The 66,394-nt window shown below is 53.1% G+C and overlaps 24 protein-coding genes across 24 annotated transcripts; 13 read left to right on the top strand and 11 right to left on the bottom strand.

The window, feature by feature from the left end:
• Positions 1-1,538: 1,538 nt before the first annotated feature.
• Positions 1,539-3,420, top strand: GCG54_00013124 (Bilirubin oxidase; the record flags this gene model as incomplete). The annotated part of the gene is made up of 4 exons (XM_045412984.1): positions 1,539-1,675; positions 1,729-1,954; positions 2,010-2,129; positions 2,179-3,420. The coding sequence occupies 4 exons, from the start codon at positions 1,539-1,541 to the stop codon at positions 3,418-3,420; spliced, it is 1,725 nt and encodes a 574-aa protein (XP_045256765.1).
• A 328-nt stretch (positions 3,421-3,748) lies between these two features.
• On the bottom strand, positions 3,749-6,025 carry GCG54_00013123 (putative metallohydrolase YodQ; the record flags this gene model as incomplete). Its single annotated transcript, XM_045412983.1, has 1 exon — positions 3,749-6,025. One exon carries the CDS (start codon positions 6,023-6,025, stop codon positions 3,749-3,751), a length of 2,277 nt encoding a protein of 758 aa, XP_045256764.1.
• Positions 6,026-7,102: 1,077 nt separating this feature from the next.
• Positions 7,103-8,023, top strand: GCG54_00013122 (putative isomerase; the record flags this gene model as incomplete). The annotated part of the gene is made up of 1 exon (XM_045412982.1): positions 7,103-8,023. The coding sequence occupies one exon, from the start codon at positions 7,103-7,105 to the stop codon at positions 8,021-8,023; it is 921 nt and encodes a 306-aa protein (XP_045256763.1).
• Positions 8,024-8,159: 136 nt separating this feature from the next.
• On the bottom strand, positions 8,160-9,027 carry GCG54_00013121 (uncharacterized protein; the record flags this gene model as incomplete). The annotated part of the gene is made up of 2 exons (XM_045412981.1): positions 8,160-8,575; positions 8,628-9,027. Coding segments are annotated over 2 exons (816 nt in total), but the record flags the coding sequence as incomplete, so codon positions are not given.
• A 1,686-nt stretch (positions 9,028-10,713) lies between these two features.
• On the top strand, positions 10,714-11,835 carry GCG54_00013120 (Zinc-type alcohol dehydrogenase-like protein; the record flags this gene model as incomplete). The annotated part of the gene is made up of 2 exons (XM_045412980.1): positions 10,714-10,881; positions 10,948-11,835. The coding sequence occupies 2 exons, from the start codon at positions 10,714-10,716 to the stop codon at positions 11,833-11,835; spliced, it is 1,056 nt and encodes a 351-aa protein (XP_045256761.1).
• A 282-nt stretch (positions 11,836-12,117) lies between these two features.
• On the bottom strand, positions 12,118-14,622 carry GCG54_00013119 (putative sterigmatocystin biosynthesis P450 monooxygenase; the record flags this gene model as incomplete). Its single annotated transcript, XM_045412979.1, has 6 exons — positions 12,118-12,446; positions 12,512-12,656; positions 12,988-13,231; positions 13,282-13,892; positions 13,943-14,467; positions 14,533-14,622. Coding segments are annotated over 6 exons (1,944 nt in total), but the record flags the coding sequence as incomplete, so codon positions are not given.
• A 1,232-nt stretch (positions 14,623-15,854) lies between these two features.
• GCG54_00013118 (putative isochorismatase family protein) lies at positions 15,855-16,532 on the top strand (the record flags this gene model as incomplete). Its single annotated transcript, XM_045412978.1, has 1 exon — positions 15,855-16,532. The coding sequence occupies one exon, from the start codon at positions 15,855-15,857 to the stop codon at positions 16,530-16,532; it is 678 nt and encodes a 225-aa protein (XP_045256759.1).
• A 164-nt stretch (positions 16,533-16,696) lies between these two features.
• Positions 16,697-17,837, bottom strand: GCG54_00013117 (uncharacterized protein; the record flags this gene model as incomplete). Its single annotated transcript, XM_045412977.1, has 4 exons — positions 16,697-17,009; positions 17,066-17,267; positions 17,335-17,595; positions 17,648-17,837. The coding sequence occupies 4 exons, from the start codon at positions 17,835-17,837 to the stop codon at positions 16,697-16,699; spliced, it is 966 nt and encodes a 321-aa protein (XP_045256758.1).
• On the bottom strand, positions 17,838-18,397 carry GCG54_00013116 (uncharacterized protein; the record flags this gene model as incomplete). Its single annotated transcript, XM_045412976.1, has 2 exons — positions 17,838-18,046; positions 18,154-18,397. 2 exons carry the CDS (start codon positions 18,395-18,397, stop codon positions 17,838-17,840), a joined length of 453 nt encoding a protein of 150 aa, XP_045256757.1.
• A 553-nt stretch (positions 18,398-18,950) lies between these two features.
• On the bottom strand, positions 18,951-19,799 carry GCG54_00013115 (uncharacterized protein; the record flags this gene model as incomplete). Its single annotated transcript, XM_045412975.1, has 1 exon — positions 18,951-19,799. The coding sequence occupies one exon, from the start codon at positions 19,797-19,799 to the stop codon at positions 18,951-18,953; it is 849 nt and encodes a 282-aa protein (XP_045256756.1).
• A 1,489-nt stretch (positions 19,800-21,288) lies between these two features.
• Positions 21,289-23,116, top strand: GCG54_00013114 (uncharacterized protein; the record flags this gene model as incomplete). Its single annotated transcript, XM_045412974.1, has 4 exons — positions 21,289-21,588; positions 21,683-21,803; positions 21,856-22,402; positions 22,450-23,116. 4 exons carry the CDS (start codon positions 21,289-21,291, stop codon positions 23,114-23,116), a joined length of 1,635 nt encoding a protein of 544 aa, XP_045256755.1.
• A 61-nt stretch (positions 23,117-23,177) lies between these two features.
• On the bottom strand, positions 23,178-24,337 carry GCG54_00013113 (uncharacterized protein; the record flags this gene model as incomplete). Its single annotated transcript, XM_045412973.1, has 2 exons — positions 23,178-24,237; positions 24,294-24,337. The coding sequence occupies 2 exons, from the start codon at positions 24,335-24,337 to the stop codon at positions 23,178-23,180; spliced, it is 1,104 nt and encodes a 367-aa protein (XP_045256754.1).
• A 1,419-nt stretch (positions 24,338-25,756) lies between these two features.
• On the top strand, positions 25,757-26,524 carry GCG54_00013112 (uncharacterized protein; the record flags this gene model as incomplete). The annotated part of the gene is made up of 1 exon (XM_045412972.1): positions 25,757-26,524. The coding sequence occupies one exon, from the start codon at positions 25,757-25,759 to the stop codon at positions 26,522-26,524; it is 768 nt and encodes a 255-aa protein (XP_045256753.1).
• A 260-nt stretch (positions 26,525-26,784) lies between these two features.
• Positions 26,785-27,541, bottom strand: GCG54_00013111 (Superoxide dismutase [Mn]; the record flags this gene model as incomplete). Its single annotated transcript, XM_045412971.1, has 3 exons — positions 26,785-26,907; positions 26,962-27,444; positions 27,494-27,541. The coding sequence occupies 3 exons, from the start codon at positions 27,539-27,541 to the stop codon at positions 26,785-26,787; spliced, it is 654 nt and encodes a 217-aa protein (XP_045256752.1).
• A 1,026-nt stretch (positions 27,542-28,567) lies between these two features.
• GCG54_00013110 (uncharacterized protein) lies at positions 28,568-30,626 on the bottom strand (the record flags this gene model as incomplete). The annotated part of the gene is made up of 2 exons (XM_045412970.1): positions 28,568-30,261; positions 30,392-30,626. The coding sequence occupies 2 exons, from the start codon at positions 30,624-30,626 to the stop codon at positions 28,568-28,570; spliced, it is 1,929 nt and encodes a 642-aa protein (XP_045256751.1).
• Positions 30,627-32,411: 1,785 nt separating this feature from the next.
• Positions 32,412-36,319, top strand: GCG54_00013109 (Linoleate 10R-lipoxygenase; the record flags this gene model as incomplete). Its single annotated transcript, XM_045412969.1, has 6 exons — positions 32,412-32,697; positions 32,753-33,054; positions 33,105-33,297; positions 33,348-35,479; positions 35,528-35,788; positions 35,840-36,319. 6 exons carry the CDS (start codon positions 32,412-32,414, stop codon positions 36,317-36,319), a joined length of 3,654 nt encoding a protein of 1,217 aa, XP_045256750.1.
• Positions 36,320-38,794: 2,475 nt separating this feature from the next.
• GCG54_00013108 (Cellobiose dehydrogenase) lies at positions 38,795-41,224 on the top strand (the record flags this gene model as incomplete). The annotated part of the gene is made up of 1 exon (XM_045412968.1): positions 38,795-41,224. One exon carries the CDS (start codon positions 38,795-38,797, stop codon positions 41,222-41,224), a length of 2,430 nt encoding a protein of 809 aa, XP_045256749.1.
• A 1,089-nt stretch (positions 41,225-42,313) lies between these two features.
• GCG54_00013107 (uncharacterized protein) lies at positions 42,314-43,687 on the top strand (the record flags this gene model as incomplete). The annotated part of the gene is made up of 3 exons (XM_045412967.1): positions 42,314-42,506; positions 42,529-42,620; positions 42,677-43,687. 3 exons carry the CDS (start codon positions 42,314-42,316, stop codon positions 43,685-43,687), a joined length of 1,296 nt encoding a protein of 431 aa, XP_045256748.1.
• Positions 43,688-44,956: 1,269 nt separating this feature from the next.
• Positions 44,957-46,568, top strand: GCG54_00013106 (uncharacterized protein; the record flags this gene model as incomplete). Its single annotated transcript, XM_045412966.1, has 2 exons — positions 44,957-45,823; positions 45,873-46,568. The coding sequence occupies 2 exons, from the start codon at positions 44,957-44,959 to the stop codon at positions 46,566-46,568; spliced, it is 1,563 nt and encodes a 520-aa protein (XP_045256747.1).
• Positions 46,569-48,452: 1,884 nt separating this feature from the next.
• Positions 48,453-49,004, top strand: GCG54_00013105 (uncharacterized protein; the record flags this gene model as incomplete). Its single annotated transcript, XM_045412965.1, has 1 exon — positions 48,453-49,004. One exon carries the CDS (start codon positions 48,453-48,455, stop codon positions 49,002-49,004), a length of 552 nt encoding a protein of 183 aa, XP_045256746.1.
• A 1,765-nt stretch (positions 49,005-50,769) lies between these two features.
• On the top strand, positions 50,770-51,501 carry GCG54_00013104 (uncharacterized protein; the record flags this gene model as incomplete). The annotated part of the gene is made up of 2 exons (XM_045412964.1): positions 50,770-51,169; positions 51,230-51,501. The coding sequence occupies 2 exons, from the start codon at positions 50,770-50,772 to the stop codon at positions 51,499-51,501; spliced, it is 672 nt and encodes a 223-aa protein (XP_045256745.1).
• A 541-nt stretch (positions 51,502-52,042) lies between these two features.
• On the top strand, positions 52,043-52,745 carry GCG54_00013103 (uncharacterized protein; the record flags this gene model as incomplete). The annotated part of the gene is made up of 2 exons (XM_045412963.1): positions 52,043-52,246; positions 52,296-52,745. The coding sequence occupies 2 exons, from the start codon at positions 52,043-52,045 to the stop codon at positions 52,743-52,745; spliced, it is 654 nt and encodes a 217-aa protein (XP_045256744.1).
• Positions 52,746-52,949: 204 nt separating this feature from the next.
• Positions 52,950-54,428, bottom strand: GCG54_00013102 (uncharacterized protein; the record flags this gene model as incomplete). The annotated part of the gene is made up of 2 exons (XM_045412962.1): positions 52,950-53,977; positions 54,038-54,428. The coding sequence occupies 2 exons, from the start codon at positions 54,426-54,428 to the stop codon at positions 52,950-52,952; spliced, it is 1,419 nt and encodes a 472-aa protein (XP_045256743.1).
• A 905-nt stretch (positions 54,429-55,333) lies between these two features.
• GCG54_00013101 (Anucleate primary sterigmata protein B) lies at positions 55,334-59,940 on the bottom strand (the record flags this gene model as incomplete). Its single annotated transcript, XM_045412961.1, has 2 exons — positions 55,334-56,503; positions 56,551-59,940. The coding sequence occupies 2 exons, from the start codon at positions 59,938-59,940 to the stop codon at positions 55,334-55,336; spliced, it is 4,560 nt and encodes a 1,519-aa protein (XP_045256742.1).
• Between the last annotated feature and the right edge of the window lie 6,454 nt (positions 59,941-66,394).

Genomic DNA, 66,394 nt, shown 5'->3' with positions numbered 1-66,394 from the left:
TTCATGATATTTCCTGACACTGGTTACTCCGAACTATCTTCTAATTCGACGGGAAGCAATTGACAAGCATTCGCGTCTGCGCCGACTACAAGGAACAGGGTTGAGTACAGAAAGCTGCAAGATGTAGCCTGTACTGGCAGTTCCATGTCACACAGCTGGACAGCGCTACGCTTTTGCCGAGCCAACTTTATGATTAGCAATTCGTCGTCGTACAATTCTTTTTCTCATAGTCGAAGTAAGCAAATGAGTTGTGACAGAAGAGATCAACTCCGTAACCAAATCGTTACAGCATCCGCGGAGCATTGCGGCACTGGAGTTGTTAAATGAACTAGACTGCTGGAGTCGACAAACATAAACTATCAATGCGTCAGTATACTACGTTTGGTTTTCCGCATCTCATTCAAATTTATAGTTCTAATTTGATGATCCATACGGTTGGAAATCACTTCTTGTGGGACAACATAACAGCAGAGGCGGCTCTGTTCATGGTGCGGCGTACAGCCATGTTTACCAATTCTCGAGTGATATTATGACCGGCCCATGGAACAAACAATACAGGCAAGCGACATTTATCCAATTACCAATAGAAGGGGAAATGATAACGCAAAAGGAATAGGGCCCCCCTCGATCCCTGCGCTCAGACCTGCAGTCCGAAGTCCAGCTCCGTGGGGGAACAAACGTGCCCCCGGCGGCGCGGCTTGGCAGCCAATGTTGCCACGGCAGCAGCCGGTTGGTTCGTGGCTTTCGAGAAGATGGCCAGCGAAGAAACACTTAAGCACTCGAGCCGCACCTAGATTCTTCCTCCGCATCGACGCAGAGTCCTTGCGCAACTGCGCACCGAACACTTCTCCTGTCCATCCCACGCCGCCTGACAAAATGCCAAGGGTGACGGTGGCTTCACATTCTCAGAAACCTTCCGAGTGATCTGCTTCTAGCGCTGATTATCATGCTTCACTGCCAGAATAAAGCGGCATGCACGGCCTCTGTGCAACGCCAGCTGAACCGACTCCTCGGGTCGCTTGTTTGCCGTGCATCTCTTCGTGCCAAACTTGGCAATTGCTTGACTCGCCGAGAGGTCAAGACTGCCCCTTAACCTCGACGGGGAAGCACAGTTTCTGCAGGAACGGCTGGGTTTAGGATGCGCTGACTGCCAAGGGATCATCCGATCACAGACGACTGCCAACGAAAGCCAACGAAAAGAGCCCATATTTTCTCATCTTGTTGAAAAGCCGTAGTCTGAGCCACCACTCAGAATGTTCTTCGTTTGCATGCACGTTCGGACTGCTGAGGCCGGGAGCACAACAGCAATAGTCTAGACAGACACGCGGCGCCACTCGGGTGATGATTGGTGTTATACGAACTTGCTGAGGATCTGGATGAGGCTCCGCGGGGGAAGGGGGCTCTCGTCAGACGTATATAGATCCGCAATTGCCATCTCTCGTATTACATCTTTTGGTGCTCACCAGTGAAGTTTTGTTTTGTGACAAACAAGGTCCTACTTCTCTCGTCTCTTCGATCTTTACCAAACCCCGTCCAAGATGCTTTTCCGGGCCTCTCACCTTGTGGCCGCGATGGCTCTTTTCGAAGGGTCGTTGGCGAAGGACTGGCTGAGTCCTGAGTACAGGTTCTTTTACCAGTTCCCGTTACCCATCCCGCCGGTGAAGCAGCCCAAGATGTAAGTTTCTGATGAGGTGACAAGTGATGCGGACGAGTTCTGACACTTCGTAGGTCAATCACCAACCCGGTCACCAACAAGCAGATTGACTACTACGAGGTCGACATCGTGCCCTTCAAGCAGCAGGTGTACCCCAATAAGGGACCGGCTGCGCTCGTGGGCTATGACGGCCTTTCACCTGGCCCCACGTTTCTCGTCCCCAGAGGTCGTGAGACGGTTGTGAGATTCACCAACAAAGCCACGCTGCCCAGCGCTGTCCATTTGCATGGATCCCCTTCGGTAGGTTGACCCGATTCAAAGCTGCGCTTCGGCTTTGAGGCTAACATTGCTGAAGAGGGCCCCTTGGGACGGATGGGCCGAGGACAGAATCCAGCCTGGAGAGTACAAGGACTATTACTATCCCAACAGCCAGAGTGCCCGCTTCCTATGGTACCATGACCACGCCATGGACATTGTAAGACTCTCTCAGACTGACCTTGAGCTAAACTAACCCGCCACCACAGACCGCAGTCAACGCCTACTTTGGCCAGGCCGGCGCCTACATCGTTCAAGACCCCGCCGAGGACGCGCTCGGCCTCCCGACAGGCTACGGCGTCAACGACATCCCCCTCGTCCTGTCCTCGAAGCAGTACAACGCCGACGGCTCACTCTTCTCGCCCGCCGGCGAGACCGACAGCCTCTGGGGCGACGTGATCCACGTCAACGGCCAGCCGTGGCCCTTCTTCAAGGTCGAGCCACGCAAGTACCGCCTGCGCTTCCTCAACGCCGCCGTCTCGCGCTCCTTCATCCTCTACTTCCGGCGCCAGACTGGCGGTGCCAATATCCCATTCCAGGTCATCGCTTCGGACGCCGGGCTGCTCACGGGGCCCGTCACGACGAGCACCCTCACTATGTCCATGGCGGAGCGGTGGGAGGTTGTCGTTGACTTTTCCGGGTACGCGGGGCAAAACATCTCGCTGCTGAACCAGAAAGACGTCGGCAAAGACAAGGACTACGGCTTCACAGACCAAGTGATGCGCTTCATCGTGGGCAAAACCGCCGCTGCCGCAGACACATCTCTCGTCCCCGCCAAACTCCGCGACGTGCCCTTCCCGCCGCGGCAGGGCGACGGCGTCGACCGGCGCTTCAAGTTCCACCGGTCCAACGGCGAGTGGCAGATCAACGGCGTCGGCTTCAGCGACGTCGCGAACCGCGTGCTGGCCCGCGTCCCGCGCGGCACCGTCGAGATCTGGGAGTTCGAGAACGGCGGCGGCGGCTGGACACACCCGATCCACGTGCACCTCGTCGACTTCCGTATCCTCAGCCGCACGAAGGCGAAGCGCCCTGTGCTCGCGTACGAGGCTGCTGGGCTGAAGGACGTGGTGTGGCTGGATGCTGGGGAGGTCGTCCGTGTGGAGGCGCACTATGCGCCGTGGGACGGTGTATACATGTTCCACTGCCACAACCTTATTCACGAGGACCACGAGATGATGGCGGCGTTTAATGTGACGGCGCTGGCGGACTTGGGGTATAATGAGACGTCGTTTGCGGACCCGATGGAGGCGAGGTGGAGGGCGGTGCCGGTCTCGGCGGCGGCGTTCCAGGCGGATGCGGTTGTGCAGAAGGTGCAGTCGATGGCGGCGCTGCAGCCGTATAATAATGAGGCGGAGGTGTTGCAGAGGCTGGATCAATATTGGGCTGCGCGTGGTGGTGTGAAGATGAGGCGTGGCAAGAGGATGGCGCAGGTTGACGAGATTGAGGGGTGAAATGTTGACATGGTAGGGGATGTAAGATTTTGTAAGACTACGGTGATGGCATCTTCATTTATACATATTACAACGAGTGTATTCTAGATTTCTTAAAGCATTTGCACTAGAACGACGAAGCATTCTTCTACTGATGTCTTGCAGATGAACCAGAATTCTGTTTGGAAGTAGCTTCGTGTGGTAAAGCCTCCGGCATCAAGTTCCAGAAGATACGAACAAATTAGGAGCATTGAACTCACCTCACATTCGAAGGAATTCCGATCCAATGCAGTGCCGCCGTCTCTTATGATGACCTCGATCTAAAGTCTATTGCTGTATCTATCACCGTCTACGCGCAAAAGTCCTTGACAACACTTGTCATCACGGCAGTAACCTCGCGAAGACTCTCTACGCTAACCCACTCCTCCTTCCCATGAAGCCCAAAGCCCTTTGGTCCATACACAATCGATGGAACACCAACTTGATGTAATAGCGCGGCATCGCACCAGAACGGCATGCCACTGGGCTCAGGAACACTGCCGGTCACTCTCGACACGTGGGAGACAAAGTCTGTGAGAAATTCATCGTCCGCAGCTAGCGCGAAACAGGGGCGCTCAAATGTCACGCGCGGCGGGGCGTACTTGAACTCGGGAGTGCTCGATGCTTTCCCCGCGAGAATTTCTTCCACGTCACGTAGGATGGACTCCCTCGACTGCGACGGAACGGTGCGAAACTCAACAGTCAATGTGCACTTATCCGGATAGCTCGAGGGCTCCTCGCCGCCTTGGATGAGCCCGCCGTGCAACGACGCTTTGCCCAGACGGTCATCTGACGGCAGCCCCTTTGCGTACTCCAATAGGGCAGTCTGCACCGCTCCAGCAAGCAAGATGGCATCAACGCCCTCATCCGGCATGGACCCATGGGACGCGACGCCGAGGACATCGATCTCAACCCAGAGGAAGCCCTTGTGCGCGAAGATAACCTCCTGCTGCGTCGGTTCGGGGATGATGGCCGCGTCGGCTCTCCACCCCGCCGCGAGGACCTCCTCGGTGCCGAAGGAAAAGTTCTCCTCGTCGGCCACAGCAGCCAAGATGACGTCCCCGCGGAGAGAAGAGCTCCCCCCTGAGTTGAACTGCGCCATTGCGGACATGGCGGCGGCAACGCCAGCCTTCATGTCCAAGCACCCGCGGCCGTAGATCCTGCCGCCGTCCCCTGGCTTCAACTCGCCGCTGAGAGGATTGAGGTCCGGCGAGTAGCTGCCCAGGCTGACAGTGTCGATGTGCCCGTTGAGCATGATCGACTTGCCCCCGCCCTTGCCGCGCAGGACACCGACGACGGACGGGCGGCCTGATTTTGTGCTCTCCAGCCAGTGCGCCTCGATATCGCGGTGCTGCAGCCAGGCCGAGATGTAGCTCGCCATCTCCGCCTCGCCTGCGCCAGACGCCTTGGACAGATCAGGGTTAGATGAGTCGATGGTTGTCAGGATCTGTGTCAACTGGACAGGGTCATCAACAGACACATCCCGAGGCGCTGTGTATTTCCTCGGACCCTCGGTGTTGAGCAGCACAACAACAGAGTCCTCCGACAGACATGCCGGCCGCGGGCTCACCTCCGCCAGACGCTGGAGCGCAGCAACAGTCGCCCCGCCGCAGGGCCCGCTCTGCACGCCCTCGGTCTCGAGATACTCGACTCCCTGCTGCGCTTCAAAGTCTGACACAGTGGCACTCGCGTCGACACCAGCCCGCAGATCCGCCCACGCCGTGAGAGAGACGGTGCCGCAGTTGAGGCCGTCCATGATGGTGCTCGACGTGTGCACCGACACGGGCTCGCCGGCGCGCAGGCTCTTCCACAGACACGGTGCGGTGTCGGGCTCGACGGTCAGCACGGCGTGATCGCGGCCGGCCGATTTGCAATGGGAGACGACGGCGTGGGCGAGAGAACCGACGCCGACGGGGGAGACCATCAGCGTCAGGGCGAGGCCCAGCTCGGCGACCTGCTGTTCGGCCTCGACGACGAGGGTGGAGTAGCCCTCGACGATCCAGGCGGGGATCTGCTCGTAGCCTTCAAAGGCGTTGTCCTGGATGAGCAGGCCGCCCGGGACGGACTTGGAGGCGCGCCAGGCTTCGAGGACGGCGTCATCGTAGTGGGAGTCGCTGACGACGACGTGGGCGCCCTCGGAGGCGATGAGAGCCGCCGCGTCGCCGTTAACGCTGCGCGGGACGTGGATGTGTGTTGGGACGCCGAGGATGCGGGCCATGAAGGCGACGGCGCGGCCGTGATTGCCCTCGGTCGCGGCGAAGAGAGAGATGCCGTTCTGCTGGGCTGCGTGGGCGACGTCGTCGAGAGGCATGTCGGCGGGCAGGGCGAGGTGGGCTGTTATGGCGCGATAAGTGCCCCATGATGCGCCGAGGATCTTGAAGGCGGGGAGGCCGAGCCTGTTGCTCTCGTCCTTGAGGAAGACGGCTTTGACGCCGAGGTCGCGAGCAAGGGCATCGAGGGAGACGAGGGGTGTGCGGGCGAAGGAGGGGAGCTGCCGGTGGAAGGCCTGGACGGCGGATGTGTCCAGGTCGCGGCCGAGGGGGCCGGCGCGGGGGTTAAAGTAGACGCTTCTTCGTCCGGAGGCCATGATCATTTTCAGATTTAAGTGGCGATCCAACGACGATGCGTGCGAGGACGCTGGTGTTATGTGGTATTTATGCGCATGTTGTACCGAGGGCTCATACGTGATGGGCGTGGATTTGAGGAGCGCAGAAAAGCAGCTCCGATTGAAAAGGCGTTTTCGACAGTTACCCGGGGCGGAGCACGGCAGACGGTTCCGCCCTTTCGTGACACCGGGCAGAGACCGGAGCCGGTCGTTTAGCTTCTTTAGTGCTTGAGACGGGGCCTAAACCACAGTCGATGTCCACGTCCATGTTCCACGCCTACAATCCACAAATGGATGGGCTTTCCATGGGGGCTCCCCTTCCTGGGCAGTGAGTAGGTAGGTGTTTATTCAATATGTAGGAGTCTTTTCCGGCAGTGGGAGATTTTTTCGTGAGTGAGATCTTTGTTAGTGATTAGGGGCTTTTCAGTGAAGTCGGTGAAGGTTAGTGATTAGTGATTAAAGTAAGGGTTTGTCACTCTCACTGAGGTGTTGAAAAGGGGGCGTATCCAGCGACCACATAGGTAATTGCTTTTGTCTATATGGCAGCCATAGCGCACATGTTGCCTGCCGTTACAGCACCCGGACATGAATGGGGAATACGCCAGGCTATCTTGAGGTAGGTTGGTACAGGCATCTGACTTCGTTTGGCACCTCAGTCATTGTACCTATCTTGGCTGCCCACTACATGCCCATCCCCCAATGGTCCCTGATGAAACGCGTTACAGGGCATCTCTATAACAACACACAGAGGACACAAGAGGACACGGAGGAAGAGCAGTGGAAACAGGCTGTAAATAAGGCATGCTGAAGGATGGCCCCCACTTAAGAACACTCCTCTGAACCATGAGAGACGGCCCAGTGAGTCAGTCACTGTGAGTCAATCTTCAGCGGGGTCTGGTAGGGGTGAAATGACATGCAAAGGCGCAAAGGGCGTGGCCGACGTGCATTTAAGCCAGTGGAGGCCTTCCATCACCATCACCATCTTAAGCATCATCTCATACAACAATCTGTCATCTGAGCCTTACTTACCTAAGGTACTCATAAACTAAACACCAAAACATGGAGCTCCCCTACACGACCGTCGACGTCTTCACCGACACGCCCTTCGAGGGCAACCCGCTGGCCATCGTCACGATCCCAGCCTCGGTGACCCTGACGCAGACGCAGAAGCAGGCCATCGCCCGCGAGTTCAACTACTCCGAGACCACCTTTGTGCACGAGACCGACGACGCCTCCTCCACCACGCGCCGCTTCGACATCTTCACCCCCGAAGAGGAGCTGCCCTTCGCCGGCCACCCCACCGTCGGCACCGCCGTCTTCCTGCAGCCCCGCGGCGTCACCGAGCTCCGCGCCAAAGCCGGCCCCATCGCCCTCGAAAAGACCGGCCCCGACTCCGTCCGCGCCGCCATCCCCCACAACGTCCGCCTGCACCAGAACCGCCTGAAGAGCCTCGGCCCCGGCCCCTTCAGCGATGCCACTGGCGAGATCGCCGCTGCCGAGGAGAACGCCCCCATCTTCAGTATCGTGAATGGCATGACCTTTGCCCTCACCGAGTTGCCCTCCCTCGAGGCTTTGGGGTCTGCCAAGCACGGCCCCATCAACTTCCGCCAGAACGAGCTGCTGGACGAGGGCTGGCGCGATACCTTCATCTCGCCCTACTACTTTGTCCGCCTCGGCACTGATTCCGTCGACGGCCGCGAGGTGCACAAGATCCGCACCCGCCTCATCACGCCTACGCTCGAGGACCCCGCGACAGGCAGCGCCGCCTGCGCCCTGTCCAGCTACCTCAGCATCCATGTTTTGAAAGGGGAGTCGCTCAGCTTCGAAATCACCCAGGGCGTCGAGATGGGCCGTCGGAGTAATATCTACGTTGATTCCACCGTCACCACCGCCGCCGACGGCACCCGCAAGCTGGAGACTCTGCATCTCGGCGGGAAGGCGACCAAGGTCATGAGCGGTGTCATCACACTCAGACAGTAAACGCTGACGAGTCTTCATCTTCATCTACAGCGATGTAACAGAAACAGGATACAAATAAGTGAAAGAATATATACCACACTCGCTCTCCAGGAGTCGTCTCACCCCCTCCATCAGTCCTCATACACTCTCCAACCTACTAAAGGTTGATCCTCAAGCCGAGCGTGTTGTTGAACGTGACAGTTCCCCAGTACGGCTCCATACCCGCGTTGCCGACGTTGACGTACGTGCTCTCCGAGAAGACGCCCTGCTTCGCCAGCGCCACGAGCCAGTCCTTGATGTCCCCCTCGAACGCGCCGTTCTCCAGGTCGCCAAACTGGCTGTCCTCCGGCACCAGCAGCGACGACACCGTGATGCCCGTGTCCGTGTTCTTGCCCTGGTATAGCTTCCACCCGTCCTTGCCGTACAGCCCGTCAATCGTCGCCGTCGGGCCCTCCGCCCACCCGATCGGCACCTGCCCGCCCTCGTACCGCAGCCAGAGCATCAGCTCCTGCGCCGCCGACGACGTGCTGTCGCCCTTGGTGTCCGAGGTCATGAAGTCGTACACCACGTTGCCTATGTGCGTCTGTCAGTCACCATCTCTCGTGTCAATGACAGCACCACCCACCCTTGTAAGCAGACGTGTTCGACACGGTCCAGTCGTACGTGCTCGGGATGCTCGCGATGTCGCTCAGCCGCGTCTCCAGGTTCTGCGTGAGCCCGATGAACGAGTACCCCTTCACGACGTCCTTGTTCACCGTCGGGTCGATCTTCCACACGCTGCTCCACTCGATGCGCTGCGCGTCGCCCGAGCCCGACGTGCCCGCGTACCCCGTGCAGCACGAGCCGCTGATGGACTTGTAGTTGTAGTTCATCGAGTACACGATCCACGGCGTGCCCATGAGCACCTCGTAGTCGTTCGGCGCGCCGCAGAACTGCGTCTCCGCCGCGGCGGCCGTGGCCAGCACGGCGGGGGCAAGGTACCGGGTGATTTGCATTGTCGTGGGGGAGGTTCTGAGCTGTAAAGACTGTGGGTGATGGATGTGAAGGAGTGTTTGGGCAAACGACACCTTCACACCAAGGCAACGCTACATGCTGCTGCACATCTTCTTTTAAACATCTCCTCACCAGCTAATCCGAGCCGTTCGGATACGCTTCTCATGTCTCGTGGAGACGGGTAGGGGGCGAGTAATATGCAGACCATGTTGTCGTCGTAAACGCCGGACCATATTCGCTCGTCAATCTGAAACTCGCCCGCTGATCAGCACAGTCCAGGAGGACGGCAGCGGCAGCGGCAGCGGGAGAGCTGCTGCGCGCTGGAACGCTGGAAATAAAAACCCCGGAGCAATCATCTTTCATGTCGAAAGTGAATGATCCTGGCAATCTGACCACCCGCTCCCGCGAGGCAATCTCCCTTCCCGGGACCACGGGTTCCTAGCGCTCGGCAGCTTGATTGACTTTTGATTGTGGAGCGCGTGGCAGCGGGGTCTAGACCTGAGTGTGATGAAGGTGCATGGGAAACATTCAAGCAAGCGAATTTCTGCGTAGACCTAGGGTCTGCGATTTTGGGGGAGTGTCATGGTTATGTCGTCCTTTGTTCTCGCCTTATCTTAATGTTTTGATTTGCAACTCCATAGGATTGCGGTCGCGATGTTTTGGTTTTTTCGAGCAACTCGGGTGCAACGCGGAAACCATCTTTGACGCTCAGCTCTGCGTACGGCTCCCGGAAATGACGGCATATACATCGTGATGTGGGCAACTCTGTTGGACGGACATTGTGTGGGTGCAAAGGCTCTGCCCATGATAGAGCGATGAAAGACTACATTTTAGCCAAGCCATGCTAGATTTAGAGGGGATAGATGACCACCAAACTTTGAAAATCCATCATCTTTCTGAATCTTCGTACTACCAATTCGGGTTATTCCAAACTTGCTGCAAACAATCCCAAGGCGCGCAATTGGGTGGAAAGATGCCACATGGTCATACTCAACCAGCATCGCGCATGTTATCGAAGCAAGCCAAAGAGACAACCAACTCGGCCCTCCCAACGACTTATCTGAAGCTATTCGCAGTTTGTCAGCAGCTGCACATCAAGCCCCTTTCGCCCGATCGGCAATGCTTGATAATCCGGCAACTCGCCAACCCACACACATGGACCTGCAGCGCCGGCCCCACGACCATTCCAGAGACGATCGGCCGGCCGTCGAAGAATTTTTACGCATCCTCCACCCAAAACCAGCCCATCTTCTCCGCAGAAATGAGCCGATCGTCACCGCCCTGACGGCACCTCCTGCCACAAAGCAGGCCGTGACAGGCCCATCCCGCTGGCTGTCAGTTTGGATTAATCAGACGAGACGACATCGCCAACTGCCGCCCCTCTTCAACCACGATCCCCGAGCTTCAATTCCGAACAGCCCGGCCAAAAGGCGGGAGTGATGGGCGGAACGGGGCCGCGACAGGGGGCCGACCGCTGTCGAGTCAGTCAAAACGGTTCGAGCAGTGTCGCATCGCGGGGTCCATAATGACAGCATGAGTTGAACATTGCGTCATGTCGACTCTGCTGGAAGCTGGGAGCTGCGAACCCCACGATTCGCAGATGGCCTTCAAAAGTCGGCGTCGCCTCATGCAATGAGTAGTTGGTGTACAGATTGAGTCTCAGAACATCGTCCCTGAACAACATCCAGCGGCGTAACACGATCATCAACACTATCACCATGGCCCCGACGACAACAAACTCCTGGTCCATCACCGGCACCAGCAAGGAGAACTGGGACTCCCTCGAGTTCAAGAAGGACGTTCCCCTCCCGCAACTGGGCGACTACGACGTTCTCGTCCAGATCGAGGCCGTCTCGCTCAACTTCCGCGACCTCGCAATCCCCAAGGTCAGTCCCTTCTCGTCTCGAACCGCTACTTCAAAACACCAACACTAACCTCACCCTCGCACGCAGGGCCTCTACCCCTTCCCCGTCAGCTTCCCCCGCGTCCCCGCCTCCGACGGCGCCGGCCGCGTCCTTGCCGTCGGCCCCAAGGTCACCCAGCTCGCCGAGGGCGACGACATCTGCACCCTCTTCAACCAGCACCACCAGTCCAACCCCATCACCCCGCTCGCCGTCCGCAGCGGCCTCGGCGGCGCCCTCGACGGCACCCTCCGCCAGTATGCCGTCTTCCCGGAGCACGGCCTCGTCAAGGCTCCGTCCACCCTCAACGCCATCGAGGCCAGCACCCTCCCCTGCGCACCCCTGACCGCCTGGAACGCCCTCTACGGCATCCAGTCCAAGGCCCTCAAGCCCGGCGACGTCGTCCTCACCCAGGGCACCGGCGGCGTCAGCCTGTCCGCGATCCAGTTCGCCGTCGCCGCCGGCGCGACCGTCATCGCGACGACGTCGTCCGCCGCCAAGGGCGAGCAGCTTAAGAAGCTCGGCGCGCACCACGTCATCAACTACAAGGAGACGCCAAACTGGGGCGAGGTCGCCAAGGGCCTGACGCCCGGCGGCGCGGGCGCGGACCACATCATCGAGGTCGGCGGGCCGGGCACCGTCGCGCAGTCGCTCAAGGCCGTCAAGCTCGAGGGCGTCATCTCCATCATCGGGTTCCTCTCGCACGGCGACGCGCCCAAGGACCAGCCGACGCTGCTCGACGCGCTGGCCAACATCTGCACCATCCGCGGCCTGTTTGTCGGCTCGAAGCAGCAGTTTGACGAGATGAACCAGGCGATCGACGCGAACAAGATCAAGCCCGTCGTGGACCAGAAAATCTTTGGGTTCGAGGAGGTGAAGGAGGCGTACCAGTACCAGTGGGACCAGAAGCACTTTGGCAAGGTTGTTGTCAAGATCTAGGCAGCGTATGTAGCTTTGGGAGTGGCAGCCGGAAGGCGATGTCAGTGTAATTAATGCAGTAATGACCACTATGAAGCTCATTCGCTGAGTCCTGCCAGACCTGTCTGGTTTCCAAGCACTTCCTATGACAATTGTGTGTGTGATCGTATCGTGTTGTGATCATTGAACCTGCGCTATAGGCGCGCCGTATTATACATCATTCCCATTGCCACGAATCCGTTGCAAATTTTCATCAACCTGTACAGCCCTCTGGGTTCCTTCCCGATGTATGTGGCATCAGCTCTATGACTTTTGGTCCGACACGTCTTCGATGCGGCCGGCTTCTCTTGGACCACTCCGCAGAACGCGGCCGTCTACGATCGGGCGTCCATGGGAATCGTATTGCAGGGTCTCGGTGTACATCGGGCCTCCGCCCTTTTGGGAAGCAGTCTTGACCGTTTTGCCGTCGGGCGATCGCTGTGTCTGCTTCGCGTACCGCTGGCTGTTCTCCTTGCCGTTGACGGAGACGGAGGAGGAGAAGGATACGAACGAGGAGCTCCAGACGGGCATTTTCGATATGTGTGGGGTTTCGATATGGGTTCTTGAGGTCAAGATCCGAACTTGTGTATGATCTGGTATTAATGAGAGACAGAAAGCAGGGAAAGTGGCATGTGAGACGGACGAGTTGAAGAAATACCCAGCCTTCGTCTTGCTTGCATCATGGGCCCACAAAAGCTGCATACGTCATGGCCGAGCCCAGGCGCCATCTCATTGGGAGACACAGAGAAATCATGTGCCTGCAGCATAATCTGTGCTGCCTTTGTTGCATGGTCCGGAGCCGACTGGTTCAGATGAAATTGTTTGCTTGTCTTTCTTTCTACGCTGTTACTTAACAAGCCCAAGATGAGTCCAAGAGCAGAGTGGACTCTCAATCATTTATCATCACATACAATAAGCCATTGACTTTTCATCGCCAGGGGCAACACTAATCCTTTCGAGGGCCATATGAGTCCATTTTGCTTACTACATGCTCATTCAACCTAGCAGAGCCATCAATGGAATCGCAGACTCCAGGCAAATGTTCCCTTTCCATCGCAGATGACTACCTGCCGGGCTTTTCCCTCTTGGGCAATCGACGCATATCTCGCTCCCCCAAAATCACCTGAGAGTAACGTCGCAGTGATGTCCGACAGGGCTGATCAAGAAAAAGTTCTGCATCTCCATCATATCGTCCGTCATGTTGTCTGCAAGTCGCACGCCACGACAGTTCCGGAAGAAGACGGCAGTGGCAAGTCGCAGCTCCATGCGAGCCAGGTGCAGCCCGATGCAGACGCGGGTGCCGGCTCCAAAGGGCGAGAACAGCTGCTTCTGCTGCTTCGAAAGCGACTCCTGGTCGAGGAACCGCCTCTCATCAAACCTGCGATGAAGTCAGAAAAAATGCGATGTAGCAGGAGGAAACCGATTTACCTCAACGGATCGGGGTACACGTTCGGGTGCCGGTGAAGGGTGTACGCTTGCGTCTCAACTACGGTGCCCCCAGGGACGAAGAAGCCGCCAAATGTCGCGCCGCTGGGAGGCACTGATCGAGGAAGATTGCCTGGGGCAGCGCCATAGAGACGAAGAGTCTCATCAATCACCGCGTTGAGAAGCGGCAACTTCTCCAAAGCGGCGTCGTCGAATCCGTCACCCAGTCCGGCCAGCTCCTCCTCCAACCTCGCCTGTAGATCGGGCCTTCTCAGTACAACCCACACCAAGTACGTCAATGTCACGGACGTCGTATCGGATCCAGCAACGATAAGGTTGCCGGCTTCGGCTTGGACCTTGTCGGGAGTCAGGTCCGACTTCTCCCCAGCCTCGCACTCGGCGAGCATGTTGCCAAATAGGTTGGCAGAGTGGCCGTTCTGGCGCAAGTTTGCAGCGGCTCTGACGGCATGCGCTTCCACGATGTTTTGAGCTTGCACGATGTTCTGCACCGACTGGATTGGGAGGAGACGTGCCAAGAAATACAGCAGCGGCAGTTCCTTGCGGAGCGTGCTGAAGATGAAGACGGATTCTAGGGCTTTGATGTAACTGTTTTTCTGCTCTGTGTAAGTGACGCGAAAGGGGTCCCATGAAAAAGCGGCCTTACCTCTCCCAGTTCCAGCATCTCGAACGACTCTCCAAAGGAAAGATGGGCAATGACATCAGTCGTCATCAGCGTCCACCATTTCAGCACGTCGGCTTTTCCATTAAGGGCGTCGGCTTTGATCCGCTCGACAGCTCTCTCGACTTTCTGCCGGACAATACGCTCCCAATTTTGGCGCAGCGAGGCACTGGTGAACGCCCGAGCAAAGAGCTTTCGGCGCGCGGCATGTTTCTTCGGATCGACCATTGCGAAGATTCCCGGCTCGACGCCAGCGGTGACTGTTGAATACCATGGCCCCTTCAAAAAGCCCGAGCCAATCTTGTGGATCGTGTTGAAGCCTTCCGGGTCGGCGACGGCAACCTCGGTGGGCGAAATCCGGACAATGGGCCCGTATCGGTGGTGGAGAGAATGCACATAGTGCATGCGCCGGCCGGTGAGAGTTTGGAACTTCAAACCATAGTGTGAGAACCTCGTGTACCATGGTCCAGGAACGTGGCTTAGGGAACATGTCAAGCCGGTGAACAGGATCTGTCAAATCATCATTAGTACTGTCCGTCGCGGTGAGTTCATCCAAAGGGAATCTTGTTACTGACTCGAGCAACGAAAACGGCAAAAATGGCCGCCAGGCCGTAGCCTACAGCCGCGAAATTCAAAAGAAGCATGTCGACGAGCTTGAAGAGGCAACTACTGAAGTTAGAACAGACTTTCGAACCTGGTGTTCAGCGGCCAATGCCTCGCCTTTGAATATCGCTGACGGCCAAGGGAGGGGCCGGAAAACCCGCCCGGAACCGGTGGGGGATCGCCCACACCGACACCGACTGCCGACCATGAATCGAGGCTTGTCCGCCGTCTTCCCCGCGTTTCACAGCGGTCAGTCTGGACGATGGTTGAGATTCTTGTCGGACGCGGGGTATCTGCTGAGCCCGATGTGGGATAGTTCCACTTGGAGACCCAGCACTAGGACGGCCCGCGCGCTATTGTCCGAACACCGAACGCCGCAAAGGCATGTTTCGATTCCCACGAAATATAGATGTTGCCCGTACACGTTCTCTCTGGTCTTCTTTTCTTCATTCGACGGTCAGATCATAGGCCGACAATGGGATCCGAGTCGTCAATGTCCGCTGAGAACGTCTGCGTCCACGATTCATTCACGTTCAACGGGAAGACTCAGACGAAGTAGCTCATTCGTATTGAGTTTACTATCCGCGCGGTAGTTCTGCCTAACCGGGCGGTAATCCCACTAATCTCGACCAATCTGACTTTCAGCTTCAATCGCGTAGCTAATAACATACACCGTAACGTTCTACACACAATTGATCGCGCGCGCGAAGTTTACCGATTACCCGCGCGCAGCTGTGAAATCGACTTACGAAGTCCTTGTTCGGCTAACCATATCGCTGGATGATCGATGGAGTACCGCCCGGTTACCCAGATTGAAACTACCGCCCGGGTAGCCAAGTTCTTCGTATATTGATTTTCACTCGGTACTTCATCTCACGACAGTTGTCGACCTACCGTACAGGACAGAGCTCTTACTACGTTAAAGCAAGCAACGGCAACTGCTTTCAACAGAATCGCGGCTTTTCCGGTGTCCCTTTGACCCATCAAGGCAGTACTATGAAGTTTGCGCCCAAGAAAGTTTATTTTCGGCGGAAAGACTTACACATTGAGCACTGTATAGGGCCAAACTGACTGATGTTGAGACGCACGCTCACCAGGCGTTCCATTTGTTCTTCTCAGTGTCCATTTCAGGCTAGCGCGCGCCCTTAGGATGACCACGACAGATGACAAGGCGCAATGCTTCAACGTATTTGATGGGATCGGGCTGCTATTTACCTTGGAGAGCTCAATATTATCACACAGAGCTTGGATAGGTGGCCAAATTTCTAAAGATCTTGGAGGAAAAGCAACAACTATGCGACACGCCTCTGAAACGCCGACTGCCGTCCTCTTGGTGGACATCCAAGAAGGATTCAAGCACCCGACGCACTGGGGTTCATCCCGCAGCACGCCATCGTTCGAAGCCAATGTCGCAAGCATTCTGCGCGCAGCCCGCGAACGTAACTCTGCAATTGCATCGTCACAATCATCTGAGACGCCGATATCCATCATTCACGTCCACCACCACTCTCGCTCTCCGACATCCGCACTGCATCCGTCTCACTTCCTTGAAGGCTCATCGACGCCGTCCGTCTCTCCCTTGCAGTTCGCGGCACCTTTGAACAATGAGACGATTCTCGTCAAGAACTTCAACAGCAGCTTTGTGGGAACTCAGCTGGAGTCCATTCTTAGATCGGGTGGCATCCGACAGCTCGTGGTTCTCGGGCTGACAACAGATCATTGCGTGAGCACCACTGTCCGCATGGCGGCAAACCTACAGGTTCTGGGAGACGACGGAGGACCGGATGGCAATGGGGAGGGCGTTCATGGGGTCATCCTGGTGCGGGATGCGGTTGCTGCTTACGAAAAGGGGGGATTCGATGCAGAGACGGTGCATGCTGTGAGCTTGGCAAGCCTCGATAGAGAATTCGCTGAGGTTGTCTCTGCGAAGGATGTCACGACGAAAGTAATTGGGGACATTTCTGTCAACTGAATTTGGGCAAACTGGTCATCTCCATTTCACGATTTGATGCTGTTTGGCTTATGCCTTAATCCACTTGCATTCTGCTTGCCTCAGATATTTACCACCTATTGACCTTTTGTAGAGTTTTCCACACACATAGAGAAGCTTGAATACTTCTTTGAAAGCACGTGATGCTACGTCCGCCGCATATCTCGGTAATACTCGAATGGTACAGCCTTGTGGATCTTCCCATTGACTACAATGACGTTGAGCCGGCTGAGTTCCTGCAAAATACTAATGTCCTTGAGCGGATCACCATCTACAAGAATGCAATCTGCAAGATATCCGGGCTGGATTCTGCCCAACTCATGACTCCTCATGAAGAGTGCAGCTACGCCGGCGGTCGCAGCGATGATGCTTTCATGCGGCGTAAATCCGAGCAAATTGACGAAGTGCTCCAGATCTCGAGCATATGTGCCATGTGGTGTCCACGCGAAGCCATAGTCTCTACACGTACATAAGCACAAGCATGGTGTTAGGGACACAACCGAAGCTGTACCTACCCTCCAGGCAATATGAGGATACCGCGTCGATGCATCTCTCGAAGGCCAGCAACTGCAGTGTCAAGCTCTCTCACATATCCTGCCTTCTCGGCAGCCTCGTGAGTATACCCAAACGCTTCGGCTTCATACGCAGTTGCCACGAGCCAGTTGATCGCCGGTGCAACAATGCTCCTATGCCTATTTTTCTCCAGCATTTCCATGCCTACATGTATCCAGTTAAATTGGGCTTGTGGCAGACAGCCAGGCAAGAATTCTGAAGTCGTGCTTACCTTCGTCGTCGACATAGGATGCATGGAATATGACATCCACCCCATGACTGACGCACATCTTCACTGAGTCGCGAGCTCGGGCATGTGCGCATACTCTCTTGCCATGGTTATGAGCTTCCTCGACGCACGCAGCCGTTTCTACAGCGGTAAAGTAGCAATCTTCTGCCGCGCGGTTGCCTGTGATCTCCTCGCCTGACATGCTCATTTTGACGTTATCAACCCTAATGCGCTCAATATTTGAGCGAACAACCTCTCGCATCTCTGCCATGTATTAGCCCAAACTATTTCGGTGTAAGAGTTGACAACGACATACCCTCGGGGCCATCGGCGAATCTCGTAATGGAGGCTACTAGGTCTCCTTCTGGTTTTGCAATTTCTCTTGCATTGGCCAGGTATCGGGGACCCGGAATGTCTCCAGAGTTTATGGCATCCCGGATAACAATATCAAGTCGGTCCTTTGCTGCGGCAGCCCCAAAACACCTATAACTCAGGATGAGACCCATCTACATCATGCACCAAGTGAGTGCGTACATCGTGTATCCCGAGTCAAGAAAGCATTTGGCACTTTTGATCGTCAAAAGTACATGCTCCTCTACTGGCAAGTCTCCTAGGCGGGTCAAGTCGCCCCCGTTCCAAGTCAAATGTGCGTGAGCGTCACCCAACCCTGACATCAGCGTCCTTCCTCGCCCGTGGAATACCGTCACGCACGGGTCTTATTTGAGCTCTTCCTTTCTCGGAACAGTTCCGACATGTGTTATTCTCTCGTCTTCAATACCATTAGCATGCAAGAGTGTATCTTTCCTGGGCAGATTTGCTCACCTTCGATGAGAACATCGCCTGGGTATGGTTGCCGACCTGTCGATTCCAAGATTTGAACCTCCGTGAAAAGAATCTTCGAGCCTCTGTTACTTCCATGAATATGATAGTCCCTTGGTTGTAGCTTTGGGTCCAACTTGAGGTTGTCGATGTATGCCACATTTCTTGGAACCGCCTGGGAGTCCTTTGTTGGTCCCCACGTAGTATAACGACCTTGCGGCCATGAAACATGGCTTGAAGTTGCCATTGTCTATGCCGATGCCACCTAGTCTATAGTGGTCAGTCCAGCGCTCAACAGGTTTCTCGTTCGAACGATGCAACCGACCACTTTCAAGCCAGCAAACAAACACGCTCGCTGTTGGAGCCTTGGGTCTTCCACAGGAGGGACTCTTCACCTTTGGTTGTCATTAAATTTCGTTACGCTTTGTTCGGTGCCGTTCTTGCTCTTCTGATACCCCCGCAGTTCATGTCTGACATACCCCGCGTGGTTGAACATGAGCTCAGACAGTCGATCCTATCGACCACCCAATCAAGATCGCATGCCAACAACTGCCGAAATGTCAGCAGCGCAAACGTAAAGGCTTGTCAAATTCCAATGCTGACTGGTGGAAGATCCCTTTTTATTATTTTGCATAACACCCACCCGTGATAGAGACAGTCTTCGGAGTGAACGGGCATTAATGGTAGAGTGTGTTCGTATACGGGACCACGATGGAATGATCAATTCCACACAAACCCAATGATGGCGATGAAGACAAAGCCACACGTCAAAATCCAAGATAGCTAAGCCGCGAAGCGTTTTACTGGAAGGACCTCTCGATCACAGTGTTAAATTCCCTCTCTGCATCTTGAGCATTCTTCAGCGCGTCACACCGTGCGTCGCCCATCCACTTTGCCGCCTTCTCCTCGGTGACACCTGCCACAAGTATGGTCTGGAGGTTCAAAGACTCGATCAACGCCGTGATGTTCCAAAAGTAGCTGCTGAGAGGTTTGACCAGAGCGCGCATCTCCATCTCCTCTCTGTCCTCCGCGGGAATAGTGACAAGAATCGGGTCAAAGTCCCTTATGTTCTCAAGTGTCGGGAAACTTTTCATCCAACTCATGTTGAGTTCGACTAGGTTCCGAAAATCAGATACGAACGCTGCCCCATCTCGCGCGATATCGACCGCCTTCTTCGCCATCTTCTTGGCTAGCTCCGGTTTCTCGGCCATGAGAATGATGTCGTAGAGCCTATTGGCCTGAATGCAGTTGTTCATGGCGATGTTGACTTCATCCGTTGCGTCGAGCAACTCAACATCTTCTTCGTCCAGCTGGACTGAAAAGTGTCGCAGGTGCCGACAGGGCTGTTCGTCGCATGCTTTGCACGGCCCGAGCTGGGGGGAGACCATCTCTGAGACGACGGGTTCCGGTGTCGATTCTCCTGGTATGACGAGATTCGGTACCATGCCCTGGGATGCGCTGTCCTTATCAGAGGGAATCTTGTGGGAAACGACTTCAACCGACTGCGTTGGTGGCTGAGTGGACGTCGGAAACGAGTCGGATTGCTGAGGCTCCCGAGCCTGCGACCGAGTGTTGTGTATCTTTGTCCACCTCAGCGGCCTGTCTGGTATGATGGAAGCTCCCTGGGAGGCCTTGGAACACCCATTCATGGTAAGGGGACGCGAAGTTCTCTTGGCCGCAGGTTCCACGGGATCATCATAGATACTTGGCCTGGGCCGCTGAGGAGCAGGTCGTTTCCTGGAGGTTGACTTGGCCGTACTCTCTCGAGTCTTTGGTACGGATTTAGGGCTGGGGCGTGCACCTTTCTGGATGCCATGACTGTGCAGCAATGGCAATACTGAAGGCTGTGATGGACGGAATGGATCGTGTGCGATATTAGATGCTGCCTTTGTGTTACCTGATGCTGGTGTTTTGTTCATGCTTCGGGAAGATGAAATTGAGGACGATGACGAAGCTGTCAACGAGCAAGAGGATGAATCAGTTGACGAGTCAGAGTCAGAAGACTGATCATGCGATGAGCGTGGCTGAGCCGGACTGGCTCCCTGCGTCAAGTGAACAGCGTCGATGTTTCCAGTATTTTGATTGGGCTGGATATCGATCGCATTGGAATCATGGTGTTTGGTGCTGTCCGTTGCGAACGATTTGAAAGGTTCAGGCTCGGATTTGAGGGTTGATGCTTCGTATTTGGAATCTTCGGTTTTGGTGTCCCGGTCTGGCAATGGCTCCACGGGACGATGCTGAAAGGTTTAGTGTCATGTAGGAAATATTTGAAGATCAACGCGAAGTCCTTGGGGGACAACTCACCGAGAAGGCGACAAAAGCATTCGAGATGTCTGCACACAGCAGGTGCGGTAAGCAGTCTGGCTTTGACTTCAAACGTTGCTCCACCTGTGCGGTGAGCCAACACTGTCCTTCTGTGCCAAGTTCTAGTAAAGTACATATAAATGAGCTGGGTAGCAAGATACGCACCACTGCAGCTAAGGCCAGTGACTCTGTAGAAAGTCTGAAGATAATCGATATATCGGTGATTGTATCCGATTAACGGGATCCATTCGGGGTGATCGCAGCCGAGAATGTCACTATGGACAACAGCACCGACCTTTGCGAAGAACGATTGTATTTTCCGGTCTCGAAACACCAAGGGCTTATTGAAGACGGGCGGTGGTCTTGCCGGGATCACATTCGCCCCCGCCATGATGATTGGGCAATCAGGAGACGATTGTGTAAGAGCAAAGATGTGTGGCAGCTGGGAGTTTTTGAGGCAATGAGTTCATGATGAGGCGTCAATAACTGCCTGAAATCACAGACAATGCCGAAATTGTTCTATACGTGTATTGATTAAGGGCTTCGACATCGAAAGCTGTCCATCTTACACGAGCTTCTCGGTGGCTTGTTCGGCACCTCGATTGTCTTGATTCCTTGGCATGGCTGGCCCAGGTGAATTCGAGGTGTCTGTGCGCAAAAGCGGATGATCCGACTGTTTCGATTGGCTGACTTCTGATGAAACATCTCCCTTCTCGGCTCCCGCAATTCGTTTTCCAGCCCCTGACACTCATCTGATCGACTCTTCAACAAACTTTTCAGCCCTACAACTCCTCCTACTGAGGCCGTCTCTTGGACACGAACTGTTGCGCAACCATGGAATCTATCAAAAGCTCCGTGGATGTGGTAGATGGCACATGGTCTCATCTCAACGGGCTGATCGCAGATGTGCCCTGCTGGACGTGCAGACGGAGGCGCCTGAGATGCGACAACCTCAAGCCGGCATGCGTCAAATGCACCCGGGCGGGGCTGCAGTGTCTGGGGTACGGACCCAATAAACCTCTTGTCTGGGTCGAACAAGGCCGCCGCCGCAAGTTGGCTCACAAACAGACGCCACATCCAGCATCACCAACCCTAGCCTCTTCCGTCAAAGATTATGACCAAGAATGGCCCAAGGTAAGCCGTTTCTACAGAGTTTATTGTCTGAACATGACGAGCTCATCACTACCAGCCCCAAGAGCCGCATAATCGAACACATGAAGACGTACAGCGCGCGCCAGAAGACGATGATCGGCAAATCAATAGATGGGAGGTTGGCCCACTTCTCCAGAGCCCAGTTGACCCCATCCTCCGCCAGCATGGCATCAAGTCCGTCGAGTACATATCTTATTGTGAGTCTAAACTCTTGATCTGGCTTAGCACTGATTAATCTTTCACTTTCAGACGAACAACGTTGTTGTATGGAGTGTAGCATCTATGACGAGAAATCTGTAAATCCGTTCAGACGGTTCATGCCAATGGCACTGTCTAACCCACTCGTTCATCATACCATCGTATCACTCGCGGCACATCATCGAGCGCGTTCTGAGATTACATTGGAACCTCCAGAGAAACATGGCTTGCTGTTTCATATGGCAGTCTCGGATAGCGTCGAGTCCAGTGATACTGCGACATCGTTGCAGCTCCGCTCCAGGGACTTTGCAGACGCTCTCATGCACAAGCAGCAAGCCATAGCGCACATGAGGTTGGCATTGACAGGCCCAAGCCCTTCGGACGCAGTTGTCGTGTCTACACTGCTTCTGATTTGGGTAGAACTTCTCGAATTTGGGTATCGGTCCTGGAAGTATCATCTCGGTGGCATGCGGGCTTTGCTGGTTTCGCGAACAAGCGCTGCCCTGAGAAGTGACGCCGAAGCTGGGTTAGCGGGTTCCGAATTGCATGATGCCACGTTTTGGAATTTTGGTGCTTATTTTGAGGAAATTTATGTCTCGTAAGTCAAGGGCACAGATTGCGCAGACAGCAAACTAACACCGGCAGGCTTCAAACATTTGGCTCAACATTGTGTCGCGATAAGCCAGACTTGTCTGAGACCTTCACCGACCCCGGACTTTACACGATCTTGAGACGTGGAGAATTCCGGGGTTGGACGGGATGTCCCGCGGAGCTGTCGCACATTCTCTGTGGCTTCAACTCCCTTCTGTGCACCTCGAGGGCTGGGAATTGCCAAGAAGACTTTGCCATGCGCGCGTCGCAACTATTTCAGCGGCTCGAACAGTTCTCTTGTCGGCAGTGGGCGGTGGACTACCCCGAACCACACTATGTGTCTCAGAGAGAGTCTTTGGCGCATGCCTACAAGTGTGCAATTAAGATCTACGGCCGGAGGGCTCTAGCCGGGCAACATTCCACCGAGCTTTCCCATGTTGCCCATGCCGCAGTTGAGTCTCTGCGATGCATTAGCCCAAGGGATTGTCATTTCAAAGGTTGCCAGTGGCCGGCATTTGTCGCAGGTGCTGAGGCAAGGGACCCCGCAGACCGGATGGCGGTCAAACAGATCCTTCTCGATATGCACAAACTGGTCAGGACGCGGAACGTGGAACAGGCCATACACATGCTCGAGAGAATATGGCGCCAATCGGAACTTCCAAACCCCAAAACATGGATTGAGTACGTGTATGATACAGGCGAAGAGTTACTTCTCGTATGAAAGGAGTACAAGCTAGCATGATGCCATCTGTGTTCGCGGCTGTGACCAACCACCCGTGTTTTCAAATGGCAAACCCGCCCTGCTGTCGCACCTGCATCAAGATGTCGTACATGAGGTCCTTGGGCAGGGTCCGCATGACCTTCTGCGTCTCGGCCTTGTCCATCATCTCGCCATGACGGCAGATCATGCCGACGACCACGTCCTTCATCTTCCGGTCGTCGTCGCCACCAGAGCACGAGGTGTAGACCTTCTCCGCCGCGCGCAAGAATTCCTCCGTGTGCCACTGGCTGTCGGCCTCTGCCTGGAATTTGTCGAATGAAAGGGACCGCAGACCGGCGATTCCGTATTTCCTGGATAGCGCATACACGTTGGCGTGCAGAACGAGACTCTTGGTGCCACTGGCTGCGACTGCCTCTATGCCGTTAGTCTTGGTGTTCACCACGGACGCGGCCGCTGGCTTAGCATCAACGGCGATGTTGCCGTTGCGAGTGGCGGGCGGCTTTGACTCGAGTACCGCACCACCTGCCTCGCTGTGGTTGTCATGACTGAGAGACGCCTCGAGGGCAACTGGGGACGCGAGGGAGTCGCCCTGGGGCTCGGGCGAACCCAGGCCAGCCTTCGCCTGGGCTTTGGCGCGCTTCTTCTGCTTCTTGGTGGTTCGCTGTGGCTGGGGTGGCAGGAAATCATCCAGGGTTTCTCCTGGGTCCTCTGCCTTGATGTCCTTGTCCAGAGGCGCGTCGTCTGACTTGATGGATCCGTTGGGACCGTCGTCGTCGGTGGTGTGTTCATTCGCATGGGCATGGCCGTTGGTCTGAGGCACGTATGTTGAGGGCTCCGAGGGATAGTCGAGCTGGTAGAAGTAGCGAATGACCATCCCGACCGCCTGAGGGTCATCGTCGGGAAGATTCAGGCATCCGTCTGTGGCCGCCTGCGGAGACAGTGCTACGTTAGCATCGAGATGGATTTTCTGTACCGGGACACGGATGCCGACCTGCGACTTGGCTTCACGACATTTCTCGGCGAAATAGCTGGATCTTGGGCACACAACCGCCTTGTGGACGTGGTACTCATTCTCACGACTGGCGATAGTGAGATCTGAGAACTCAGGATTGTTGTAAAGACTGTCTTGTGTGAGTCAATTGCGCTTGCGGCTTTTGCGATTCGCCGATGGACTTACTGCTTCAGAGAGCTTCTCAGCTCCTCGACAGCGTCGGCGCTCATGATGATAGGCGTCAAGAGCAGTCCTCCAACTCAAGAACGAGACCGTGAGGGATCTGGATCAACCAAACTTTGACATCGGGGCACGAGGGCAGCTATTTGTGCTTCAGCCATAGCCTCGCCAGCCCTTTACGACACAGCAGTGGCATGACAGCTTCTGGGCAGCTTCGTCCTCGTCGGAGAGTGTCCAGCGCATGCCTCATCTCGCCCACCATCATGCATTCGATCAAATTTCAGGCAAGCCTGGGCCGTGATGAGGCGGTTTGATTACCTCCCCCGAACCAATTGAGGGTGTGTAGACGACCTAGTTTACGCTCAGGAAGTAAGATGGCGCACACGCTTCTGCAGGCAGCATGCGACCGCGCGACGCAGCCTCGTCGTGATATGCCCCCTTCACGCCTGGAAGCCTGGTGTCATTGGATTCTTCAGCGCGGTTTGATGCGGAAGGCTTTCGTCATTGGAGCCCAAACAGCCACACCGTCCGCCCCGGTGGTGTCGGGACCGCGTCGCACGGCATGGTCAACGGCAGCAATGCATTGATACCTGGACAAGCAAACGGCCAGTCAATAAGTCCCGGGCAGCGCCTCGAAGTAGGCTCGGCTCGCTTGGTACCAATCGCAGCGCCGGAGGATGACACCCTCTTCAATGAAGTGCGGGGAACGGGACGCCCTCCTTGAGTGGCCGGATGCTGACCATGAATTGGGCGTCGTGGTTCGCAAGAGGCAACGAGGAGATGAATTGACTTTGGCGCAATGCAGAGCAGCCCGCGTCATTGGGCCTATGGCTGGGCCTGAATTGAGAGACGGAAAGATTTTGCTGGCAGCTCTATGACTTCGGTATCCGTAGGAGAAGAGAGTCAATGTGCTCGATTTCAGAATAGTGGCGGGGAGGATAAGAGTAAAACATTAATCAAAATGATCGATTTCCTCGAATATTTGCACATCTTGTACTTAGGACTGTCGCCTTTTGAATTCTGTACTCTAAATCCATGCGAGGTAGAATTTCGGCCGACTTACATTCGTGCGCCTCCCGAAGTGCGGAAGTGCCGAAGCGGGGCCATGTTCACCGATCCGATGCCGGTCACCGCCGGAGTTTTCGCCATGTACCTTACTTGACCGAAGCTGCCCAACGTGTTACCCGTCGGCTAGTAACTCATGTGCGCTGGCCGTGAGATGAAGAGCGGCGGTGCTCTAGTGTCCTCTGTGGAAAACAGAAAGGCCTACCCATTTCCTCGCGCACGGTTCAGAATAACATCGCTTCCTCAACCATGCTCGATGGAGATAGCACAACGTACTTAGCTAGTGGCCGGGTTAAACTTGGTGCAGCATCACGACCTTTCCTCAATTCCGGCTAAGAAAAGTTCTCAACTCACCTGTCAATGTTAGTCAAGACGCATGTACGAAGTTCCGGTCAATAACAATCATGGTTCATCGTGTCTACCTGGTCCTCTGCATCTGCCTCTCCATGCTCTTGTTTGCATCGGCTGCGAAAATGCCCGATTATGGCGTCTGGAAGGGGACAGCGACATTCTTTTCTGCCCCTCAGAGCCCTTCAGAACGAACGGCACTTTTGACCATCCGAGATGGCAAGACCTACCACACAAGCCCCGCCCCTACGCCCCCGCCAAACATTGATATACTCACAACTCTCAGTATGGAAGCACCAGACGTTCACGACACTCGCATCGTGTATTGGATAGATCGCAACTTTACAGCCTCTCTTGTGTCAGACAGCTTCATGTTGGCGAATCTGAAGCCCGGATACCACGAGATTCCATCATCCGAGCGAGATCCTCACCATGTCCCAGGACTTGACATGGTGGCAGACGGACATATTCACATGATAAAGGGAACATTCAGCACACACAACGTTCCAGGACATGTTCAGGATACTGCCGACATGATGATGTCCTTTTTTGACCCGGCAGTTGAGGCGCAGGCGGATGTTTGGGTCTGGGGCCAACGAGGAGAACACGGACAAGGACTTGTCATGCATCATGTCCAAATGAATCAAGGGCATTCGGGGATGCTCGCCGAAGAGAATGGACGAAATCAAGACGGCGGTGTTATAGTCAGATACTACGACCACTGGGAGGCGCTGTTCATTGCGTTCCCCCAGCAGGCAGCCATCACGGATGAAGCGGGAGAGCCAGTCGGCGATGTCCTGGCTAATATCGCTGGTCGAGGGTAGCGACGCAAGATGTGTTCAGGAGGGGAGGGGCTCATCAAGGGCATTGAGTCAGCACGAAATACGCAGACTGGGATCTGTTGCCAAAATCGGATCATCTTGGTTGACGAGCTGATGAGACTAAAGCAAGGCTTTCCGCGTGCTCTGAGCGCCGTATCAACAATGATAACGTTTCGGTTCACAAACGGTTATAACAAGTGCGCCCCGTCATGAGAAGTCGTGAGAATAGCAGACCTGCACCGCGAAGCCTAAGCGTGGGCCAGCTACATGCCAGCCTTCAAAATCTCAAAGGCATCTTCACGATTGCCCCTGAACCGCTCCTCGGCAGCCGTCCAGTTGATGATCTTCCACACGTTGTCGACATACGATGCTTTGCCGTTCTGGTACTTTAGAAATCGTCAGCCAAACCGCGTCGAACATGCCAAGGTCGACAGACGTACCTGCAGATAGTATGCGTGTTCCCACATGTCGATACCAATAATGGGCACCTCTCCGCCAACGACGGGGTCTTGGTCCTTGGTTGTGACGATGCGAAGTCCACCGTCCCTTCCAGGAGCCTTGACCAGCCATCCCCATCCTGAGCCCTGAATACCCATCAATGTCGAGGAGAAAACAGTTCTCAGGCCAGCAAGACTACCAAATGTGGACTTGATCTGTTCCATAAGCGATGGAGCGGAGCCCTTGGGGTCCGAGGCGTCTTTGCTGTCTGCAGGGGCGAGGGTCTTCCAGAAGAGCGAGTGGTTGATGTGGCCTCCGCCGTTGAACTTGATCATGTTTTGCAGGGCAATCTGGTCGGGAATGTTGACCTCGGCCACGGCTTTGGAGTAGTTACCCAAGGCAGCATTGAGGTTCGTGACGTAGGCCTGGTGGTGCTTATCATGGTGCAGTGTCATGATTTCCGCCGAAATGTGCGGTTCGAGAGCCTTTGTATCACGTCAGGCTGTGATGTTGCGTTGCCATTGAGTGACTTACATTGTAATCGTAGGGGAGGGGAGGCAGCGTATACGTCTGGACAGCCATCTTGGGCGGGTCGTCCTGTACCAGTGAGCGAACGGTGTTCCAGCGGCGATTACATGCGGCATCAAAGCCCGCGAACGACGACGGAGGCGCTTCACAAACAGCACAGAGCACGGCGTGTCTGGAGAAAAGAGTCGACGCTGGGGAGAACCCACCATCTGCGCATATTGGACCTGTTGGGGGAACTCGCTGGGCATATAGGACGCCGCGCCCGATGAAGGGGTGGCTAGGACTGATGAGACGCTAGTCATGGCTCCCTTGCGATGATTGCGCAAAAGCCAATCGACGAGGGCAGAAGACCGCCGTATGGCTACCTGATGAGGCTACAGAGGGGATCTGGAAGACGAGTAGCCGTTGGCAGGGAATACTCAGTGAACGACAAGCAGCGATGGCGGTTGCCGAGGGGGTGGATCGCCTGCCGAGACGTGTCAAAGGTCAGTGACGCGAACCACGGCAAGGTTGACATGCGCTTTATGCTTTGGGGCGGGACGTCGAAGCCGAGATAACAACGCCTTGGGCCCTTTACCTTGCTTGGGGAGTTCTTGCGTTGAGAGGGGTGCCGTTTGGCTTGACGGGGAGAGAAACTGAGAGCAACGGCGAGCAGATGAGACGGTGAGGGCGAGCCAAATAGTTTCCAGTCGGGCCGTCGCGCAAGGCAAGGTTCATACACATCGATCCAATGGACAAGGGACGGGCAGAGTTGAAGCAATGGAAACAAACTAGTCGAGGTACAATGTGCACGGCTCGATGGCCACGTTGCGGTTTCTCCTCTCAGGGCGTCGATCGCCGCGTCCGGGGTCTTGGGGGGCCGCTAAAGCCGAAGGCCTGGAGCTTAATAATGTGAGGTGCCCCTGAAGAGCACCACTGCACCGGACGCTGCCCATCGCGAAAGCGAAAGCCACACTCGCAGGGGCATTTATGCTTATGTACCTTACTTCAACTATGCTTCTTACCATACTCGAGCCATCAACCAAACGCAATGTCAGAGTTGCATGGACTTTGACTTTGTCCTTCCTCGCAGCTTTTATCTCATTCGGCCTTGGGCTCACGAACCCAAATCTCGTCAATGGGGTCTCCTCTGCCCTGAACACACTTCCACTTGCCCATGCCGTACTCCTTGGGCGCAACTCGGCACCCTCTGCCACCGCCTCCCACGATTAGGTTTCCGGGACGGTATTTGGGATCCCTCTCCATCCTGCGAATGACACTTCCGTGGACCCTCACCTTATCCGGCACATCACGCACCTCGCCCCTGGGTAGAGGCCAGCGGATGGGCTTCCAACTCCCATCAGGCCTCAGGTCCAGCCGACGGAAGGGGAGATGTTCCATCATACGCCACAGGAAGACCGTCGCAGGGTGCATCCCGCATTTGAAGTCCAGAGAGTCGTGGATATCCGCCTCGTGCGCCGTACTAATCATCTTGCCGAACAGAGTTCCTGTCTCGGCATGGGTCATCCCGTCGGCCTCTTCGTCGGCCTGCACTGTGGCTGATCCGCTCGGAGACGCGCTCGGAGACCCGACCGGAGATGGAGCGTCCACATGGATCTCGGGGACGGTTGATGGAGCACGTGATCTTTCAGGGGTCTCATTTACCCAGGGGACGGGATGGAACCCAGGTCCAGCGACCGACTCAACGCATCCCAGGTTCTCGAGCTGGTCAATATCGAAGGTCAATCCTGCGCGGATGGCCTCGCGCACCATCCAGACCAACGGGATGTGGCTGGCATTCTTGCTACCGGCCTTTACATCCCATCCTCCGCCAATGTCGCCGTGGCCCCCGGCAAACCACACCTCGTCGACGCTCTGCTCCTCTTCGTCGTCCGAATCGTAACCCAGATCCTCCATCGGCGGTTTGGAGTGGATTGATGAAGCATCATGTTCTGTGCCACCCGGGTATGACCGGTTCGTAGTCCTCGACTTGGACCTGGAACGGGAACGGAAAGGCGCAGGGTGATCTGCGTCTTCCCCCTGTGCGCGGGACTGGCGTCGACCGCGGTCTTCCGCAGCGACAATATCGTCCGGCGCGAGAGTTGATCTCCGGCCAGGCCTGTACTTCTCCTGGAACTCCTGCACCTTTTCGTTGATGGGGTGGTGGTGTTCCATCATCCGCTTAGCAGCACTCTTCTTGCGGCACCTGTTGGGCTCCTGGTAGATAAGGTCCTGGCGGAACTTGGCACGCCGCTCGTCGATGCTCACGGCGTGCCTGATGACCTTTGCCGAGCTCCGAGCGGTGTACGGGAACTTGCTCCGCTGCATCCATGCCGTCTCGAACCGGGGCACGCTGTTTACAGTGTCGAAGAGTCCCAGAAACCGGATCCTCCGGATTGGTCGCGAAAACGTCTCGCGGAACCCCTTGAGGAACTGGTACATCTTCTCGCGATCTTCTTTGCCCTGAGGCGTGGAGTTTGACCTGCGAGCCTGCCACTGGGAGAAAGAGTTCCACGCGAACGACACCATCTCCTCATTTCCATGGGCAAGCAGGCCGACAAAATCCAGCATTTCTGCGAGGAACCTAGCCACGTAGGCTCCCCGTGAGAAGCCGAACATGTAGATGTCATCACCTGGTGAGTAGTATCGCATCAGAAAGCGATAGCCGCCCACGACATGCTGGTCGAAGGATGATCCTATGGCGGAGTCTTTGGCCATCTGGTAGTATGACTTGCACTTGGCCCGCAGGCCGTTGTGCGTCAAGTTGTCGGAGACAACATACGTTCCGATGCCAGCTGTGACAACGTCAACAATCGCACATCGACGTTTGCTCGGGACGACTTACGTTGGTAATAGTGAACTATCGCTCGGGTTAGCTAGCTGGCAGAAAAGAAGGGCCGGCAAGTGCAGCGGACGAAGACTCACATTGGTCGTTTGCGTTGCTGTCTAGCATGCGGAAGATTTTCAGGATGTTGCTGTCGCTATCGTCCCCCCGGAACTTGTTTCCGGTTCCGTCAAAGCAAAGAATCAGCTTTCGCCGGGGGCCGCACACCTGCCCGGTCCGGAACGCGCCGTTGTCGAACGGGCTGACATCCCTTGACTCTCTGATAGCCGACTGGCCGTTCTGAGTGTGAGGATGCTTGAGAATATGAGGATGCATCGTTGACACTGCTGTTCATACGTGAAGCTTGTCTTCTTTTCTCAGCTCCTAACACCTATGGAGTGCCAAGTAGCTACTTCTCGTGCGCGGACGTGGGTGCGTTTTCCCTTATACGGGTGGTTACGTTTCGCGATCTTTTGACACCCCGACGCATTCCATATGTTTCTCAAGGGGGCACGGCGGTCTGGCAAGTCCTGGTAGTCGGTGACAGGTGATATGCAACCGGTCAGATCCGGACTGATGTGCGTCACCAAACGGCATTCCCTATAGAAGCTCGTCTTTTGCGTGGGCCAATCGTTTCTCATCAGCGGCGCCGACTTTCCGCTCGTGTCTTACACCATCTGCAATGCATTTTTAACCCAGTGTCGTGAAATGATGCCAGAATTGAATCAGCATGATCGTCGGCCTCGGTCAAGCCTGTGAGCTTCACTTCACCCGCGACTCACACCGTCCATGAGTGAAACCTCTTCGTGAAACAGATCTACACCTAACAGCCACTAGTCGAAGCATTGGAACTGTAAACCCCTCTTTCTGACAAACCAAGACACCTGTGGTATGAATGTTTTCGGACAAGGGCATCCTCAGCTTTGAGCCTAGAGACTAGGGAAAGAGACATGTCTCATGCCCAATTTCGAAAGATGCCCCTTGTTAAGGAATGGACTTGGCGCAAACCGCTCTTTTGGGCAGTCGCCCTAATCCGCTCGACCACTAGCTCTTCAGAAGCCGAGATAGCTCGCAGATGTGCGAGAGATTATGGACACTTGGAATGTAATACAATAGTAGATCACTGTGAGACATGCGGCAGAGCTAACAATGCCACCAATCACCAACTGCCACAGAGTGACATCATCAATGGCTGGAGGCTTGTCTTGCAACTCTTGATGCCCATTCGGGAGCGTTTTCACCGTCGAGAGATATGACCCGCAATGTGCCAAGTCCTGTCGGAACGGGTCGATCTCGTCAAGGCTAGGGCGCGGGGATCTGCGAGCCGGTTGGGCTGGCTCGACAGTTACACAAGATTCTTATCTGTCTCTCTAGGATTGAGGAAACATCTTCACATGAAGGCGGGGCTTGACCTCAAGCGTGCAAGCGGATTCAACCCATTGGGCAGCGCAGTCAAGACTGATTCCCATCGCACAACATACACGAGCCGTGAAATGCATGTCTTGGGGTGATGCTGTTGATCAGGAATGCCGGCGCTCAGCCGTGTTGCAGATGATTTCTTCCCAAGAGGGCCTACGGCAGCTCGCATTGCGTGTGTCCCTGCCGTGAAAGTTAGTTCGGCAGTACGGCCGCATCCAACGGTCAGAAATGATTCGTCAACGGCATCCCGGCGGTTGCATCGCGGGCAGAAACCGCAAATTTTGAGCAACCTCGAAAGGAAGCATGGATCGGCAGATGGGCTGAGCGATGATCTTTCCCTAGTGCTCCCGAGAGGGATCACCACCGATGGTTGCAGGGGCACATCCGGCCGACATACCATCCGCGGTGGGGTCTAGTCCCAGACAGCATCTAAGACAGTCGAGCGCTATCGTCGCGGTCTCATCCGTTGGTATTCGTGAGAGTTTTCACGTGCCTCAGCATGAGGTGGTACCGACGGAGAGAGACGGCCTGAAACCCAGTTACAATGGAAGTCACCTCATTTGTGGCCGAGATGCTGTGTCCCTGATAAGAGTGCGAGAATACCCAGGCCTGAAGCTTTTACGCTCGTCTCGCGACTTTGTTTTTACGGACAAACGTAAAGGATCAACGATACTCGTGACTTACACCAATGATTTGCCCGTCATGAGCCAGAAGCGCGGGAGTCATTCGAGCGGCGTGGCAGAGCATGAACATGTCGAACAGCATTCCGCTAAACACGACCATGGCGTTCGCCCTCACGCAAGAAGCCTGGATATTCCGAGCGAAGGCGATCCAACCTATGGCAAGCATGATGTCAAGTTGAGTGGTCTTCGCAAGGCTCTTGCCGAATCGAAGCGACCGCTGCCAGTCATGTTCGGTGACGGGTCATACCCCGTGGACCAATCTCGCCCAGGAAAGAGGCAAGAATTCAAGTCTTTGCAGGCTCGAGGTATGAAATTCGATTTTCAGCTCAAGGAGGTTCATTGCCTAATAGTTTACCCCAGACTTCAAGACTTTGTACGACATTCTTAAAGGAAAGATCAAGGACCACGGTGTACAGGATGACAAGACGATGATCATGGAACGCACCATTCAGATCGTCGCAAAGCTGCCGCATAGATCCAGACTTCGAGACATCCTTACCAACGTCTTCATCGAGCAGCTCTGGGACTCTCTTGAGCACCCGCCACTGTTGTACTTGGATGGCCCCCCGGAAGATTCCAAGTTAGATAATGCAAGACGCGACAAGCATGGTAATCTTAAGCCTGTGAAGTACATGTACCGCACAGCCGATGGATCTTATAACGTGAGTGTCGTCGATCGCGGAATGGCGTGGACATACTAACCATCTCGAAGAACCCGTTGTTTCCTCTACGCGGTGCTGCGAGACAGCCGTATGCTCGGTCTGTCAAGCCTCGTCACGTTGCCCTGGGCGCCTTGCCCGACCCGAGTTTGGTTTTCGACTCCGTCATGGGTCGGCGCGAATTCAAGTCGCACCCCAATAATGTGTCAAGTGTTTTATGGCACTGGGCCACCATCATCATTCACGGTATTTCCCGTCTACCAAATGTACAACTAGCTCATTCTGACAACTCTCAGATTTGTTCTGGACAGACCGCGAGAACTCCAACATATCAAACACGTCGGCTTACCTCGATCTCTCACCACTGTACGGTAGCAACCAGATAATGCAAGACGAAGTCAGGTCGCACAAGGACGGGAAGCTCCACCCTGACGCATTCGCTGACAGGCGATTGAACATCATGCCCCCCGGAGTTTGTGTCCTCCTCGTCATGTTCAACCGTTTCCACAACCATGTGGCCGAGAACCTAGCCGCTATCAATGAGAACAACCGCTTTCCGCCTCCAGCCGATGGCGATGCGGAGGCAGCGAAGCGCTATGACGAGGACCTCTTCCAGACTGCACGACTGGTCACTTGCGGCTTGTACATCAACATCACCCTTGTCGACTACGTCCGCAACATTGTCAATCTCAACCGGACCAATACTACTTGGACGCTTGATCCACGCCAAGAGGCCGGTGCCGGTGCTGGGACCCCGAAGGGCGCCGAAATTGGTACCGGAAATGTCAACTCGGCCGAATTCAACCTCTGCTATCGCTGGCACTCCTGCATCTCCGAGCAGGACGCGAAGTGGATCGATCAGGCTTTCAAAGAAAAAGAACTGCAGCATGTCCTCACCAAGAAGGAAACGGATGAGATGGCCATCAAAGCGTACCTGAAGTTGGGCAAAGACGAAACGGGCAAAGACATTCCTACCGAAAAACGTGCATTTGGAGGACTCGAGCGTGACAAAGTGACTGGCAAGTTCAATGACGATGATTTGGTTCATATCATTACAAGTGCTGTGGACGCGCCCGCCGGTTCTTTTGGGGCGCGCAACGTTCCTCTGTCCATGAAAAACGTGGAGGTTGCAGGCATCAAGCAAGCGCGCGAATGGAACGTCGCCGGCCTAAACGAGTTCCGCAAGCACTTTGGCCTCAAGCCATACGACACTTTCGAAGAGATCAACCCCGATACGGAGGTTGCGGAAGCTCTCAGACATCTCTACCAGCATCCGGACAACGTTGAACTCTATCCGGGTCTCGTCGCAGAAGACTCCAAGAAGCCCATGTCGCCTGGCGTTGGAATCGCGCCGACTTACACCATTTCGCGAGTAGTTCTGTCTGATGCAGTGTGTCTTGTCCGCGGTGACAGATACTACACCATCGACTACAACCCACGCAACCTCACGAGCTGGGGCTTCAAGGAGGTTGAGTACGACCTTGACGTCAACCACGGCTGTGTGTTCTACAAGCTTTTCCTCAGGGCTTTCCCCAACCACTTCAAGGGGAACTCAGTCTACGCCCACTACCCCATGGTCACCTCATCGGAGACGAGGAAGATTTTGACGAGCCTCGGACGACATGACCAATTTGACTACCAGAAGCCGCAACTTTACAAGACTCCCAAAGATTACACAACTCAGGGGGATTACATTGAGCACGGGGAACCCTTCCGGCGACATGTCAACATTCTGTCAAACAGGGCAGCCGAGCATATTTCCAAGAGCGAGAACAAGTACAAAGTTACCTGGAGCAACGGCTTCAATCGTATCATGGGTACTTGGAACAAGTATTTGTCGTCGAGCGACAACGACTACCGCAAAGCACAGGCTTGGATGGACCATGAGCTCCGCAGAGACAGCGGCCAAGACAACATCAAGAACTTCTACTTCCAGATCACCAAGAAGTTGATAAACGAAAAGTCGTACACCTTGGGTTATCATAATCCAGACATACCCTGTGAGTTGCAGACGCACGTTGATATCATTCGTGACGTGGGCAACCTGGCGCATGTGCACTTTGCTTCTCACGTTCTCAACTTGCCCCTGAAGACCAAAGAGAACCCGAAGGGCGTATTCACCGAACAAGAGATGTATCGGGTCATGTCAGCTGTCTTTGATTCCGTTTTCCTCAACAGCGACCCGGTCAAGGCCTTCCCTCTTCAGCAGGAGGCGCAGAGGGGCCTGTCGGAGCTCGGGGCCTGGCTGGAGAAGAACGTCAAAAAGCGATCCAAGCTCCCAGTTGACAGAGCTCCCGGCTCGCATCTTGCATCGTATGGGCCGAATTTGATCAACAATCTGTCGAAAGATGGCGTCAGCACTCACGACATGACCTGGAACTACATCCTGCCAACGGCCGTGGCAATGGTGCCGGCGCAGGCGCAGATGGTAAGTCGCATTCACGTCACGATTTACTTCATTGCTAACCCCGCGTAGTTTGCCCAAGCAGTCAACTACTACCTGGACCATGCGGATCTTGTCATGAAGATTCATCATGTTGCGGTACAGCAGCAGAACAAGGAAACCGACGCTGAGCTGCTAGGCTACGCATTGGAAGGTATCCGCCTAGCAGGCGGCTTCATTTCTTGTCGCGAGGCAACCGTCAACGAGACGATTGTGGACGAGAGAGTCGTCGATAGCAAGGTTGTGCAGGAACATGTGAGGATTCAGCCAGGCGACAGAGTCTCTCTCACATTCGTGAGTTGCCCTTCAATTGACCTCATGACCAAAGACTAATATGCAGCGCAGACCGGCATGGCTGGCTTGGACCCGACGCACTTTCCCGACCCGCAGAGGGTCAACCCGAGGAGACCGTTGGAGTCATACGTTCACTACGGCTTGGCGGCACATGGCTACCTGGGTACGAGTACTACTCATGCAGCGCTCATTGGCATGTTCAGAGCCGTATTCCAGTGCCAGAGACTGGAGCGACTGCGTGATCAGAGCAAAACAGAGCCTGAGCGTTTCGTTGAGCAGCCCCAGGGAATCATCAAGAAGGTGACAAGATCTGTGACCTCGGGTCACGTGTTGCAGCGTTCGCACAGCCAGGAAGAGCCTCAGGGAATTATCCAGAAGGTGACGTCCGTGGCCTCGGGGCATGTGTTGCAACGTCCGGGCAGCCAGGAGAGTGTTGCGAGAACAGATGGCGTCTCGCAGTACCTGACGGAGGATTGGGGAATACTGCGACCGTTCCCTGTGAGCATGAAGGTCAGATGGAGACCTACATGAGGTTGGCTTCAGGTTGATGAATACCCCGGATGAGTTAGTATCGTTGCGTAGTCGAACCAATCGATTTTAAGTGTATTGCTGAAGAGCTTGTAGTCCCCGAGTGTGATGATGGTGATGAGACTGGCTAGTGACTGGCTCGTGAGTCTTGATCTAAGAAATGACCACACTTTGAGACCATCGTGCATTCATTTCATCGCCTGAGACGGACCCCAATTCATACCCAGTAAAAATTGGTCCACAGATGTTGAATCAATGGGGGCACGATGATAAAAATTCATTCAATCGGTGCTCGTTGGTTGCATTCGCTTGCGCTACAAGTGGCCCGACCATGACCGTCGACGGCACAGGAAATCCGAACATGGGTCATTCTCCGCCTTGGTCGGAGGGGGCCGACAGGGGGTTCCGATGTGGGACGACCGAATTGCTGAGATGCCCTGTGATGACGATCATTTCTCCGCCCAAGACATGGGCGGGGCTGCGGTCTTGCCCTGAGTGCCAAGTCGCAGAGACATTGATTGCCACGCGTTCAAGGCCAATTGTAAAGGGATGAATTCGTTTGCAAGGGATGGGATTGGCTTCGGCCGACTCTGACAGGTCTTGGCCTGGATACTGCGACCGAGACAGAGCTGAAGGTGATGGCGGGAATGAGGGGTCTTTGAAGGAGAAGAGAAAAGAAGAGGAAGAGGAATTGGATTCGCATAGTCTGTGCCCCGCGGATCCGCCCTCGCTGCACCAGAGGATGTGCAGTGGTAGTGATCGATCAACAACACTGTTCGGCTTGGGGCCGAGTTGTCGAGTGCAACGCGGAGCCGCGTGCGCATGGGATGTCGCATTCGCATGCTGCATCCCAGGTTATATCTTCACACAGACATCAATAGAAAGCATTTGAATAATTTATATGTGAGTCTAAACGGTCATCAATTGATCATCTTGTTGATTCCATGATACGGCGTTTACATGTAACGAGTTGTGGCTTGTGTGTGGCTTGAATGTGGCTGATTGTGTGGCTGGTGTTGGGATGAAAACAGCGGCAAGGCAGCCAGCGACATTTTTTTAAAATATTCTTTCGGATACACAGCAGACGGCTGAGCGTGCCGCCGATATTGTTTCAATGTGATTGCCAGTTGCAGAGAGGGCTATTCTGGTTCCGCCAAGAGGAGACGGCATGAGGGGGCGAAGACTTAACAACGGAGATTAAGGAGGATAAATGACGGTAGCCCCGTTGTGCCTAGCGGCGGATGGGTCAAGAGCCCCAAGAATACAGATTCTGGAACTCACTCACCTCCGGTTCTGGGCCACCGGCCGGCGCACGCGAGCGCTTCGGGAGTGCTTCCACGCTGTTCTGTCGGGTCGGAGCAGCTCCTATTGATCCATCCCATGAGAGTGAGAGAGTCTCATCCGGGTCCGACACGCTGTGTGGGTTCCATGTGGATAAGTCTTCTTCCAAGCCGTGGCCCTCATGCCCCCCTTTCGTCGGCCATATCTTTGTAACAGGCTCAGCCCAATTGGACAGGCAGTCTGTTTTTGGTCCTCGGATGAACAAGCTCTCCACACTGGCCCCTGCGGCAGCCAGTGACGTTGGGCTGAGTTTATTAACTTCGGACGACCGTTCGTTTCCTGGCGTTTCGCATGTCGACACAACCCTGTCCGATTAATATATCCGCCGTCAAGCACCTAGACCATCATCAACAACGGGAGCGCAAAATTGCGTGAAAAATCCACCGAAGCGCCTTGCCTGCCCACGATGCTGTTGGCTGACCGATGAACCCATGCCTTTCCGAGGGAAACTTCCCTACCACCGCATGCCATTCCATCCCTTCGCAAGCCATCACCACGCTCACACCCTCGACAGGCCTCTGAGTACCGGGCCCAATGTCGGCACTGCTTGCCTAGCTCGGCCGGGCTCTGGACTCTGTCCCGGGGTCCCCTCCGGACGGACGTCACCCGACAGACCCTCACCTTTCATCTAACTGACTCGACTTACTATTGTGCGTTCCCCTATTCGTGCAATGCCCGAATCACAACCGCCATCATCGTCCCACGATGCGCCACTATCCACGTTGCCGGAACCCGACAGTGCCAACGTCCTTGGATGGATCATCATGGATCTCAGATTGTTGGCCCCTCGATGGGGCTGACAACCAGGGACGCGGGTGCATGGCCGTCGTAGTGAGTCCCAATTTGGGTCTTTGCCAGCCAGGGGTTCACCATGGATCACGATAGATATAATACTGCGACCTAATCCGGCCCCAACACCGTCTGAGTTTGCTCTCTCTGCTCATCGTTGCTACAAACTTCGTTTCTCTCTTTTTTTGCGCTGGTTGCTGCTGTCTTTCTTCTGCCCTCTGTGACGGGTGTACTCTCTCTTTGACACTCTCGTGTGCCATTCATTTCTTCATCACAACTTTCAACGACGACTTACACAACAACACTCACACTCTCTTTCAACCAACGACACCAATACAATCCTTCATCATGTTCAAGTCCCTCCTCGCCACGGGACTGTTGGCTGCTGCCGCCACGGCCCAGCAGACCACTGCCTACACCGACACTGCCACCGAGATCAAGTTCCAGCGCTACACCGAAACGACCGGCTTCTCCTTTGGCGTTGCCCTTCCCTCAACCGTCGGCAAGGACTTCATCGGTCAGATCACCGCCCCCATCACCGCCGGCTATGCTGCTGTCTCGCTCGGCGGTCCCATGACCAACAAGCTCCTGGTCGTCGCCTGGCCCAACGGAAAGTCCGTCCAGACCTCGCTCCGCAAGGCCTCCGGATACACCAACCCCGAGGTTGTCACCGACTCTAGCATCACCCTGAAGCCCATCGAGTCCGGTATCTCCGTCAACGAGACCGCCTTCACTTACACCTTCCTGTGCGAGGGCTGCATCACTGGCGACACCACCTCTTTCACCGGCACCGCCGACACCACCACCTTCGGCTGGGCTTACAGCACCACCGCTCTCACCGACACCACCAGCTCCTCCGTCGCCCTGAACTACCACGGCGCCGGCTTCGGTCTCTTCGGTGCTAACCTCGCGGACGCCAAGTCTGCCGACTACGCCACCTGGGCCGCCAAGGCCTCCGACGCCGTCACCTCCCCCGGCACCGGCGGCAACGGAACCACCCCTGCTACCCCGGCCAACATCACCACTACCATCTCCAACGCTACCTACGACTACATCGTCGCCGGCGGTGGTGCTGCTGGTCTGATCGTTGCTGAGCGCCTTGCTGAGTCTGGAAAGAGCGTCCTTCTTCTCGAGCGTGGTGGCGCCTCTCTTGCTTCCACCGGAGGCAAGGCCACCGTCGACTGGAACAGCACCGTCACCCAGTACGATGTCCCCGCCATGGGCTACTACCTCTCTTCCGCCAAGGAGACCAGCGAGTACTGCACCGACACCGCCAGCATGGCTGGCTGCATTCTGGGCGGCTCTACCATGGTCAACGCCATGATGTGGGTTAAGCCCCCTGCCCACGACTTCGACGACAAGTGGCCTACCGGCTGGAAGTGGTCTGACGTCGAGTCCTCTGCCAACAAGCTCTACGAGCGCACCCCCGGTACCATCCTCGCCTCCAAGGACGGCAAGCGTTACGACCAGGGTGCCTACGACGTCATGTCCCAGTGGCTCGCCGGCAACGGATTCTCCGAGGTTGATGCTCTCGCCGAGCCCGACAAGAAGGAGGCCGTCTTCACCCACCCTCCCTGGTTGATCGAGGACGGTCTGCGTGGTGGCCCCGTCAAGGACTACCTTCCCCTCGCCCAGGCTCTGCCCAACTTCAAGCTCCAGCTCAACGCCAAGGTCATCCGCGCTGTCCGCAACGGCACCCACATCTCCGGTGTCGAGATCGAGACTGGCACCAACTCCCGCCAGATCATCAACCTGAACGCCGGTGGTGCCGCCATCCTCTCTGCTGGTGCTCTGTCCACCCCTCGCATCCTGTTCAACAGCGGTATCGGCCCCAAGGAGCAGATCCAGACCGTCAAGAGCGGCTCTACCCAAGTCACTCTCCCCTCCGAGGCCCTCTGGATCGACCTCCCCGTCGGCAAGAACGTCAAGGACCACCCCATCTTCACCGTCACCTTCAAGACCAAGTCCACTCTCAACTCTCTCGCCAGCACTGCCTTCACTGCTCCCGATGAGACCGACATTGACCTTTTCGCCAAGGGCTCTGGTGTCCTCGCCCAGGCCGGCCAGCGTCTCAACTTCTGGACCAGCGTCGAGGGCTCTGACGGCAAGAAGCGCTACGTCCAGGGCACCGTCAACTCTCCCAGCAACGACACCGTCAAGGCCAAGGTCTACCTCACCCACGGTCTGACCTCTGTCGGTGAGCTCGGCATCTCCGCCGACGGCTCCACCAAGTTCACCACCGAGCCCTACCTGACCACCGACGCCGACAAGGACGCCATCACCTCCTTCATGCAGCAGCTCATCGACTACGCCTCCAAGTCCAACAGCACCCTGACCATCTCCGGCAACGCCACCGCTGCCAGCCTCATCTCTGAGCACACCACCGGCAGCCACTACGTCGGCACCGCCGTCATGGGTGCCGAGAACGACGGCAACTCCGTTGTCGACACCAACACCAAGGTCTGGGGCACCGACAACCTGTACGTCGTCGACGCTTCCATCCACCCCGACCTGCCCACCGGCAACACCCAGGCCATTGTCATGGTCGCCGCCGAGCACGCCGCCGCTCAGATTCTGGGTGGTGCTACCTCCAGCTCCGGCTCGGGCTCCGGCTCGGGCTCCGGCTCGGGCTCCGGTTCTGGATCCGGCTCCAGCAACACTGGTTCCGGCAGCTCCGGCTCCGGCAACACCGGCAAGGCCGGCTGCAAGCGCTCCGCCAAGCGCGCCGAGAGACAGCTCCAGCGCCTCCGGCGCTTCCGTCGCGCCCACCATATCTAATTGGACCAAACAAATATCTTCCTGTTACTATAGCTTGTCATTTTTGACTTATTTTGTATGTAAATAAAAGCAACGGCCAAGCCCGAATTGTATGTATTAGTTCTCAAACCCATTGAAGCTTTATGTGATCCATGTATTGTGCCAGTGCCAGGGCAGCACGCGTGCCTCCAGGAACGATATTCCCCGAGCCCAAGGCACCGGAGATTTTCTGCTCCCCGTCTGGAAATGAGAGCGAGGCTTTTGACAGGCTCCCATGTCCGCAAGTCCCCGGCCGTTGACTTCAAGCAACCGGGGTGCGTGCGGAGAATTTGAGCCCTGAGCATGCCAAAAGTGGCCGTTAAGTCTTTTATGGCTGGTAATTGACTCTCGGCCGTGCATCTAGCATTGCGTCCGCACAGATGTTCCCCCAGCAGGCGAAACATCTTGAAGGATGGCACGGCCTGCCCAAAGACCACGGATCCAAATTTACCTCACTAGCCAGCACTCTATCTTGAATAGAGTTCGCCAGCTTCTCCGCGCAATCATGGCCGTCCTTACGAGTCATTGCGTCTTTTGCTTTTTCTCCCCCATCTTTCGCACCGTTTCGGACTTGTAGGTCGTCGTCGGCAGTGAGAACTAGAACAGGGTGGTTTTGAAAGTCTTCATGACAAGAACATTTCGCGACTCGCTTGCTCTGTAGGATCGAAGCGATCTCTTCGCTTGGTGCTGATGATGAGGCTACTTACCTCATTGACAGCGTCTCTCGTTCTTGCGATGTTATTCGCAGGGTGTCGCGGAGAAGTCGACCTGTCGGCTCGAGACAGCCGGATGCCTGACTGCGCGGTATGTGTGGCTGCAAAACATCGACCGCCAAACCTCGCTAACGGAGCAACTCCTTCAAGATCGCTTGCTGGAGTAGGGCGATTCCATCCATGTGCGGTTCATGGGACAATTCACAATGCATCTGTCAAGACGCCGATTTCGACCTTGCCGTGACGCAATGCTTGGCCAAGTCCTGCCCTCGACTGTCCACGTTTGGTCTGTCTCGCCCGACCCTAAAAGTGGCCGGTTTCTGACGATGTCGTAGAATCATTGCGAGAATGGGACACAATGTGCGACAAGCCTCGCCGCGACCGGAAGGGAGACGTGTGGCCCTTTCTCCCGATCCATCTCTTCACCATGCTCTGCGTTGCGGCGCGGCTGTACTCGAAATCTTGGGTTATTCGCAGATTCGGCTCGGACGATTGGGTCATCACCATCACCTACATTCTGTATATTGGCTGGTTTGCAACTGGCCACCATAGTCAGTAAGACCTTTGCCGTAGATGGACTAGCTGACGAGTACAAAGTATTCCAAAAAGCATTTGGGACAGACATCTGGTGGGCCGATGCGGATACGCTCACTTGGGCGCTGAAGGTGACCATGCAAAGTCGCACTTGACAGGGTATTCAAAGCGCTGACACTGCGTCAAGCTATTCTACATTGACGCTCCGATATACCTCTTGCTCCTTGGGCTGACCAAGATCTCGATTCTGTGTTTCTACCTCAGGCTCTTCCCCTACGAGCGCTTCTGTCGGTTGTGCTACGCCATGTTAGCCATTGTCATCACGAGTACGACGCTGTGGGTGATACTCGCGATCGTCCAGTGCAGACCGATTTCATATAACTGGGAAGGTTGGAAAGGCGACTTCAAGGAACCGGTCAAATGCCTAGACTTGAACATCCTATCATGGGCCACAAGCGCCGTCAGCATCGCTCTCGACACGATCATCCTCGTCATGCCCATGCCGCTGGTCGTCAAGGTGAAGTCCACGCCCCGGCGCAAGATTGCCATCATCTCCATGTTCAGCCTTGGCGTCATCATCGTCATCGCAAGTTGTTTACGTCTCCGATTCAACATCTTGTACGGGGACTCGGTCAACATCACGTGGGATTACGTCGACCTCATGATATGGACAGGGGTGGAGGTGGCCACGAGCATCACGGTGACGAGCCTGCCATCGATACGACTGATGATGCACCGCCTGTTCCCCGGGCTCTTTGGCCGCATCTTCGCCTTTGGAGGCCACGTCGAGCAAGACCGCGAACACTATCTCGAGATCAGGAACACCCAGAGTCGAGACGTTGAGCACCTCGGTGCAAAGGGAATCATGCGCCGCCTCCGACGAGCCCGGACGGACACTGAGCCGCCCCCCACAATCGGAGGTGGGCCGCCGAAAGATCGGCGAGCGAGCAAAGCACAGCGCGACTCGGAGAGGCTCGCGAAGCCGATGCCATCCGAGGCGAGCCGTGTGTTGGCCAGCATCATGGGCAGTCTGAGCGGCTCGTCGAATCGGCCGTCCACCTCCATCAGCGAGTCATCGACCGAATCGATAACCGTTACTACGGAAATCACCATTACATCTGAAGACAAGCAGTGTCATTACATCACTCCAGCTGCCTGGGAGAGTGACTCTCGCAGCAAAGCATCGGACGCATCATGAATAAGACCTTGGCAGGGATCTTAGGCTCCATATATGACCTCGGTTTTGCCCCGGTTCGCAGGTGGAGGTGTCTTGGGGGCCAGTGTTCTGGTTGGTCAGATTGTCTGGAACCCCTTCCATTTGCGTATCGCCCCGAGAAACCCGTGTTGATGCTCCATTCAGTCCAAATTGGATCGGAGCCGGTCCGTCCCTGACGTCGACCCTCCGGAGCACTTGGCAAAGTGGCCGCTCTCGAGCCAAGTGCGAGTCTTTGACAGTATCGTCCGTCAACGGTGAAGATGCATGACTCTCTGGCGAGGCATCTGAGTGACACGAGTCGAAGCTTTCGCGACTTCACTTGACGCTCGTCATCATGTGTGTATGGGCGCAGCAAGAACACCAAGACAACTTCAGCGAGGTGACGACGGATGAAGTTGCGTGTTTTGGGCAGACGCAGAGGTTCCAATCTCGCAAGCGAAAGACGACTTTGTTGAGCACATGAACCACAATCCATCAGGAGAGATGAAGCTCAACGCAACTGAGCACCAGCATCATTGCCACAACATATGTTGGCGACTAATGAGCCTTCGAGGCGGCCTGCAAGCAAGAACTTGGTCACATCGGCACACAGGTGAGCCGTTTTATTGAGTGGTGAAGTAACAGTATCCACCACCACTCTGCTCCCACTTCCCGCAATCGGGCAAACTCCGACCAATCTTCAGTATCGTATGCCGTGCGGCATACGGCACTCGGCCGGCCGGGAGGCCCGTCGTCAACAACCGATTGCCGTACGAGCACGGCTCGGGGCATTGCGGAGCTTCTTCAGCGCACGATGTGGAGGCTAATCAACATTGGCTCGGGCGATGTAACGACGTATGCAGGTCGATCCTCCACATCACGGCAGTTTGCGGCAATTGATGGTCAAAAGTTATCAATCTCATCTTATCAGATGTAAAGATATGGAGACGCGCCACACCGATCGTCCAGGGAGGCACACGGGTTCCTTGGAAGAATGCCTGATCTCATTCGTTTGTGGTGTGGAAACACTCACGGAAAATGGTGGAAACAGAGGGCCAAATGCCGAGGGAGGCCCAAACCCATGGCAACGACGATGAAATTTTTTGGATGAACCTGTGTTTAGTTTGCCGATGTCGGGAACCACGACGATGACTGCAACGTCGGGATGAACGATACAAAATGCTGGGTCGTCGCGCTCTCTCGTGGGATTTCGTTCTCCTCCCCTCCAGGCTTTCCTCCACCTGACAATCGTTCACCAGCCTGTTGACAACCATGGCGCGTCTCACCTCCTTCGCCAGAGCTACCGCTCTCCTCGGCCTCGGCCGCGTGGTCGCTGCGCAGAACACCACCGTCTGGCCCTGGCAGACCTACCGGTCCGAGCCCTCTCTCCAGCCTCCCTCGCTCAAGATCACGCAGACCGGAGAGATCGCCGACGGCCACCTGTTCTTCGACCAGTCGGGCTCCGGCGCCCACAACTACTCCGTCTTCATCATGAGCAACGAGAACGAGCTGATCTGGGAGGGCGCGTACGGCGATATCTCCGCCTACCGGGCGCAGTACCTGGACGGCGAGCCGGTGCTCACGTACATGACGGGCATAACCTTCCCGGAGCCCTTTGGCTGGGGCTACGGCGCCATCTTCATCTTCGACCAGACGTACAAGAACATCATCAACGTCACGCTGCCCCAGAACCGGGACGACCTGAACCTGCAGACGTTTGGTGGCTGGGACTCGTCCGGCATGGCGAACGGAAGCTGGATCGACATGCACGAGGACCTCATCACGCCCGAGGGCACCATGTTCATCCCGGCCATCAACGTCACGCAGACCGACCTGACCTCCGTGGGCGGCCCCGTCGACGGATGGATCGCCGACTCCTTCTTCTTCGAGGTTGACGTCAAGACTAGCGACATCCTGTTCCAGTGGAACCACCTCGACCACCTGGACGAGATTCCCCTTGCCGACTCTGCTGAAGTCTACCCGCTCGGAGACATGGGCTTCAACTCGTCTGAGCCTTGGGGACCGTTCCACATCAACTCGATCGAGAGGTTCGCCGACGGCGGATTCCTCATCTCCTCTCGCCACTACTGCTCCATCTTCAAGATTGCCAAGGACGGCTCGGTCGAGTGGACCCTGAACGTGAGTTTCTTCCTTCGATGATTCAGCGAAAAGCAAAAGATACTAACAGAAAGCCCAGGGTCGCACGGGTGGCTCCTTTGCTTTGAAGAACGGCCTGTCCTTCTGCTACCAGCACGACGCGCGCATCCACGCCGAGGGCAACGGCACGACGCTCATCTCGCTCTTCAACAACGACAACAGCGCGGTGGAGTCGGGCGTCAACGAGACGTCGGGCATCCTCCTGACGGTCAACACGGCGACGTGGGAGGCGACGCTGACGCAGGAGTTCATCGACAAGGACGACACCATCTTCGCCGTGTCGCAGGGCAACGTGCAGGTGCTCAACGACGGCAGCGGGCACGTGGTGATGGGCTACGGCAGCGTGCCCAAGATCAAGGAGTTCAACGCGGAGGGCGAGTGCGTCTTCACGGCGCAGTTCGGCGAGGACCGGCTCGTGCAGAGCTACCGCAACTACAGGTTCCCGTGGGTGGGCAAGCCGTACTACGCGCCCAAGGCGTTCGCGTGCAGCGCCGGCAACCAGACGGAGGTGTACATGAGCTGGAACGGCGCGACGGAGAACAAGAAGTGGACCGTGTTTGCGGGCGACGCCGAGGACTTGTTGGTCGAGAAGGTTGGCGTCGACAAGACCGGCTTCGAGACCAAGGCGACGTTTGCCGGATCTGCACAGTTTGTCAGAGTCGAGAGCGCCGGCGAGGGCATCGAGACCGGTGTCAGCGAGGTTGTTGCTGTTGAGAGCCAGTGCTAATTGGCTACTTTACCTTCACCTGTAAATACATAGCCACGAGACATTAATTTACATACCATCTGGCCAATCCGTATGTTAGTTGACAGGATGAAGTGACATGCATTGCTCGACATTGAGGTAATGATTGGGAAATGCTGTCTTGTCCATTGATTACCAGCATCAACGACAGACTCGTCAGCAAACGCGTGTCTCGGTGATGCATGCTGCGGAGTATTGACACGGCCGGTGAGACGGCACGACAGACGCGGTGCGCTGTCCTTTAGGCGAGAGAGGTAATGGGAAGCTTACAAATACAAGAAAACCTCATAGACCAATGTAGACGGCCTCATGGTCCACGGGGGTGTCTCCCGAGGACACCGGGCCGTGCCGGGGACCTTGCCGGAGGATGGCCTAGCCGCACTCAGGTGGATTCGGGGGTGCATCCACGACGCAGACAGAACCGCGCAGCTGTTGATTTCGTAGCATTGGTCAGCATTGGATCATTACAAAGCATCATCTCTCGTCTTATCGTTTGCTTGTCTCGGACACGATGCAGATGTGAATGCGTAAAAATAAGGAAAAGAAGAACAGAGAGATGATCAAATGGTACCGCCAAGACTGAGAGGTACCTGTCTCCTCCCCCGCACTGCACTATCTATGCTTAAGGTAGTGTTAGGAACACCCGCAACCATGCCTCTTTGCGCTCAGTAATCAACCACATCACGCCAGGAAGATAGCACGCAATCGCCCTACAGCATGACGAATGGACAATTCCTCCGAAATCTGCCCCCAAAGCCCTCTCAGTTCGTCCATTTAAGCTTCTGGGGCAGCGGCGACGGCAGTGGCCGATTGGCCATGTTGACGGTTGACAGGAGATCAACCCTTCCCAGCCCGCGAACTCAATCTCTGTCAACTGTCGACCCCAGATTTACCCCTGGGATGGCGTGTTGGTGCATTAATCGCTGTTCATCTCGGTTCTCGTCGACAACTTCTGCCCTTTGGTGAGGAGCCACGCCCATCGCCAACATCGTGGACTGCATCGATTAGCAGCCCCATTGAACACCCCTGCTCCCCCATTCGCACCACATAACACAAGGAACATGGATCTGACCTGGTCCGCAAAGGCTCGGATGCAAATCCGCCCGAGCCGCCTGTAATGCTGATTGTTGAATTCCCCGCCAGCCGCGACTCGGACCTCGAGCGGCGGAGGAGACACCACAGCAGCGTATTTCCCATTTGTCAGCGCCCACCGGGAGCTCGTGTTCCCCGGCAGCAACTTGCTGCCCCGGCCGTCGAACCACAGCAGCGACGACAGAGATACGACGCGGTCGGAAGTCTCAGTGTACCTCGCGCCGCTGCTTGATCATACCTCAGGTAGGTACCTCAGATACCTCAGTCATTACCTTAGGCAGGGACCAGGCTGGGGGCAAGCTTGCAAATGCGAATGAGAACAACAGCTGGAAGCAAACAGCCGCCAACAACGGGCCACAACCTGCCCAGTGAGTGAGCACGGAAACCAGTGTTTCCCTCCCTTGTCTGTCCACGGCCATCCAATGCCTCCTTCTCTGCCTGTTTTCTCTGCTCTCTGTCCAACCCGCAGTGGCGCATTAGTCAACCAGACCCGCCCGTCGAACTTGACAGAAACGCCCGATCACCACCTCCTGGTTCCCACCGCTAGTTTGAGGACAGGTGGAAGGTTGCATCCTGTGTCCGTATCTGCTCCAGCTTTCCAGAGCCTGCTTCCAGCGTTTGTTGGACAAACATATAAACCCTTTGCCGTGACCCGAGACTCCATTTCCTTCCCGCTTGACAGTTCACCTCCAAGCAAAGACCTCTTCATCTTTCGATCAACGACAGCAACACCAACCCTCTTCCACACCCCAATACCCACCTCAAACCGCCAAAATGACCTACACGCTCTACGACGCCTCCGTCCCCCTCCTCACCGCGGGCCTCAACACCCTGCTCAACCTCCTCAACAAGGCCGAGGCCTACGCCGCCGAGAAGGGCATCGACGTCAAGACGCTGCTCGAGGCCAAGCTGGCCGAGGACATGTTCCCCTTCACGTTCCAGTACCACGTCGCCACCGACAGCGCAATGAAGATCATCGCCCGCGTCCAGGGCACCGACCCCGAGGCCTTTGAGAACAAGTTCGACAGCGTCGCCGACCTGCGCGCCCGCGTCGAGCACACGCTCGCCCTCGTCAAGGCCGCCGACCCAAAGACGTTCGAGGCCCGCACCGACGCCCTCGTGCCCCTCGGCCTCGGCTTCGGCAAGGGCGAGATGCAGATCCCCGCCCGCGACTACCTCGTCGCCTACGGCATGCCCAACTTCTTCTTCCACATCCAGGCCGCCTACAGCATCCTGCGCAAGGAGGGCGTCCCCCTCGGCAAGGCCGACTACCTCCAGCCCTTCATGGGCCCTCTCGTCGAGAAGCACCAGAAGGCGCAGCAGTAAACATTCATATATCTCAACAGTACAGAGAAGGTGTTGGTGTGAGGAGGAATTCAAACGTCACAGGATGGATGGCGCCCGGCATCATGACAATGGCCGGGATTGAGCACAATCGGATAGGAAAAGTTGTCAATTGAAAGTCAATAATTAAGCGTCTTGTCTTCTTTTGTCTTGCGTGAGACCGTGAATGTGACATTGCAGCGTTGCACGACTACTGCCACGCGTGGAGAAGCCACTGGCTTGGTTTAGAGATCTATCATATGGCCTTTCAGTAAAACATCACGATGTCGCCAGATCCAGATGCTTCTTTTCCCCTCCATGACCCCTCCACGACCCCTCATTTCCTCAATGAGGGGCTCAGGGACCGCTGACTAACCACATCCAGCCTCCACTCTGCTCCACCCCTCGCCAATGGGATGAAGCCATCTCCATCGTCGGAGAACAATCCGAACTGCCGCCGCCGCCGCTGAGGCCGATAGACGATAAGCTGCGGAGACAGGTCCTGAACAACTGATTTCCATTCACTAATGTAACCAAGCAAGCAAGCATCGAGCTTTTCTCTAATGCGTACATGATAGCGCGAACTACGGTTTTTCAGTGGTTACTTGAGTTGTTTCCAAAGTAGAGTGTCGTTCTGCGGACAAAGTGTCGGTTCTTGCGTTGGAAACGAAGCCAGTAAGCCAGCCATGTGACTGTCCCATGTTCTTTCGTCGCCGCACTGGTGTTACACACGGCGTCACCTCGCTCAGTACAAGCAGAAAACATCCGACATGGAGCCGGTCTCCCTTGACGTAGCGTGGTATAGATTTATTAGTATTTTGTCTCTTCTAACCAAGAGACTACAGCAGGCGAGATACGTGAAATAGAAGAAGCGGCGGTTGCGTGGCAACAACACCCACTCGAACTAATTTCTACGTTTCGGCTTTACTCTAGTGGATAGACTTTATTCCTGCGTCAGAAAGTAGGGGTCCTTTCAACGGATTGAGACCCGGCAATTGTGTAGTGCTGAAATATTCCAGCCTAAACCAACAGTGCCCTCGTGGCTAACACAGTCAAGGCGTACAAAGGACGGAACCTGAAGGCTCGAGCCCAACAGTTTCGTTCCCAAATGGGTAGTCAGGCAGCCACGAGGCGATCGCGTTTCTGGGAATTAAGCTCAGCTAGTTCTCCAGACTAACCGGATGCGTTTTACTGTTCTCCATTTGTCGATTCTGACTTTGACTGCCGGTAGGTTCATTAGTACTGGACATTCAGTTTCTGAGCAATATTGATTATGGCGATGATGACGGTTTGCAATTTTGCAGGGCGTAAGTGATAAAATAAACATCTAAAGTCCACGTGTTGGTCAGGTCTAGTCAGCAAACCTCGCGAAACCCGCTAGTCATCTCTGCGAGCACAACATGACTTACGGGGCAAACCATCACCTGAATCAATCCTTGTAAGCCGCAGAGGCATAGTTGCATCTTTTTTCTCGTTGCCTATAGTAAGCAGTAAATGTGGTCGGATAGACTACCCATCAGAGCGTCGACGATACACCTTTTGAGGTTGTTCTCAGTCAAAGCGAGATTCTCAAAGGCAGATGAATTCCAAGCCATATACCAGGACTGATAAATACTGCCGGCCTCTTCCGCTTGATACAAACATTCACAACCATCACCACTCATTCTCATTCCTCAGCCGTACTCGTTTACACTCAACTAAACTTCAATTCCATCGCTCCACGTCAGATCTTGTCAATCCTTCGTTTTCGACCATTATCAAATCCACCATGAAGTTTTCCATTCCCGTTGTCCTGTTCACGGCTGGCGCTGTTGCTGCGCCCTCCTCCGGCACGCTGAATGAGCGACAGCTCAGCGCGCTGACGCAGGTCCTGACCCCAGTCCTCCAAGGTCTTCAGTCCTTCGACATCACCCTCAACGCCTACACCGGAGGACCTGGTCAGGAGCTGCTTAATGTCGCCAACAATGTCATCGCGGGAGTCCGCGCTGCCGCCAACGCCGTTGCCCCTATCCAGCCGGTGTCAGAGTCGGAGGCTGGTGGTTTCGCCGGACTGGGCCAGCAGCTTGATATTGCCGGCTACAAGTTTATTGCCGATCTCAACGCCCAGGTTCCGGTGTTTGCCCAGAGTGGCATCTGCCCCGAGACTCTCAATTGGGTCACCCAAGTTGGTACGTGACTAAAGCGGGCTCCTTCTGTTGTACGCGAGGGACATAGCTAACACGTTACAGGAGATGGAGTTCTTGATCTGAAGACGGCCGTGTTCAGCAAGTTTCCCAACAATGGTGGGGATGTAAATGATGTCGAGGAGTTCAGGAAGCTCTTCTCTGCTGTTGAACAGCGACTGAAGGAATGTTCTGCTCCATCTTCGGCGGACTGTAGTGCGTATTGCGGCAAGGGCCACCATGATTGGCACAAGGACGAGGATAAGAAGGGCGAGAAGGGTGAGAAGGGTGAAAAAGGGAAGAAGAGTGCCAAGGACGACTGCAAGAAGAAATACTAGGTAGTAGTAGGTAACTGCTAAGGGAGTACGGTAGTTTAGTGAGGATAATAGAGTAGAGAAGAACACATATCTTGGCTAGCCCGTGTATGTCAACGTGAAGATTGTTGCAGCGGTAGATAACACAGCTGTGCTGAATTAATCTGTCGAATTATAAACATTGTTACATACGCAGATTCAGTATGTGAAGAGGGTATGAAACACAACTGAGCAGTAACAGGATGCAGAATTGCATCAAGGAAGACATAATATCAGCTTCAACTTTAGGCCAAAGATCACTGTATCCTGGATGTGTGTCTGGAGTGTGACACGCTGTGGAGTCGTTATTGGGGGCGGCATCGCCCCGCCCCCACCATCGTCGGACCCTTCCCTTTTTTCTTTGACGGAATTTTCCAAGCCCCGCGGCGGCATCACAACCTTCACCAGCCACACACCACAGATCCTCAATCCACATCGGCACTCATACTCACTCACGTTCAGCCTCACTATTGTACTCACCTTCACTTTCATCAACCTCGAACCGAACCTCAAAAACACACCCACAATGTCCGCCGATCTCAGCGAGGCCGAGGCCCTCGCGACCCCCGAGTTCTGGAACGAGCGCTACACAAAGTCCGACGGCTCCAACCCAACCCACGAATGGTTCCGCACCTTCGCCGCCCTCGAGCCGTACTTCCAGAAACACCTCTTCACACAACGAAGCCCCGAGACCTCACCGCGCATCATGCACCTCGGCTCAGGCGACAGCGTACGTCTCTTTCCCCACGCCCCGGACGTCATCCCGCTCACACTCACAGACGATTCCCGCCGACCTCTCGTCCCGCGGCTACAAGAACCAGCTCTGCCTCGACTTCTCCCAGGTCGTCGTCGACCTCATGAAGGCTCGCCACGAGCCCCTTGGCGGCATCGAGTGGCGCTGGGCCGACGTCCGCGACATGCCCGACGCCGCGCCCACCCGCTCCGTCGACGTCGCCTTCGACAAGGGCACCATGGACGCCATGATCCACGGCTCGCCCTGGTCGCCGCCCGCCGACGTCAGGGACAACACCGGCCGCTACCTGCGCGAGGTCCACCGCGCGCTCAAGGACGACGGCGTGTTTCTCTACATCACCTACCGCCAGCCGCACTTCATGAAGCCGCTGTTGAATTCCGAGGGGCTGTGGGATCTTGAGATGGATGTGTTGTCGGGTGGCGAGAGCGCGTTTGATTATTACGGATTCGTTCTGAGGAAGAAGGCTCAGGCATGAAGTGCGGTTGTGAATTAGGGAGATGGGATAGACAAAATTGCATGGGCGGTGTTTGATTTGCTTTAAGATAGATAGACGTGTTGAAACCTCACGAGACGAGGATGCCATTATGAGTATGAACAACTGATATACATAGACCACATCATTCTCATAAACTACAAATGTACAAATATTACAACCCTTCAAGGACCATCATCATCATCCTTAAAAGCCCATGTACTCGTTGGCCCGCTTCAACAACGCCCTCTCTCCATCGCCCTCCCCGGCAGCCTGCAAAGCCTCAAGACCCATCGCCCTCCGCGCCTCCGGTGCGACGATGGCATCCTCACCAGGTCTGCCCACATGATCTCTCTCCCCCTTGCCGCCAGGGAAGTCTGGCCCAGGCAGCCCCTCCAAGAACGCCTCCCTCTGCCTCTTCAGGTACCACACGTTCTGGTCCGTGAGGGGACACACGGGGATGTACAAAACACTGGAATCCCCCTTGCCCTCGTGCACCATGTCGACAGCGTGGATCTGATCCGCATGCCACGCCACAAAGTCGCCCGGCTTGATCTTGGGTATGTGCACCATCGTCCGGCTCAGCTCCAGGTGCGGGTGCAGCTTGCCGTTCAGCTCCTGACAGTGTCCCGCCGTCGCCCCGTGCAACTCCGAACTCATCCCCTCGCCCGCCGTAAACACCCAGTTCTCCTCCCTCAGGAACTCTGCCCTGCTGACGTCCTCCCGCAGGGGCTGGAAGAACGGCCGGAGCAGGAGGTACGCCGTCGTGTGCTTCACCAGCGGGTTCACCAACAACGTCCCCTCCCGCGGCCCGGCGTTGCTCATGCTCAGCCAGCCCTGGAACATGCGGAACATGCTGCACGCCCCGGCGCCGTTGTACAGGTCCTGCACGGCGTGCACGCGCGCGCTGACCTCCCACGGGTCGTACGCCTCCCAGTCGCCGCGGAAGATGGCGTCGTACGTCCCCGTCTTGCCGTACCCGTCGCGCTCCCAGCGCTCCAGGGACCCGCCATCGATGTGCGGGCCGAGGGCGAACGTCGCGTCGCCCGGTTGGCGGATGCGCAGGCGGTCCGCGTATGTCAGCGGCTGGAGCGAGATGGCCGCCGAGGGGGACTTGTTCCAGAGGTCGCGCATGAGCGCCGTCTGGACCTTGAGCAGGTTCGGGTGGCCGCGGGCTTTGAGCTGCGGGAGGGACCAATACAGCTCGTAGACTTGCGGGTTGTCGGCAGGGAAGGCTGCGCTCGTGTTAGTGGACATGTAGATTCATCCCATCGAAGACCGCTGGGAGAACATACCTTTTGTCGACGGGTTTTTGCGGACGTACGCCTCCACCTCGTCCTTGTATCCCCGCGCTTCCTTCTCGTCCACGACGCCTCGAATAACCACCGCGCCGCGCTTCTTCATCTCGTCTTTGAGGTGCTCAACGTCGCTGTTCAGGTTGGAGAACTCGACGCTGGGGATGATGGCAGGGCCCTTGGCCGCGATGGTCTCGTTTTCTTCTCTCAGCGATTTTAACAATCTGGACCACGATTTGACCACGGCGTCCTCATTTCCGGCCACCAGGTTCTGCTTGAGGGTACGGAATCGCTCTGGTAACGGTTCCCGCGTCTCTCCGGAGAGGGAGACAAACACGGACGAGATGTCGCCCTCCTTCTTTGGCGCGTGCGCGGCTGCCGCGCCCATCATGACGGTGCGTCGTTGCAGACATTTTGACGGAAGCCTATTCCGCGCGTTCCGAGAAAGACTTAATAGGCGAGACATCGTGGAGATCTGGCAATTGCAAATATCGCTGGCTTTTTTAATGCTGAAAAAATACGGCTGATGCCGTGTAAGTCGCCCATGCACAGGAGATATCCAAAGACTCGAGGGCAAAAAATGATACGCCAGGAAGTAAACAAGACACAATTGATCGATACTCCAATAAGCCAATGCTGCCGATTTCCGCCATCAACTTCAAAGTCGTCGAGCTTCTCTTATACCTACGTGACCCAGCACCCGATCCAGTGCGACACTCCGCACCGTCGGCTTTTCCCAAAGCGGAAGCCCGACAGACTCCGCCCGGGCTCGAAAACGCGGGGCCCCGCCCGACAGCAGGGCCGCATATGACACGCAGGACACCTTACCTGCGTGCATCCATGCGTACATCCCTTCTCCCGGACCCTGACCGAGGTGCTGTTGTCGAATAGTTGCCGAGCATTTGGTCATTGGTGGCTGTCTAGGGAAGTCCGACGACGGGGGGCGAATCCATCGGCTGAGGCTTCGGATTGCCATACTAAGTAGAGGTCAGTCAGGTTTGCTAACTCAAATTCTCGCCGGAAATCCACACACGTTTCACGAGCAGTGCGAGCATCTGATGCCGTGGAGAGAATGCTGGCAGGCGTAATGATCCATATTAAAGTATCCCAAAAGGCGGCCGTTCTCCGCAAACTCCCCCAGATCCCCAGCTACCACCATACGTTGCTGGTCTGCCAGATGCACAAAACAAGGGCGCAACAAAAGGTTATCCCGCTCCAGTTCTCCGGGCTCTAGTGATACAAAGGGTGAAATGTTACAAAAGAAACATGGTTCCTTCGTGAACCGCCTCCGCCGCCTCACTCCATGGCCCCGTTGGCCCGGCGGATCCGCGCCACCTCGCTTTGTAGCGCGCGGTTCTCCGATTCCAACCCGCCGAGTCTCTGTCTCGCGGCGCTGCGATCTTGTGACCGTCCCTCGCGTTCCGCCTTGAGCTTGTTCTCCAAGTCGCGCAGCTTGAAGATCCATCGGTTGTCAGTGGTGACATCTCGCTCCGCCAAAGCTGTCTCGAACGGATTGTGGTTTGTCGAGCCTGGTGTTGTCACCGTGTGGCTGGATGCGCTGCGCGTCATCGTCGACGTACGCTCGCCCTTACGCGGCTTCCGTTCTCGGTCGCGAGGTCCGGTGGGAATGGACGGAGAGGGGCTCCCGCTTACAGGGTCCGCGGCAGCGGCGTTGGGGTCGTTGTTGGCTGAATACGCGGCCCGGCTTCTAACGTCCTGCGCAGTTCGGAGTGTCGCATTTTCCACCTTGAGCTGACGGTATGCGTCTTCAAGCCGCGCCATTCTGGCCTGCTCGTAAGCACCAAGAGTCCCGGAAGCCATGCCGTTGCGGACGATCGTCTCGAGCCTTTCCAGCTTCTTGTTCTTTGTCTCGAGGTTTATCTCCAGGGTCTGGTACTCGCGCCAGAGATCTCTCTCCACACCCTTGATGCGGGAGGAGAACCCGCCAATCATGCCCTCGATCGTCTTCACTGCGAACAAGAGGTTCTTACTGAAGCCTGGAAGCATCGTGGCAACCGCCTCTAGTGACGGCAGCGCCCGGCCGTTGATGAGACTGTTGTCGTGGGCCCAGTCTGTGCCGCAAAGCGCGGAGAGGCGCGTCCACAAAACCAACAGCAAGTTGTTGCGTTCCGTCAGCTGATCCTTGAACGTCGACTCCAGCTGGGCAATTCTCTTCTTGTCCTGTGTGCGCGTTGACTCGAGTTCCGAGATCCGGAGGTCCTGCGTGCTGACGGTCCTAGTGACGTGCTGGTGTGTCTTTCTGAACGTCTCGAATTGGTTCTTCGTAGTGCTGTGTGCCTGAATCTCCTTCTCGAGCTCGACCGCGAGCTTTCGCGATTCTAAACCGTGCGACTCCAGCAGAGCATCGCGCTGCTTGATGATACGATCCTTCTCCACTAAAGATGCCTTGGTCGTGTCCAGTTCGCGGACGGTGTTCTCCAGCTCTCGCTGAAGCTTCGCAATCGACTGCTCCTGTTAGCGTGCGCATCAGTACGTCCGGGTCCCTTGCTCACCTTGAGGAGACTGGAGCGCGTCCCGTTAAGGTCGCCCAGTGCCTCCCTGAGATTGTTCTCCAGCTCCATAAGCCGCTCCTTCCACTCGGTGGCTTCGACTTCGCGGGAGGTAAGATTCTTACGCAACCTACGCGCTTCATCCTTGGCCGCTGACATCTCGCGATTGAGATCGTTGACAAACTGCTGCACCTCTTCCTTCTCCTTGTTAGCCACAATCTCACGTTGCCGACGCTCCGTTGCAAGGCGCTGCTCGAGCTCCTTGATCCGATCACGCTCATCACGCAGACTCTGCTCGGTGTTGGCGAGTGCTGCCTCAAGGTCGCCGATGCGAATCTTGTCGCCCTCTTGCTCTTCTCGCAAGAAGGCAATCTCGCCCTGGCTGGACTCTTGTTGCACACTGAGCCGTTGGGCCTTGTCGTTCGACTCTAGCAGCTTGGCCTCCAGTTCCTCCGATTCCTTATTAGCGTCCGCGAGTTCTTGCTCCAGCTGCTGGATCCTGCGGATCTTAGCCGCCTGGTCGTCCTCGAGCCGCACGAGTGCCTCGCTCATCTTCCGCATTTCCTCCTGCAGAGCGTCAAAGTTCTCTGTCCTGTCGTTCAGCTCCAGCTTGAGCCTCTCGATCTCGTTCGAATGCTGATCGGCTTCGCCCTCGAGCGCGTCGATCTCCTCCTGAGCCTCTTTCCGTAGCGACTCGAACTCCGTCTCCATGTCGGCTTGCTCCCTCAGCGCCTCGTCCCTCTCTGCCTGTAATGCCACCAAGTCGTTCATGGCGTTGTCAAGATCTTCCTGGAGGGCCACAGCTATGTCTTCTGCCTGCCGCTTGGCGTCGATTGCGGTTTCAAAGTCGTTCATGCATCCCTCGAGTTCACGCTGGAGCTCCTGGTTTTGGAGCTTGAGCTCGTTGATCTTGTCGCGGGTTTCGGCAAGCTTGCTCTCCAGCTCCTCGCGCTCGAGCTCGTCGATTTCCGTCATTTGAGTTCTGCCGGCACTGACGCGGGACATCGACCTGTGGTGTGCGCCAGCTCGCGAAGCAGACCGCTCCAGGAGCGAGTCGATTGTCGACGGCGCTGGACCGCCGCGTCTCTGAGCCATCTTCAGGTCCTCGATCTCCTGGTACAGACGCTCCTTCTCGCGGTTTCGGGATGTAAGCATGGACGTCTGCGCTCCCACCTCGCGCCGCAGCTCGGCGTTCTCGTGTCGCAACTGCTCGCTCTCCCTACGCAGCTCGTCCACCAGGGTGCTAGCAGCACTGAATCCGCCGTTCGTTTCGATGTCACCCGACAGCCCCGAGACAGGCCGGCTTGGTGATGTCTGCCGTTGCTTTTTCGTAATATTGTAAATGTTGGTCGTATGATGTAGGCCGCCGTGGGCGCTGGACATCTCTTGCTTCAGGCGGAAAATCTCATCGCGCAACTTGCGATTGTCTTCGTCAGACTGTTCCCGACGTGCGGTTTCCTGTTCGAGCAGATCCTTCCACACGTCCGCCTCCTCCTGGCTGCCGAGATTGCCGCCTGACCTCTCACCCAGCGATTTGACCACCTCTGCGAGTTTGCGCTTCTCAGCCTCCTTGGACATGCTCTCTTTCCTGAGCCTCTCGAACTCGGTCTCGTAGGCTTCCATGCGCTCTCTCAGGTACAGAAGCTCCTCTTCACGCTCTTGGGCATCTTGGTCGGACGAGTCGTTAGATGATCCGCCACTCCTCGCCGTTCCGGGTCGCTCGTGGTCGTCCTTGAGCTGCTTTTCCAGCTCCTTGACCTTCTTCCGCAGCGCCTTGTTGTCGCGCTGGATGACGGCCAGGCTTGTCTTGAGCTCCACATTCTCCGAGATCATCTCTTTAACACCCTCTTCGGAGAGCTTGTCAAGCCGGTCACTCAAGAACATGACTTTGAGCTTCAGGTCAAAGTTCTCCTTGGACAGCCGTTCGATGGTGCTGCTCTGCTCTTTCAGCGTCAGGTTCTTACCCGACCGCGTGGAGGCGCCGAGCGGTGCTTCCGAGGGCTTGCGAGGCGTGACGAAGCCACTCTTAGATCTGTACTCCTTTGCCAGCGACTCGGGCACTTGCACATTCCTAACATGGCGGGCGATTACTGTGTCGGTTGGGGCAGTCAGATTTTCCTTGGATGGTTTCGGGGTGGCGAGGAGGTCTTCGTTCCTGTTCGGTCGACGAGGGGTGAATCCGGTCTCGACCTCGTCGAGCGTCTCCAGCTGGCTTGGCAGAGACTCAGGGTCGTCCATGCCTGAAACCATGCTGCCGATGCTGACTGATCGTGAAAGGATGCTGCTGAGGCTGCGGGGCAGGCTCGTTGTTGTGGCAGCGCCGCCGGACTGGAGGGCGAAGTCGACACCGAGATTGGCCGTAGGCGGATCGCTTTCGAGATCGTCGTGGGAGTCGGGATTGGTGACGAAGGAAGAAACGGAAGACCTCTGGCTGGCTCCGCGGCTTCGTAGGTACTTAGGCCGTGTGCCGTAGCGCAGAGCGTGCCCTGGCGTGCTGCCGGCGTCTACGGAGCCACCGCGTAGACTACCGTCAGATCGCTTGCTCCGTAACGTCGTGGAAGTGGATTCGGCCTCTGATTCGGCGTGGGCATGCGAGCGCTCTTCGTCCATGTCTTCGGCGGCGGATGGCTCCTGTGGTTGCTTGTCTGTTCGGTTGCTTGCGCTGGACAGGGCCCGCGAAATGGTTCGTGCTGCGGCTGCTGCGGCTGGAGATGACGACATTTGCTCGAGAGAGGAGGTGGTGTTGGAGATGTCGACGGAGGCAGAATCCTGTGGCTTTAGCTCGGTGAAGTCCCCGAGGCCTGAATTGTCGGCGGGTTGGGCGCCGGATCTGGGGCTGGGACTAGGACTTGCGGGGGGCTGGTTGCGAGCGGCAGACTTGGTCGAGGCAGCGCCGTCGAACAGGTATGTGTCGTCGGCGCCCTCGTGGGTTATCGTGGGTATCGGAGAGAGGCGGGAGACGAAGCTGGACTCGACGTCCTGCAAGTGGGCTCGGACGGCGGATTCAGCGATAGAGTCGCCATGGCGGGAGTCGTCGTAGGCAGGACCCTCGACGAAGCTGCTGTCGAGGACGGCGTTGGTCTGTGGCCGAGGGGGAGGCAACATGGAGTCGTTTGGGGGTTTGCGGTCGTCTACAAAGTTGGATGAGGATTGGCGGTCGGGGGCAGACTCATGATGGGAGATGGACTTTGTGGGAGTGAGCTGCGATTCGTCCGGGGTCGGTGTGGTGCTGTTGTTCTCCCGGTAGTCTGAATGGTGTTGCTTGGGCTCGGGCTCATGAACGTCGATGCGCAAACTGTCGTCGTTGTCGCTGTCGTGATTGACACGGCGGGCGGTTGTTGGGCGTGAGGAGTCGTCGAGGCGGCTCCGGGGCCGACTCGCCTCATCGTCCATGGTGGAGTGTGGCTGGGCGACTCTGGAGATGCATTCAGCTGGTCGAGGGACCGAATTCTTTGTTTGGGTGTTGCGCAGTCGGTGATAGGTCGTTTGGCGGTCGAGGTCAGCAAAAGGTGGCCGGTCGGGGGCGGTTGTCCAATGCCGTCGAGGTCGTTGTCAAGTTGAGTGGGCTCGGCGCGATGTTGCGGATTCGCTGACAGGGTCAATGGGCGAAGCAGCGACGGCGATCAAGCTAGAAGGTGTCAAAACCCAAATCTTTTTTTTTTCTTCCTCCTTTTGCTTCCTTCTTCTCCTGACGACCCAGTCCAGTGTCTGTGGTGCTTGTGGCACTGACTGCAGCGACGCGGCCTGGACTGGATTGACTGAATTGGGCTGGGCCGGGCCACACACACCTGCCTGCTGCTCATTTGGCTGCATGGAACGGGAGGCATGCGCACGTACCTCTTTCTTTCAGTGTTTTTTCTTCACTTCTGCATCCACCTCACTCGATGGCTCGAGTTTCTATGATCGTGAATGCCGTGGCCAATACTAATGAAGCGTCCCTGTCACGAACCAGTCAAACAAAGTGCCAAATCGCGATTGCATCGGCCGTGGTCCCTGCCTGTCGTGCCTGGGTGCCCGCCCATCTGTCTGCCCGCCTTCCTCTTGGCTGAATCGAGTGGTTGCTGGGGCACCCGCACTAGCCCAAAATAAGAAAGGAGGGGGACTATGAGGGTAGCCCCACTACAAGGCACTACTTAGGCTACCTCACACCCCTAATATACCTAGACTTACACTTAACTAATATATCTATACTCACACCTACTATGTAGGCTTTATAGTTAGTAGTATAACCTTAAAATCTAATAGCTAGATCTTACTACCCTATAAATTTAAGGTTATTATAACGATAATTTATAATAACTACATTTTATTTAATTTTATTCCCTATTACTAATAATTAAATTTACTATTATAGTAAAAACTATACCTTAAAACTATATCTCTAACCTATATAGATTACTAATATATTATAACTATCTATAACTACCTACCCCACCTTCTTTAATTTTCAGCTAATTAGAGGTAAGCCTTACCCCTACCTTAGTTAACCTATATATATTTAAAATCTAAAAAGTCTAGATTTCTATAATACTATAATCTCTACTTATAACTTATCTTAATATTATAATCTATTACTATAACCCCTAATAGATTATAAGAATTACTCCTTATAGATATTAATCTAAGACGTTAAGCTTAAGAACTCCTTAATTTTATAATAACTAATTACTCTTTCCTAGATATTATTAATAAAACTTATCTACCCCTCGCTAAATACTTTATTATAGAAATCCCTAAAGAGCTAACTTAGGTAACCTATTTTAATAGCTAATACCTTATTAAGTAGGTTAAAATAAAAAACTTATTTTATAACTTCTTATAAACCTTTTATCACTAAGTATAATACTATTATAACTACCTACTTATAATTATTATAATACTAGTACTAGTAACTATTATAACTATATCTTTTCCTTCACCTTTCTAAGCTACCTTTAGACTTAAAACCCCTCCCCCTTAGTTCCTATCCTTATATATTACTATACCTATTACTAATTCCCCTATTATTACTACTTATAATAATAATAACACTAAGATTATTAATCTTAATATTAATCTAAGTAACTTAAGTTTTAGTAATCTTAATCTTAATCTTACTCTAAGCTATTTAAACCTACTTAGTTCCTATTTCTATAACTCCTATTAGATTAGCTATATTAACTTTAGTACTAATATAAATAGCTACTTTATTATGTTTAATAATAAAGCCCCTCTCTTTCTATCTAATCCTACTAATAAAATAGAACTTATAACTCTACCTCCTATAGAAACTAGTTATACTAACTCACCTCACTTATCTCCTTTTTATAATAAAATTAGATCTTAGTAATCTTTATATTATTATAGTTCTAATAATATAAATAAAAGTAATCCTCCTAATCCACTTATAAGCTTTAATATCCTTACTACTAAAGGTGCTATAAACCTCCTTACTAACGCTATATAACAGCTTAAGGATAATAATGCTACCTATAAATATATAAATACTAAAAGTATAGCTAACTTATTTATAACTGCTATCTTATAACTTAAGACTATAATCTATAATAATAATACTATAAATACTAGTAGTAATAATAGTAATACATTTAGTAATTTAATCTTATATCCTATTAATATAGGTATATTTAACCTTATAGTTTATAATCTAAAGTAACTTAATATAATTTATAATAGTAAGAATATAGTCTATATAGATATATACTCCTTTATAGAGTAACTTATAGATCTTATAAACTTATAAGGTTTAGCTATAATCTATAACGTCTAGACTTAATATCTTTAAAGCTCTACCTTTATATAGTACTTATAGGTTCTTAGTAATATTAACTAATCCTTACTCTATAATATAGATATAGAAGCTATTAATAATAAAATCCTTAAGTAATTTAAGCCTCACTATAGTAATATAATATAAAAATAGAAATCTATAAGCTTTAGTCTCTAAGATATCTATAATAATAAGGATATTTACACTTTTATTTAATTTATAATCTATAACGCTAAATCCTATAGTATTACTAAAGAAAGTTATATTAAAGTGGTATATAAAGCTCTTAATAGCACCTTATAATTAATTATCCTACCTCTATCTACTACTATAACTCTTAAATCTTTTATCTAAAATATCTATAAGTATAAATCTATAATCTGCAATTTAGCCTAAGAGTATTATATACCCCCTATAAATTCCTATAACTTTATACCTCAGTAATATCTATAATAGAGCTATTTAAGTAAAATAAGCTAATTTAATTAAGGGAACTAATTTAGTCTAACTTCTAATTATAACTAGTAATAAGCAGCTAATAAGCCTTTTCAGCCTACTAACTACTACTAAAACCCCCTAAACTAATTTTAGTAATATAGTAGTTTTAATAATTATAGTTATAGTTAAAACACTTATAATAACCTATAGCGATATAGCAGTTATAATAATTAGAACTAGAATAATTATAACTAAGGTTATAATAACTTTAGTAGAGGTTTATATAGAAATAACTAATAATATAGTAATTGCAATAATTAGTTCTAGTTCCCTCCTAACTAGTAACCTAATCCCTACTAGCCTAACTAAGCTAATAATTAGCTATAATAATAATAACTATTTGTTCTAGAGAACTACTGCTTACTATATAGTATTAATACTACAACTAGATCTATATTTACACCTTAACTACAGACTACTTAGGCCTACTATAGTAAATCTAGTAATCCTATAGATCCTATTAATCTAGATCAACCTAAGTATAATCCTAAGTATATCAGCTACTATTCCCTATCTATAGCAGAAGATTATAATAACACTCTACTATACTATAACTATAATAATACTAATTATTATATAAATATAAATAAGGAATAGTTTATACCCTTAGATCAGCCTAAAGATATATATAATACTTATTATCTTATAATAGTTATTAATATCTCCCCTATAAAGTACTATAACTATTCTAAAGTCTTTCTTAATAAGAATAAATTATATAACTACTTCTAAGACTCTTATAGTATAACTAGATTATAGAATTCATACTATAATAATCTCTACTAACCTATAGTATATACTGCTAATATCTTATAATAGATACTTATAGTAATTTAGAATTTACTAATAGCACCTATAGCTAAGCAAACTTTATACTCTATACCTATTAAGATTATATAACTCCTAGCTACTCTTATTACTACTAATAATAAATCCCTAACTATTATCAAATTACCTATTAATACTTTAAGTTAGATTAGTATAAGCTTTAGTTTTAAATTATAGACCTACCTGCAGTATTAAATTATACCTAATATCTATAAGCTAGATTAGATTAATATCTATAGTAATACTAGTTATTCTTTATTATTAATTAATAGAATCTTTCTATTTAAGTAGTATCTATATTTAGAGATCAAAACTTAAGCTATACTTATTACTATTTATAATATTAGTAATAACTAGTACTATATAGATTAATATATTATTATTAATCTTAACTTTAGAGGCACTATATTTCCCTAAGGTGACCCTATAATTATAACCTTTACTCATAAAATATCTATTATTAATAACTTATAAGCTAATATTCTTCTTAGTATAGATTACTTAGGATTAGAGAAGTTTAATATCTTAAACTCTATTAGTTATATTATTATTATATCTTATAAAGTTAAGATTCCTATAGCTATATTATATAATAGTACTCACTATAATATAAAGGTTATAGTACTATATTATATAATAATCCCTACTAAATTATATAGTAAGGTCTAAATTCACTATTATATTAAAGATAACTCTTAAGATCTTCTCTTTAAACTAGTTAAGAACCTTAATATTAGTACTTTCACACTCTTTATAGATATAACTATAACTAAGATTATAGTCTATAATAACTATAACCTCCCCTAATATATTCCTAAAAGTACCTTACTTAGCTACTTTATTTTAATTAATCCCTCAGCTTAAACTTATTTAGTTAATACTAATAAGAATAGCGAAGTATTAGAACTTATAATCTAGTTACCTAACGATTATAATAAGAAGTATCTAATTAAGTAATATAAGATAATAGATATATACCTTACTAGTATTTATATCTATAATAGCAGTAACTTTAATAACGTCTAATAAATTATAAAATTACTTATAGAGTTTAAAGATATCTTTTGTAATATAGATTTCACTAATATCCTTGAGGATAAGTAACTTTAAGTCTATTTTAAGTCTAACTAGTAATAAAATCTCCTTAAGAAGTATAAGGTATACCTTATTAGTCCTAATAAACGTAAGATTATCTATAAGACTATTAGTAAGCTTATAGATAGTAATAAAATTTTCTATACTAAGACCTAAGTCCTCTTTATATTCTTAGTTTTTATTATTTAGTGAGAATAAGTTATAGAATAAATTAAGAAGTTATAAAAGGATAGTAAGATTGAGAAGACTGCTATAATACGTCCTAATAGTATACTTAAACCTAATAATAAGCCTAGTTATAAAGGTAGAATAGTTATTAATATTTATACTTTAAATAAGATTGTTCTTCCTAATACTTACCTAATAAAGTCTTAAGACTATATAACTATAAAGTATGCTAATATAACTTATATTATAACCTTTAATACTATTATATTCTACTATTAATAGTAACTATACCTCTAATCCTATTAGGTTTTCACTATTATAACTACTAAGGGATAGTATATATTTAATTACCTTATTATAGGTTACTATAACTATAATAGCTATATCTAATAATAGATTAACTATCTGCTTAATAGTACTACTAATAATACCTACTATAATAATATAATTATTATATCTAATAGTATTAAGAAGCATCTTTATAATCTCTACTAAGTTCTTATATTATTTTAGCTTAAGAATATTTTAATTAGACCTTTAAAGTCTTACGCTAGTTTCCTCTCTATAATAGTTTTTAGAAAACTAATTAACTCTTTTAGTCTTATTATACCTATTAAAAAGCTTAACGTGCTCTATAAGCTTAACTTCTCTAAAACTCTTAAGTTATTAGAATACTTTTTAGGTATAATAGGTTTTATATGCTATAACGTCGTATAATATATAAATATTATTAATCTACTAGAATAGTATAAGATTATATTACTTAAAACCTATTGCTATATTAATAAGATTACTAATAAGGAGATTAAGGATAAAATACTAAAACTTACTTATAAGTAATAAGCTAAAGTAATTAATATCTTATTACTAACCTCTAAGGAGCTTAATATATTTAACTAGATTAAGACTAAACTTATATAATATATAATACTTACCTACTACTCACCTAAGTAGATCCTCTTTATTAATTTTAATACTTATACTAATAGTATTAGTATTCTAGTTTATTATATTAAAGATAAATTATTAGATAAAGTGATCTAAGTTACTAATAATTAGTAAGAATAGAAAGTTCTATAATATCTACTTAAGATATTAATTTAACTTATTATTTACCTCTCCTAATTACTAAATCCTATAGAGAAGTAATATTAGTTAACTAAGTTTAAGATCTCTAGTTATATTTAAACTCTTAGTAAGACCTACTAATAGATTAATATAATAGAAGTCCCCTTAGTTATAATATTTATTAATTATAAGTTAATTATTAATCTCTCTAGATAATTAGATATTACTAATATAACTGCTTATATTAGTATTAATAAGAAGCTTATTCACACTATAGAGTATATCTTATAATTTAATCTGTAATTTATCTATAAGGCTAGTAAAGATTATATTATTCTAAATAGTCTTAGTAGACTACTTATTATAAAAGCTACCTATAACTAAGACCTAGCTATAACTAATAATAGAGCCTCTAGTATT

Source organism: Colletotrichum gloeosporioides, assembly GCF_011800055.1.
Source record: "Colletotrichum gloeosporioides strain Lc1 chromosome Unknown consensus_112, whole genome shotgun sequence".
Taxonomy (NCBI): Eukaryota; Fungi; Ascomycota; class Sordariomycetes; order Glomerellales; family Glomerellaceae; genus Colletotrichum; species Colletotrichum gloeosporioides.
The sequence above is the reverse complement of the archived record's forward strand: the minus strand, read 5'-3'. Positions and strand labels throughout refer to the sequence as shown.